The 72,089-nt window shown below is 45.0% G+C and overlaps 1 protein-coding gene across 1 annotated transcript; it reads left to right on the forward strand.

Moving 5' to 3' along the window:
- The first annotated feature begins 24,186 nt into the window (after positions 1-24,186).
- Positions 24,187-29,194, forward strand: PPP1R3C (protein phosphatase 1 regulatory subunit 3C). The gene is made up of 2 exons (XM_066600710.1): positions 24,187-24,290; positions 26,189-29,194. Exon 2 carries the CDS (start codon positions 26,190-26,192, stop codon positions 27,135-27,137), a length of 948 nt encoding a protein of 315 aa, XP_066456807.1. The 5' UTR covers positions 24,187-24,290; position 26,189; the 3' UTR covers positions 27,138-29,194.
- Positions 29,195-72,089: the final 42,895 nt, after the last annotated feature.

Genomic DNA, 72,089 nt, shown 5'->3' on the forward strand with positions numbered 1-72,089 from the left:
AACATATTTCACTGCTATTTGAGGAAGTTCACTGAATTGCACTTAGTGCTATATGGAATGCTTGTTTCTGTGATAGTACATGATCTCAGAGTACACTAATAGACAGTACTGCATAGATTACAGAGTTCAAGGGTGTATTTTCCTGTGTAAAAATCAGTGTTCTAGCATATATTTAGAGCACTGAATCCAAAAACAGCAATCAAAATTGTCTGTCAGGCAAGATAATGAAGTTATAGACATCAGAAGAAAGTAGGATATTCAGTATTGTACAATATATTGATCATTAAAACCATTTATCAAAACTATCTCACAGGAGAGATCAAGCGACTTGTGATATGAGCATGGTGAAAGATTTTACCAGGACATACATGATACGGAAATACGGTATGAAGGTAAGTGGATGCTTGCGATGCCAGATGATTACTGCTGCAATATTTCAAGGCAGAACACTGGTGGACAGAGAAGAAATAAGTGACTTCAGCAAACATTCCATGTAACTTCCCTTATTTTCATGCCACTGATGGAAGTTCTTCTATCTGCCACCTGGTGATCTGATGTCCTGCTTATAACTGTATGTTACCCTATTCAGGATATACTGTTTATAAGTACATGTATAAAACATATTTAATTGCAATGAAATCTGTTCCTGACAGTCAAATTCTGAGTAGAAATTTCAAATCAGCACCCAAAACTCTGTAAGAAGCACAAAAAAAATTGTCCTGAAAAAATAAAAATCATTTTTTGTAACATGTGTGTTACACAAATATTTTTGTTGTTAGAGAAATACAATAAAATGTATAACAGGTGAGGTAATTAGACACACACTGACTGATTTCCTGCAGAATTGCAGTATAATTGAGTAGAGCATTAGACACCTCTTTCTCCCCATTATTAGACTGGATATCAATAGTACGAGAAATTCATATTGGACTTATAACTATTTATAGCATAATGATGGCAAGCACAAAAGTCTAAAGAAATGTTGCAACTCTGGCAAAGCAAATATGTTTGTTACACAGGGCAGTACTATTACTTAAGAGGCCATGGCCATTATCAATACAGGAGAGTTCCAGCTGGGTTAAAGATTAGTATTCCTTTACAATATTATGGTATGCTAGCAGGGGTGGAGCTAAAGGGTGCAAAAGTTCAACTCAGCCCCCCCACCTGTACCTGTACCTGTACCCATACCTAAATCACGTTCTATACTGCTGCAAAACAAATTTACATACCTGATCTAGCCCCTTAGCATAAGCTTTTCAAACATGACTCATTTCCTGGACTACATGAACATTTGTCTGTAGCTCCTTAGGCTGGATTCATGTTTTTTTGTTGCATTTTTGAACCACAATTAAAATTACATAAAAAAAACTGCATGCAGTATTCAAAAACACTTGTGAACTTAAACAATACATATGATCTTTTTTAAAGCTGCATGCAGGATTTTGAAGCGTTTTTAATTATGTGTAAAGTATCTAATCCTATACAGGAGATACCCAGGTTATACCAGCATGGTCCATATCATTATATACAATATGTATAACTTATACCAGCTGTATACAGATAATTATATACCGGAGATACCCAAGCATGGCCCATATCACTATATACAGGCAAATGTATATAGTGATACCAAGGTTATATCAGCATGCTTCATATAACTACATACAGGATGTATATCTTATACCAGCTGTACATATATAATTATAAACAGGATATATCTAGGTTATGCCAGAATTCTCCATATTACTATGTGCAGGATGTATAACGTATACCAGCTGTACATATATAATTATATACTGAAGATACCCAGGTTATACCAGCATGGTCCATATCACTATATACAGTATGCATAACTTATACCAGCTGTACATATATTTTATATTCACAGACGTGACTTGGTTAAAAGTAATAAATTTTATTAAGTTTTATCTAAAAAAAAACACGATTGGGCACAACAAAGGACACAACACAAAATCTAAGTTGTAATGGAAAGGCGTTAACCCACCAAATAGTGGATAGAAAAATGATTGGTGGGTTTCAAAATTACAACTTGGTATTACTTCTGATACTCCGTATTTCTTAATGTCGCACGTCACTTAGGAATACAGTCTGCATGGGGGCTGTTCATGGATTTCCCAAAAACCGGAACCCCAATTAGATATCTGTAGTTTTATTAATATAATGACAGAATTCGACCAGAGATACTCAGGTTGCGGAAACGTGATGTTCAACCCGAGGAAGTGAATATCTCTGTCAAAAATACTGCCTAGTGGGCTGAAAAGTTTTAAACAGCTCAAAAGGACAGTATGTCAAGGAAATTGATTTTAGTCAATTTTTATTCCTTATGGCCAGTACTCCTACTCATGGCGACAATGTTTGAGCAGAAACTTTCAGATTGCAAGAAAGTGATATTCAACCTAAGAAGATAGTTATCTCTGTCAGAGCTTGTTGCCTAGTGAGCTGAGACTTTGTGAACGGCCCAAAAGGACAGTGTGTCAGAGATTTTAATTTTGTCAATGTTTTTTACTCATTATAAACAGTACTCCCACTCTACGCGTTTCACCACTGACTGTACGTGGATCCTCAGGAGACTTAGTACTTAGAGAGTAATAATAACAACAATAATGTTTACAGAGTTATGATGGTAAACAATTAGGGTATCACTCCATAGATAGAGTATCACTAAAATATTTAATCCTCAATCAGGAAATGAGCTCTTAGCGTTCAATTTGAGCTAGTAGGGTTTAACCTCGGTGAGGGAATAGATAAAGATTGTAAGTACGAGGTTCATTTCTTTCAAATGTTAAACCCTTCTTCTCTATCAATCCTACTTTCAATAGTCCCATGCCAGGTGTAATGGTCAATAGGATCTCCTTACAATGAGAGTAGGGATAAAGAGTACTACATGCATGAGATTACTGGGTTTGGAATTTTGGTCTGGAGGTAATAACTCTAACAGATCCAAATCCCCTATAAATGAGTGAAGGAGGTTTCAAGTCCTAAAGTCCTTAACTACTCATGCAAATACAAGCAATGAGGCCGTTAGCATAGCAGGACAAGGAGTCAATCCTCCCTAGGTACAGAGGAGTATTTTTCCCTACACCCTCCTTTCTTTTTTCTATCTTTTTTCCCCCTTTTCCTCTCTCCCAGTAAGCTCAAGGTTACTGCATGGACAGCAATCCCTACAGAAAGATAGAGTGCTCAAGAGGTCAGAGCATGACATAGGTTAGTTCCCATCGCCTTGATGGTAGGCTAGGGAGTGGGGGCCGTCAGGAAAAGTGGTGCTTAAATAGCTCATAGCCACACCTCCTAATGGGTTGGCCCCTTCACGGTAGCCAGTCATATTTGACCAGGAAGTAAATAGAGACCATGTGAGATGGTCTCACGCTGATCTCAGTTGTCGAGCCTCATGTGGTGCAGAGTGTAAGCTCTCGCCTACGACCTGAGGGTTTGCAAGTTCGATCCCCGCATGAATCTGGCAGCCGCCTCAAGGTCGACTCAGCCCTCCATCCCTCCGAGGTCGGCAAAACGAGAACCCAGCCTGGTGGGGGGCAATAAATAATAATTACCCGAAAACGCTGCGGAACAAGCTGGCGCTACACAAATGCCATGATTTGATTTGATTTGATTTTATGCAAGCGTGGAAGGCCGAATGATAGCAGCCCTCCATCTAAACGGACATATGTTACACTAACCTACTCGTCGATCAGTGTATATGATTGTGAATAAGACGTTAGGTGCGCTATGTGATCGTAGAAGCGCGCCAGAGAGGCGTTGTTATTCCGCTGACGTCATATCGTTGTAGGTGCGCCGACGTGATGACGTATGTACGTCTGGCGTCACGGCGCTCCTAGTCTCGGAAACTCCGGAAAGACTAGTATTAAGATGCGCCGGCGTCACGACGTGAAGCGTCCAACGTCAGCGCATTACCTATCACCAGGACAACTGAGTAAACAGCTTACTTCCTAGCATCGCTCACCGCGATGACGTATAAGGGGGCGGTGATATGCCATGCCGGGATATGACCCGGGTCTATGACCCTCCGCCTTGGAGCAGATGAAGAAGGTGGTTTAAGCCAATCCGAGGGCATATATCGATCCCCTATTGATAGTGGGATATAGTCATGTCTGCTGTACATATATAATTATATACAGTAGAGGACTAGGTTATACCAGCATTGTCTATATCAGTATATAGAGGAGATGTTTAAATTATACAGCTGTACATATATAATTATATACAGGCCATACCTAGGTTATACCAGCATGGTCCATATCACTATATACAGTATGTATAACGTATACCAGCTGTATATATATAATTATATACAGTAGATAACTAGGTTATACCAGCATGGTCCATATCACTATATACGGTATGTATAACTTATACCAGCTGTACATATATAATTATATACAGTAGATGACTAGGTTATACCAGCATGGTCCATATCACTATATAGATGTATAACTTATACCAGCTGTACATATGTAATTATGTAGAGGAGATATCCAGATTAGACCAGCATGCTGCATGTCACTATATACAGGGAGATGTGCATACATGATCACATGCAGTACAAACCTGGTTACACAAGCATGGCCCGCTCACTTTTTCCACAATCAGGACTGCTGGCACGACCAATCACTTGGCCGGCAGTGCATTGCTAGACTGCAGTTGTAATGAATCACAACTGCAGTCTGTCTGTGGAAGGGAGGACCGCATACTGGGGGAGTCTGCAGTGTGAAAGTGGGTAACAGTCACTCCCCTCCCTGAGCGCCGCCCACAGCCGGCCCGCGGGCTGCGGCGGTAAAAGGGTATATGGTGGGGTCTCATGGGCCACCCTAGCTAGGGGACCAGGTCGCAATTGCAACCCCTAGTGGTACGCCAGTGTATGCTGGAACAAGTTGCCAAATTATGGCATTCTGAGTTAATAAAGGAGGAGTTGAGCATTTGAGTCGCCCATCAATTCACTAGAATAAAAAGCGTGTCTGGGAGACTCAGCACCTTCGTGAGTCACACTACTTGGACTGCTTATTGATTTTAATGTGATCTATATAATACATTACTTTCCCTGTGATGGTGCTGTAGGGAGTTGAAAACGTTCTACTAGCCTGGAACAAAAGTGCAAACTGCTATGCCTTTGTAGTTAAAAAAGCGCGATATGAGCAGATCCATTTTGTATTGCATTGTAGTCAATGAGAGACTAATGAAACTGGAAAGCAATCCGTTTACGATTTCCAGTTTTGTTTCCCGAGCATGCACACCACATGAGGGTGAGTGTGAAATCATGCCTCTTCAATGAATGTGCCTCAGTGGCTAGCACTGTTACCTTGCACTGCTGGGGTCCTAGGTTGAAATCTCATCAGAGACAACATCTGTATGGACCTTGCAAAACTCCATCCAGATATTGTCCTTGGCCAGATTTGAATCTAGAACTCCAGTTTTAGAGGGCAGCTGTGCTAACAATTGAGTCACAACACTTGCTCTTTCTTCTCCAGGCCAGAAAATCAATAAGAACAAACACAAAGAGAACATAAAAACTTCATCCAGATGTTGTCCGTGGCCAGATTTGAATCTAGAACTCCAACACTACAATGCAGCAGTGCTAACAATTGAGCCACCATGCTTCTTCTTTCTTCTCCAGAGTAGACGTTCAAGAAGAATAAACACAAATAGAACATAAAATCTCCATACAGATGTTGTCCTTGGCTAAACTTGAACCTAGAACTCCAGGGGTCAGTAAAACCTTCTCATTTCCAGCAGGCTGCACAAGAAAACAGATTTGTTTTAAATGCTGAAAAAACGGATGTTAAGTGCAAAGCATTTTATCCATTTTTTTGACAGATCCGTTTAATAAATTGCCAAAAAATGGAAGGAATGCTTTCCGTTTTCCTGATTTCCGTCTGTAGTAAAAGTGGATCAGTAAAAAAAACACTAATATGGACGTAGCCTTACAAAACGCAAGGATATAAATGGAAAATCCTTTGAAATTAATTTATATCTGAGATTATATTGCTTTTTCTGGAGGCAGCGATGCTTTTGGGTTACCGCTTTGTCGCCTGCTTTGCTGCTGCAGCTGTTACACTATGTTACTAAGAAGTAGCAAGTGGGCTGACACAAATTGGTAAAAATATGTACTATTAAACTCGTAACTCATGTTCATTTCTAAAATTATACTTGGTGATAATAGATCACTATTAGGCGTGAAACTCACCAAAAAATTAATACGTTTTTAAAAAAAACTTTTACCATATTTATAATAAAAGAATCTAAATAAAACACCAAAAATACATATTTGGTATTGTTGCAGAATATCCCCAGTGGACATTCTGCAGCAGATCAGCAGCGGGAAGTCTGCTTTAACCCTTTCCAATCCACTGTCTGACCTCTGAAGACATTATGATTTAAAGCTGTACAGCTCTGATGTTGGAAGACATCTATCGGGGTTCCCTTATTGTATATTGCCAGCCTCTCTGCTGTCGGAGCCTATCCAACGTGTCACCTCATGCAGTACTGGCTTTAGCCTTCATATAGCACCATTGTATAATGGCAGAAAAAGAGTAAGCCCCCTAGGAAAACCAGGATACAAATTGGATTGGAAAGGGTTAAATCCCACACCATTTGGCGTAGATTTTGACCTGGATTTTATCTTTTCGTGCAGAATTTACCCCCTTCTTGAGAAGAAGTGAATTCTGCAAGCGGAACGGTGATACAATTGACATGCTGCAGAATTAAACTCCGCACCACATGTCAATTTCCGAACGGGTTTTGTGCTGATTATTTCCGCAGCTTGTGGACAGGATTTCCAAAATCTCACCACTTTGGTGCTACTGCAGAATTTCCAAGGAGCACTGAAATTCCACGGCAAATCCGCCCGTGCGAACCCAGCCGGAATACTATTATACCTTTGCATTCTATTGGATATGAGTCACACTGTAATATCCGCTCCTCAATGATACAAAGGAATGGAATGAATTTCCTTTCACCTGCAAACCCTAACACACATGTACCCGGTCTGACTCACAACTACGTCTCTCTTGTAGCACCTGTTGTCTTACGGCAACGTATACGTGCTGTACGCCGCACTCCATCAGACAGCGTTCTGTATACAGTATGTCACACTTTCTTAGCTGTAATGGAACTTTATACACATGACAATTATCGTCACTCAGCCCTAAATATCTTGGTTGAGTGTTACAGCAGGACTGGTACAACATATCTGGTGTACGCTAAATGCGGAAGCAGATGGGCAGCAGTCGACGGCTATTTTCACTCACTTGCAGATCTCTACGGTCGGAAAACAAACATTATTGTATATGTAAACATGGAAATTGAAGCTCTTTAATTAGTAACGAACGGATCCCTGATCAGCCGCAGTCTGTTCGAAAAACTGGCAGGAGGTGTTTAATTTCTCTTTGACAAGAGAAATGACGCATGAGTCTACATTCACTCGCAAACTCATCCTGACATCACGCTCCCCAAAGTGTAATTTTCATGGCAATGTGGAGCCTTTTTCATTAAAAATCACATTGCTTTGGGGAAATTGCGCTCACACACGTAAAACATGGCATCGTATAGGAAACGTCGCTGCGCACCCACATGCACATTGGAATGCCATGCAATGTCTTTTAAGGTCCTATTGAAAACAATGGGCGAGGCGTCTGAGGAAGCGCCAAAGATAAAACGTGCTGTGATTTTTTCCCTTGCAGCACTTGTGTGAATTAATCCATTCAAAAGAATGGATTTTTTATCCATGCAAATTTTATGCGCATCACACAAAACTCACACAATTAATAGTGTGCCCATTAATTCAACGGCCGGCCTGCATAATCCATGGACACACTGTGTCTATTACAGTGCTGCATCTTCTCTCTGGCTAAGCCTAGGGCTACGTGGCTATTTTGGCTACAATCGATGTTGCTATACCCCAAACCGCTTTATAGTGCAGCAACTTTGCATTGTCAATGCCATGGCCAAGGAAAAATCTATTCTGCTGCAACTGAGTCCAATGGCAGTGCAATTTTGCACCTGTCGCGGCCAAAAATCACAGTGTAGCCCTAGCCTAATGGATGAGAGTCCTAAATATAGGACCTCCCCCTATTAACTCATAAATAAAGGCTCTGTTCACTTCTGCATTGGGGATTCCGTTTTCCTGCTCTGTTATGAGAGCAAGAAAATGGAATGCTTTGCTCAAATGGTTTCATTTTTTGACTAAGGTCCAGGAATTTTTGGCCAGCATTACATGCTAAAGCTGCTCCCGTGACTCCAAATATTAAAAAATATTTGGGCCTTAGAATGTCTTAAAATGAGAGATCTGCAACCTCAGATGAATAACACATGACAAATTACAATGTGTCATTATTTAACAAGAGCTAGGCCAAAATGCAGAAGCAGTGTGTGAAAATTAATTTAAGTGCACCGCATGAATCAATAGCTTGTAGAACAACCTTTTGCAGCGATAACTTAAAGCAATTGTTTTCTGTTTGACTTTAGCATTCTCTCACATCGTTCTGGAGGAATTTTGGCCCATTCTTCTTTGCCCTGCAAGATTCACTGCGGGAAAGAATTGTTTCATGTTGAATCCAAGTTCTTTATCAATATTTACAAAAGACTTAGCAAAGCCAGCTGACTATGCAGAGTAACATCCACCACAGAGCAATAAATCATGAACTTAGCTGCTGGGCAGAATGCAATATTGCAGCAAGAAGTAACACAGCAGAATATTGTATATTTACTAGAGATGAGCGAGCACCAAAATGCTCCGGTGCTCGTTACTCGGGACGCAATTTTCACGATGCTCGAGGGTTCGTTTCGAGTAACGAACCCCATTGAAGTCAATGGGCGACCCGAGCATTTTTGTATATCGCCGATGCTCGCTAAGGTTTCCATTTGTGAAAATCTGGGCAATTCAAGAAAGTGATGGGAACGACACAGCAACGGATAGGGCAGGCGAGGGGCTACATGTTGGGCTGCATCTCAAGTTCCCAGGTCCCACTATTAAGCCACAATAGCGGCAAGAGTGGGCCCCCCCCTCCCAACAATTTTTACTTCTGAAAAGCCCTCATTAGCAATGCATACCTTAGCTAAGCACCACACTACCTCCAACAAAGCACAATCACTGCCTGCATGACACTCCGCTGCCACATCTCCTGGGTTACATGCTGCCCAAACCCCCCCCCCCCCCCCCCCGCACGACCCAGTGTCCACAGCGCACACCAAAGTGTCCCTGCGCAGCCTTCAGCTGCCCTCATGCCACACCACCCTCATGTCTATTTATAAGTGAGTCTGCCATGAGGAGGAACTGCAGGCACACACTGCAGAGGGTTGGCACGGCTAGGCAGCGACCCTCTTTAAAAGGGGCGGGGCGATAGCCCACAATGCTGTACAGAAGCAATGAGAAATATAATCCTGTGCCACCGCCATCAGGAGCTGCACACGTGGGCATAGCAATGGGGAACCTATGTGCCACACACTATTCATTCTGTCAAGGTGTCTGCATGCCCCAGTCAGACCGCGTTTTTTTATAAATAGTCACAAGCAGGTACAACTCCGCAATGGGAATTCCGTGTGCACCCACAGCATGGGTGGCTCCCTGGAACCCACCGGCTGTACATAAATGTATCCCATTGCAGTGCCCATCACAGCTGAGGTAATGTCATGTTAAATGCAGGTGGGCTTCGGCCCACACTGCATGCCCCAACCTGACCGGGGTTTTTAATTCATAGACACAGGCAGGTACAACTCTCTATTGTGAAGTCCCTGTGGACCGACAGCATGGGTGGGTGCCAGGAAGCCACCGGCGGTACATAAATATATCCCATTGCATTGCCCATCACAGCTGAGGTAATGTCATGTTTAATGCAGGTGGGCTTCGGCCCACACTGCATGCCCCAGTCAGACTGGGGTTCTTTATAAGTAGACACAGGCAGGTACAACTCCCTATTGTGAAGTCCGTGTGGACCGACAGCATGGGAGGGTCCCAGGAAGCCACAGGCGGTACATAAATAAATCCCATTGCATTGCCCAGCACAGCTGAGGTAATGTCATGTTTAATGCAAGTGGGCTTCGGCCCACACTGCATGCCCCAGTCAGACTGGGGTTCTTTAGAAGTGGACACATGCAGTTACAACTCCGTGTGGACCGACAGCATGGGTGGCTCCCTGGAACCCACCGGCGGTACATAAATATATCCCATTGCATTGCCCATCACAGCTGAGGTAATGTCATGTTTAATGCAAGTGGGCTTCGGCCCACACTGCATGCCCCAGTCAGACTGGGGTTCTTTAGAAGTGGACACATGCAGTTACAACTCCGTGTGGACCGACAGCATGGGTGGCTCCCTGGAACCCACCGGCGGTACATAAATATATCCCATTGCATTGCCCATCACAGCTGAGTTAATGTCATGTTTAATGCAGGTGGGCTTCGGCCCACACTGCATGCCCCAGTCAGACTGGGGTTCTTTAGAAGTGGACACATGCAGTTACAACTCCGTGTGGACCGACAGCATGGGTGGGTGCCAGGAAGCCACCGGCGATACATAAATATATCCCATTGCAGTGCCCAGCACAGCTGATGTAACGTCAGCTTTAATGCAGGTGGGCAAAAAATTAATTGGATTACACTATAGCCGAGGGCCCCAAAAAATTGGTGTACCAACAGTACTAATGTACGTCAGAAAAATTGCCCATGCCCAACCAAGAGGGCAGGTGAAACCCATTAATCGCTTTTGTTAATGTGGCTTAATTTGTAACTAGGCCTGGAGGCAGCCCAGTTAAAATAAAAATTGGTTCAGGTGCAAGTTTCAACGCTTTAATGAGCATTGAAACGTATAAAAATTGTTTACAAAAATTATATGACTGAGCCTTGTGGGCCTAAGAAAAATTGCCCATTCGGCGTGATTACGTCAGGTTTCAGGAGGAGGAGCAGGAGGAGGAGGATGAATATTATACACAGATTGATGAAGCTAAAAGGTCCACGTTTTTGATGGTGATAGAGAACAATGCTTCCATCCGCGGGTGCAGCCTACGTATTGTTTAGGTATCGCTGCTGTCCGCTGGTGGAGAAGAGAAGTCTGGGGAAATCCAGGCTTTGTTCATCTTGATGAGTGTAAGCCTGTCGGCACTGTCGGTTGACAGGCGGGTACGCTTATCTGTGATGATTCCCCCAGCCGCACTAAACACCCTCTCTGACAAGACGCTAGCCGCAGGACAAGCAAGCACCTCCAGGGCATACAGCGCGAGTTCAGGCCACGTGTCCAGCTTCGACACCCAGTAGTTGTAGGGGGCATAGGCGTCACGGAGGACGGTCGTGCGATCGGCTACGTACTCCCTCACCAACCTTTTACAGTGCTCCCGCCGACTCAGCCTTGACTGGGGAGCGGTGACACAGTCTTCCTGGGGAGCCAGAAAGCTGTCAAAGGCCTTAGAGAGTGTTCCCCTGCCTGTGCTGTACATGCTGACTGATCTCCGCGCCTCCCCTGCTACCTGGCCCTCGGAACTGCACCTTTGGCCACTAGCGCTGTCGGATGAGAATTTTACCATCAGTTTGTCCGCCAGGGTCCTGTGGTATAGCATCACTCTCGAACCCCTTTCCTCTTCGGGTATGAGAGTGGAAAGGTTCTCCTTATACCGTGGGTCGAGCAGTGTGTACACCCAGTAATCCGTAGTGGCCAGAATGTGTGTAACGCGAGGGTCACGAGAAAGGCATCCTAACATGAAGTCAGCCATGTGTGCCAGGGTTCCTGTACGCAACACATGGCTGTCCTCACTTTCAGGATCCTCCTCCTCCTCCTCAGGCCATACACACTGAAAGGATGACAGGCAAGCAGCATGGGTACCCTCAGCAGTGGGCCAAGCTGTCTCTTCCCCCTCCTCCTCCTCCTCCTCATGCTCCTCCTCCTCGTCAACGTGCTGAGATATAGACAGGAGGGTGCTCTGATTATCCAGCGACATACTGTCTTCCCCCGCCTCTGTTTCCGAGCGCAAAGCGTCTGCCTTTATGCTTTGCAGGGAACTTCTCAAGAGGCATAGTAGAGGAATGGTGACAATAATGATTGCAGCATCGCCGCTCACCATCTGGGTAGACTCTTCAAAGTTTCCAAGGACCTGGCAGATGTCTGCCAACCAGGCCCACTCTTCTGTAAAGAATTGAGGAGGCTGACTCCCACTGCGCCGCCCATGTTGGAGTTGGTATTCCACTATAGCTCTACGCTGCTCATAGAGCCTGGCCAACATGTGGAGCGTAGAGTTCCACCGTGTGGGCACGTCGCACAGCAGTCAGTGCACTGGCAGATGAAACGATGTTGCAGGGTGCGCAGGGTGGCAGAATCCATGTGGGACCCGGCGCACCTTTCCGAGCAGGTCTGACAAGCGTGGGTAGCTTTTCAGAAAGCGTTGAACCACCAAATTAAAGATGTGGGCCAGGCATGGCACGTGCGTGAGGCTGCCGAGCTGCAGAGCCGCCACCAGGTTATGGCCGGTGTCACACACGACCATGCCTGGTTGGAGGCTCAGCGGCGCAAGCCAGCGGTCGGTCTGCTCTGTCAGACCCTGCAGCAGTTCGTGGGCCATGTGCCTCTTCTCTCCTAAGCCGAATAGTTTCAGCATGGCCTGCTGACGCTTGCCCACCGCTGTGCTGCCGTGCCGCGCGACACCGACTGCTGGCGACGTGCTGCTGCTGACACATCTTGATTGCGAGACAGAGGTTGCGTAGGAGGAGGAGGAGGGTGGTTTAGTGGAGGAAGCATACACCGCCGCAGATACCACCACCGAGCTGGGGCCCGCAATTCTGGGGGTGGGTAGGACGTGAGCGGTCCCAGGCTCTGACTCTGTCCCAGCCTCCACTAAATTCACCCAATGTGCCATCAGGGAGATATAGTGGCCCTGCCCGCCTGTGCTTGTCCACGTGTCCGTTGTTAAGTGGACCTTGGCAGTAACCGCGTTGGTGAGGGCGCGTACAATGATGCGGGAGACGTGGTCGTGCAGGGCGGGGACGGCACATCGGGAAAAGTAGTGGCGACTGGGAACTGAGTAGCGCGGGGCCGCTGCCGCCATCATACCTTTGAAAGCCTCCGTTTCCACAACCCTATACGGCAGCATCTCCAGGCGGATAAATTTGGCTATGTGCCCGTTTAACGCTTGAGCGTGCGGGTGCGTGGCGGCGTACTTGCGCTTGCGCTCCAACACTTGCGCTAGCGACGGCTGGACGGTGCACTGAGAGACATTGGTGGATGGGACCGAGGACAGCGGAGGTGAGGGTGTGGGTGCAGGCCAGGAGACGGTAGTGCCTGTGTCCTGAGAGGGGGGTTGGATCTCAGTGGCAGGTTGGGGCACAGGGGGAGAGGCAGCAGTGCAAACCAGAGGCGGTGAACAGCCTTCGTCCCACCTTGTGGGGTGCTTGGCCATCATATATCTGCGCATGCTGGTGGTTGTGAGGCTGGTGGTGGCGGCTCCCCGGCTGATCTTGGCGCGACAAAGGTTGCACACCACTGTTCGTCGGTCGTCTGCACTCTCAGTGAAAAACTGCCAGACCTTTGAGCACCTCGGCCTCTGCAGGGTGGCATGGCGCGAGGGGGCGCTTTAGGAAACAGTTGGTGGATTATTCGGTCTGGCCCTGCCTCTACCCCTGGCCACCGCACTGCCTCTTCCAACCTGCCCTGCTGCTGCACTTGCCTCCCCCTCTGAAGACCTGTCCTCAGTAGACGTAGCAAACCAGGTGGGGTCAGTCACCTCATCGTCCTGCTGCTCTTCCTCCGAATCCTCTGTGCGCTCCTCCCTCGGACTTACTCCAATTACTACTACCTGAGTGATAGACAACTGTGTCTCATCGTCATCGTCCTCCTCACCCACTGAAAGCTCTTGAGACAGTTGCCGGAAGTCCCCAGCCTCATCCCCCGGACCCCGGGAACTTTCCAAAGGTTGGGCATCGGTCACGACAAACTCCTCTGGTGGGAGAGGAACCATTGCTGGCCATTCTGGGCAGGGGCCCGGGAACAGTTCCTGGGAGTCTGCCTGCTCCTCAGAATGTGTCATTGTAATGGAGTGAGGAGGCTGGGAGGAAGGAGGAGCAGCAGCCAGAGGATTCAGAGTTGCAGCAGTGGACGGCGCAGAATTCTGGGTGGTCGATAGATTGCTGGATGCACTTTCTGCCATCCACGACAGGACCTGCTCACACTGCTCATTTTCTAATAAAGGTCTACCGCGTGGAGCCATTAATTGTGAGATGTGGGGACGCCAGAAACGTGCCTCTCTCCTAATCCCGCAGCAGTCGGCTGCGATACACCTGGATCAGGAGCTCGGCCTGTGCCCACACCCTGACTTGGGCCTCCGCGTCCTCGCCCGCGTCCACGTCCTCTAGGCCTACCCCTACCCCTCAGCATGCTGTATTACCAGTAGTGCAGAAACAGAACGCTGTAATTAAATTTGCCGCTTATTGGCCTGTGGTTGGAGGCTGACTTCGCTTACGGAACGCACAGCAGAGGCAGGAAACAATTTTGCGCAAGCCTGCTGTAACACTTAGCTGGTTGCGTATGAATTAGGACAACTACCCCCAGCAGAGACGCAGTACAGTCAAGACGGTCACAGGCAGCCCAAATAGATTTTTTTTCCCAAATTGTTTTGGAAAAGCCCACTGCCTATATAGACTGGATATGTCTTTCACTGTCCCTGCCTCACCACCACTACTGGCCGTGGACTATGTAAAATTACTGCAGACTGTTTCACTCTGGACAGGATGACAGCGGTGATGTAAGAGGCAACGCAGAGCCAGGAAAGAATTTTGTGCCAGCCTGCTGTAACACTTAGCTGGCTGCGTATGAATTAGGACAACTACCCCCAGCAGAGACGCAGTACAGTCAGGACGGTCACAGGCAGCCCAAATAGATTTTTTTTCCCAAATTGTTTTTGGAAAAGCCCACTGCCTATATAGACTGGATATGTCTTTCACTGTCCCTGCCTCACCACCACTACTGGCCGTGGACTATGTAAAATTACTGCAGACTGTTTCACTCTGGACAGGATGACAGCGGTGATGTAAGAGGCAACGCAGAGCCAGGAAAGAATTTTGCGCAAGCCTGCTGTAACACTTAGCTGGCTGCGTATGAATTAGGACAACTACCCCCAGCAGAGACGCAGTACAGTCAGGGTGGTCACAGGCAGCCCAAATAGATTTTTTTTCCCAAATTATTTTTGAAAAGCCCACTGCCTATATAGACTAGATATGTCTTTCACTGTCCCTACCTCACCACCACTACTGGCCCTGCACTATGTAAAATTACTGCAGACTGTTTCACTCTGGACAGGATGACAGCGGTGATGTAAGAGGCAACGCAGAGGCAGGAAAGAATTTTGCGCAAGCCTGCTGTAACACTTAGCTGGCTGCGTATGAATTAGGACAACTACCCCCAGCAGAGACGCAGTACAGACAGGACAGTCACAGGCAGCCCAAATAGATTTTTTTTCCCAAATTTTTTTGGAAAAGCCCACTGCCTATATAGACTGGATATGTATTTCACTGTCCCTGCCTCACCACCACTACTGGCCCTGGACTATGTAAAATTACTGCAGACTGTTTCACTCTGGACAGGATGACAGTGGTGATGTAAGAGGCAACGCAGAGCCAGGAAAGAATTTTGCGCAAGCCTGCTGTAACACTTAGCTGGCTGCGTATGAATTAGGACAACTACCCCCAGCAGAGACGCAGTACAGACAGGACGGTCACAGGCAGCCCAAATAGATTTTTTTTCCCAAATTTTTTTGGAAAAGCCCACTGCCTATATAGACTGGATATGTCTTTCACTGTCCCTGCCTCACCACCACTACTGGCCGTGGACTATGTAAAATTACTGCAGGACGCAATGCTCTGGATGCAATGCTCTGTACGGCCGATATACAAAAAAAAAATAAAAATTTGCAACACTGCAAAAAGCAGCCTCAACAGTACTGCACACAGTCAGATGTGGCCCTAAGAAGGACCGTTGGGGTTCTTCAAGCCTAAAATCAATCCTAACACTCTCCCTATAGCAGCTCCGGCATCAGCAGCACTTTCCCTGATCTCTGTCAGAATGCTTCTGTGGCGAGCCGCGGGAGGGGCCGATTTATATACTCGGGTGACACCTGATCTCGCCAGCCACTCACTGCAGGGGGGTGGTATAGGGCTTGAACGTCGCAGGGGGAAGTTGTAATGCCTTCCCTGTCTTTCTATTGGCCAGAAAAGCGCGCTAACGTCTCAGAGATGAAAGTGAAAGTAACTCGAACATCGCGTGGTACTCGCCTCTAGTAACGAGCATCTCGAACACGCTAATACTCGAATGAGTATCAAGCTCGGACGAGTACGTTCGCTCATCTCTAATATTTACTAATAAAGACCCACTGATCTGTTCTAAGGCCGCCTGCACATGACCGGGTCGGATTCGGCAGTCTTCTTTTCTGTACTGTGGATACGCCATCCGGAACACTGGCGCACATAGTAACATAGTATGTAAGGCTGAATGAAGACAATGTCCGTCTAGTCCAGCCTGTCTATCCTCCTGTGTTGATCCAGAGGAAGGCAAAAAACCCCAAGGGCAGAAGCCAATTAGCCCTTTTGGGGAAAAAATTCCTTCCCGACTCCCTAATGGCAATCAGACTGTTCCCTGGATCAACCCCTAATAGTTCCTACCTGCCTGTATACCCGGATTGACAATTAACCTAAGATTTATATCCTGTAATATCCTTCCGCTCCAGAAAGACATCTAGTCCCCTTTTAAACTCCTCTGTGGATTTTGCCATCACCACTTTCTCCGGCAGAGAGTTCCACAGTCTAACTGCTCTTACAGTAAAGAATCCCCTTCTATGTTGGTGATGAAACCTACTTTCCTCTAATCGTCCTGGGTGTAAACAGATTATGGGAGAGATCCTTGTATTGTCCCCTCATGTATTTATACATAGTTATTTGATCACCCCTCAGCCGTCTTTTTTCTAGAGTAAATAATCCCAGTTTGGATAGCCTCTCTGGGTATTCCAGTCCCGTCATTCCATGTATTAGTTTAGTTGCCCTTCTTTGAACCCCCTCCAGTACTGTAACATCTTTCCTGAGCACCGGTGACCAGAACTGTGTGCAGTATTCCATGTGGGGCCTGACAAGTGCCTTATATAATGGAAGGATAATGTTCTCATCCTTCGCCCCTATACCTCTTTTAATGCACCTCAAGACTTTATTTGCCTTTGCAGCAGCTGTCTGGCATTGGTTACTCCAGTTTAGTCTACTATCCACTAATACCCCCAGATCCTTTTCCATATCACTTTTCTCTAGTGGTACCCCATTAAGTGAATATTGGTGACATCCGTTCCTCCTGCCCATGTGCATAGTCTTACATTTTTCAACATTGAACTTCATTTGCCATTTTTCTGCCCAAGCCCCCAGCTTATCTAGGTCCGTTTGTAGCTGCATATTGTCCTCCGTTGCATTAATTATATTGTATAATTTTGTGTCATCTGCAAATATTGATATTTTGCTGTGCAGCCCCTCTATCAGTAAAGATAATGCCGCACCATTGCTAGGTGATGACGCGGATCCCGCGACCTTTTCGCAATGATTGGTTGCATTAGATAGTTGCAAATATGGTTACTATAACCGTTGGACCACTGGGTCATTTCCATTGCAACCGCCGATTCCTGGAGTGTGGAAATTTTATTTATATAGAGTTGACTACTCGTACAAAGCTCTCTGGCACCGAGCGAGTTTTTTCTCTCTCCGAGACGTCCCTCCAGTGGCCCTGGATATTGGACGGGGATTACTGTGACAAGCAAACCAGGACACTAGGTGCCAGTGGGTTCCCACATTAAATGGGTTTCCCCACCGTGTACCATCACATTTATACAATTTGATTATTTTAGATACAAGGTGCTGTTCTTAAGTTTTTAATACTTTTCGCAATAATGATTATGGAAGGGCCGCGGGTTGGACGGCTTCCATTGACTTCAATGCTATAAAAAGTGCTGTCTGTGGAATACATGGACAACACACAGCCAAGAGACCCTCATACTATGAAAATTGGCCATTGAGGTGGCTTTACAGGGGTGTTATGCAAAATACACTCGCTCCTGCGCAATTGTTTTTATACTTTGCATGCCTGCCTGCACAAATACTGTGTGTACTGGCACAGGCACCGCTAGTTCACATGGGCAGGGGAATCACCCCGCCCTAATATTAATGGCTATTAAGCCAAACTAGGTGCTGGTGATCGCGGCTATGCGTAGCATTCTGCGCCTACCCAAGGGGACACATTTGCACATTTGTGCAGCTCCTATAGCTCTCTATGGTGCGCAACTGTGCATTACACAGAGCAGGACCTATTTTTTGGGGCCCGAGAGAACTGTGAGCACAAAAAGAAAGAATTTAATGGGTTCTATTCTCCACATTTTGCGCTAAAATATGCTCATCTGAAGGAGCCCTTATTCAGAAAGCGTTTTTCCAATACTAGTCCTTGGAAAATTGCATGATTTTAATCCATTGTCTGCTTTGCATTGTGTGTTTGGTTTTAACTTCTGTGTGTTTTCCATTTGTCATTCTTTTGTTCTCGCACTCTGAAGAAAAATGGAAGACGGGCCAATTTTTTTTTAGCCGTGATTAGCAGTGATCTGTGAAAAACCAAGTGCACACAGATGTCATCCTCGTGCAATCCATTTTTGCGCACCCACTCGAATGGGTGACTGTCAGAAATTGTACAAGAATATAACATGCTGCCATTTTTTTACACAAAACATCAGTCCGTATAATGAACGTAAATCTGCATAGCGCCACTGACTAGAGAGGGCTTAAACAGATGAGCATGATACTGCGCAACTATACGCACGGGAATTTCCTGCACGCATAACATGAAAAATAGTACCCATTGATAACAATGGCTACATTCTCACCTCTTCTTTTGCGCCCGTGGGCTCCAAAAAAATAGGGCCTGCCCTGCCTTGTGCATGTTGGTGCATCACCTACACCGCATTAGGCTAATTAGGCATTTAGAGTGATTCCCCCGCCTGTGTGAAAAAGCAGTGCAAATACGCTCAGCATTTGCACAGGCATGCTCACAAAATAAAATTGTTCACTTAGCAAACAAAATTGCGCAGCAGTGACGAATTAAGATATACACATAGTCCCCTACTTGTGAACATTCGACTTACGAATTTCGCAAGATACGAACTATCTGTCCTGCACAGTATGATGTAATGCTATGGCATTACATCATACTGTGCAGGGACCGGGCAGGCTTCTATCAAGCCTGATAGAAGCCTGCCCGGTCAGATCGTGCGACATTGTGCGGTTGCTAGGCAGCCGGGGGCCTTCTGAAAGGCCCTAGGGCTGTCTATGCAGAGCGCCTATCAAGCCGTGCGCTTGATGGGCACTCTGCATAGGCAGCCCTGGGGCCTTTCAGGAGTCCCCGGCTGCCTAGCAACCGCACAGCGTCCCACGATCTCAACGTGGGACGCTGTACGGGCCCCCTGAACGTCGGGTGCCGGCTGTTTCTTACAGCGGGCACCCGGCGGCAGCAGTTCCGACGAGCCGCGCCGCTCGTCAGAACTGATAACACTTTAAATACCGCTGTCACCGCTGTCAAGCGGCGCGGCTCGTCGGAACTGCTGCCGCCGGGTGCCCGCTGTAAGAACAGCCGGCACCTGACGTTGTATGGAGCGGGATCCACCCGCGATCCCCTCCATACAACCATTTGTTCCGACTTGCGAACAAACGGACTTGCGAACAGGTTCCTGGAACGGAACCTGTTCGCAAGTAGGGGACTAACTGTACACTCATCTGTTTAAGCCCTGAGGTGCAGTAAAACGACACCAAAAACAAAGTTGCCAAAACCACATGCATTTTGTGTTGGTTTTCAATGCTTTTTACTGCAGCCAAATCAAAGCATCACAACTGCAGCAAAAATTCAGATTTGATTACGTTTTTAACCCCCCTTAACCGCCACTCATTTGAATGGAGTCATATACATGAGCGATGCAGTGTGGGAAACAAAATTGCGGCATGTCCTAGACTTTCACACAGGCGATTGCGATTTTGCTGCGAGAAAATTGCGCCAAGATCGTGTCTTTGTTCCCTGCGATTTTGAGCATTTTTTTTTTAGAATAATCTTGCATTACCGCCCATGATAAAATCACATGATTTTTTTATTGCAAAAGGCAATAGGACTTTCTATTTCTATTTCTTTTCACATGTTTGTTACACTGTGATGCAATAAAAAGAAGGCGCCATCGGAAACATGGGAGTTAAAAAATAGCAAATCGCAGAAAGATAGAGCATGTCGCGATTTTTTGTTCTCTCAACATCGCATCAGTAAAATCATCGGGAAACATTGGTTTCATATTCTGCTTTTTTACGGACTATAGCAGCAGGCAGAAATTGTGTGAAATCTCGCCCATGTGAAACCACCCTCAGGGATTCCGCAGAATCTTCATCATGCGGATTTTAATTCTGTGCATGAAAACATTTGCGCCATGTGGACCCTGGCACGAATAGCTTTTTAAATAGATGGAACACTTATTTGATGTTGATTTGCTGCAGAATCCATGCAAACTGCATATGCATTCTTCATCAAATCCACTGTGTGAAAATTCAGCTGTGTGAACAGGACCTAAGAACGCACGTTTGAAACACGTTAAAGCCTCTTGCACACGGGTGGATTTGCACTGCGAAAACCGAAGTGGGATTCCTCCTCTGGATTCTGCAGCAAATCCAGGCCATAGCATACTATGGCAAACTGCGATTTTCTGCCCACAAGCAGAAATCAATTGCGATTTTCTGCTCGCAGGGGAGAAATCGCAGTATGCTGCAATTTTGTGCAGGCTGTGCACAGCCGACTTCCATTAAAATCAATGGAAGCCGTCCGTCCCACAGCCATTTTGCAATCATCATTGCAGAATGGATGCAGCAGCCGTGTCATCGCCATAGCAATGGTGCGGCGTCCTCTCTACTATGCATGTGCGCCGGGGCATCAGCCGGAACATCAGCAGCAGAGGAAAAGAAGACGCATAGGTACCCGGGGGGATCACCAGCCAGGTGCTGGGTTGAACACTGCTGTGGGAATTCCGCATGCTGGGTCCGACCCGCCTGTATGCAGGCGGCCTAAGATGTGTATTTTTGCAGATGGTGGAACCCTAAAGCTACAAGAATTTAAGATTCCCTTGAATTGCTGGACTGTGTTTATACACTCTTTATATAAAAAAAAAATCACACCCCTGGGAAAAGTTGTCATTTTGCAGTTACATCTCAGGCAGATATGTAAATAATTAGAGCTTTGGTGTAATTAGATGAACGGTCTTGTCACCTGAGACCCTAAGGCCCCATGTCCACGGGGAAATTTGGGCCCGCATGGATTCCCCATGCAGAATCCCGCAGCGGGTTCCTCCTGCCCCGCAGACATGAGGCCAGCAAAATAGATTATAGTTACCTGTCTGGACGCTGCGGGTCTCCCCTCTGTCATGGCCAGATCTTCTTTCTTCAGCCCGGCGGCCGATCTTGGCGCACTTGCAGCGTGCAGTTTTTTTTAACTCCGCAGGACCGGACGGCTTTCATAGGCTTCAATGGAAGCCGCAGAAGCTGTCCGTGCGGGAAAACCGCACGAAATGGAGCATGCTTTGGGTGGTTTCCTGCATGTGTGATCTGCGCGCCAGAGGAATATGACATCCGCAGGTATTTAATTACCTGCGGTTGTCCAATTATTCCCTATGGATGTGGATCACGTGTGTGGGAGACCCGTGCAGTTTTATTAATTCTATTTTGCTTGTGGACAGTCGGCCTAAAAGTGATTCCACCTTTGCCCTATGAAAAGTCTCTCGGAGGCTCCTTGTGTGTAGTGACCTCTTCTTCCGCTTGTGTAGAGCTTGTTGACCTCTAGACGCCTCTTTGATGCAGAGAAGAGATTTCACCCCGTTACCAGAGTCAGAGAGCGGCACATTATTGGGATGTGAGAAGCTGGATGGTCGTATCGATGAATTTCCCGCTACCTGGGCCGTGATGACCAGACTGTTAGGAGGTGTTGGGACCAGTGGATGTGTGAGGGCACACAGGGTGCCCAGTCTCAGGACGCCCTCGACAGAAAAGCAGTAAAGAAGATCATCTGATATTCCAACAAGCACCAGCAGCTCCAACTGTTTCTTTATCTACCATCCAGAGACAGGTGGCGCCATCATTACAGGCCCCGGTGTCTGTCGGAACCATTTCCATACATTTGGTCTCACAGCGCCCATTACATATACTGCTTTTGACACCCACCATCACCTCCGTTTGCAGTGGTGTCGTGACTGACAAAAGTGGACGGATACAGAGTGGAACCTGGTGGTCTTCAGCGATGAATCAATGTTTAGTTATGGCGCTGAAGGTGGCCGTGTTCGTCAAAAATGGCAAGGTGGCAGCATCAGTCGGTGCAAAAAGTAGGACTTCAATTTATTCTCACATAATACAGAAACATACAACAACATTTCAACCAAAAATTAGGCCTTTGTCTCCAGGCAGCTGTGTTCATGTCTGGAGACCTCGGGGTGAGCGCCTCAATCCTGCCTTTTGCTATGGAGTGGCACACTGCCCCCCTGTGAGATGGTCTGGGGGGCTACCACATACAACAGTCAGTCACTCCTAGTAGTGGTACGAGGGACAATGACAGCTCAGCGATATGGTCAGGACATCCTGCAGCCACCTATGTTCCCATACGTGTTTGTGTGATTTAGAGGCTCAGTTACAGCAAATGTGGACCCTTGTGCCAAAGGATAACATATGGAGTGTGTATGCCTCCATATCACATCGTGTTTCCAAGCTAGGGGCGGTACAACAGGGTAGTCTCCATGCCCAGCTGTACCACATCTTGTATCTAAGCTAGAGGCGGTACAACAGGGTACTAGAGCCTCCATGCAAGCCCGTATCACATCTTGCAGCTAAGGTAGAGGTGGTAGAACAGAGTACTAGAGCCTCCATGCCCACCCATATCATATCTTGTATCTAAGCTAGAGGTGGTACAACAGGGTGCTAGAGCCTCCATGCCCACCCATATCATATCTTGTATCTAAGCTAGAGGTGGTACAACAGGGCACTAGAGCCTCTCTGCCCACCCGTATCACATCTTGTATCCAAATTAGAGGTGGTACAACAGGGTACTAGAGCCTCCATGCCCACCCGTATCACATCTTGTATCCAAACTAGAGGCGGTACAACAGGGTACTAGAGCCTCCCTGCCCCCTTACCCCGTATCACATCTTGTATCCAAGCTAGAGGCGGCCCAAGAGGGTAGTAGAGCCTCCATGCCTGCCCGTATCACATCTTGTATCTAAGCTAGAGGCGGTACAACAGGGTACTAGAGCCTCCATGACCACCCGTATCACATCTTGTATCCAAGCTAGAGGCGGCCCAAGAGGGTACTAGAGCCTCCATGCCTGCCCGTATCACATCTTGTATCTAAGCTAGAGGCGGTACAACAGGGTACTAGAGCCTCCATGACCACCCGTATCACATCTTGTATCCAAGCTAGAGGCGGTACAACAGGGTACTAGAGCCTCCATGCCCATCTGTATCACATCTTGTATCCAAGCTAGAGGCGGCCCAAGCGGGTACTAGAGCCTCCATGCCTGCCCGTATCACATCTTGTATCCAAGCTAGAGGCAGTACAACAGAGTACTAGAGCCCCCATGCCCTCCCGTATCACATCTTGTATCCAAGCTAGAGGCAGTACAACAGGGTACTAGAGCCTCCCTTCAAGTGTTCAATTTTCCACAATAAATGACCCTTTTGCTCTTATATTGTAATCACTTATTTCACCGTTACAATCACACATATAAAGTTTCTTCCCAGTCTGACAACTCCTTCTAGTTACTTGAAGTTTTTGACCATAAGTGTATATTGCCAGGAGGGGTTGACAGAGTAGCTGCAGACTGTCTTGCACCCTGGGACAGTGATCTGTCGTCCTACAGTACTGTAGTGCTGCACATAATATAACATAACAGTATTCTCTATTCTCTTCCAGCCCCAACAAGGAATCGATTGAGTAAACGCCCCGGTGACCGCTGCGGCTCCCGATCCCCCTCCCGATAACCTCCTTCCTTGGACTCCGTGTCACTCAGTGCAGACGGCCGGATCACGTTCGCACTGTCAGGTCGGCGCTGCTCTGATTGGTCGGAGGAGACGTGAGCTGAGCTCTGATTGGCTGCTGGGATTCCATCACGCGAAGGGGACTGTCCCGCTGCTAATATCCAGCCGGCTCAGACCACCATCCGCATCAGTCCTGGAGAGGAGGATCCTGAGCTGGGCTCTCACTGCAGGTAGCTCTCACACTCACACCTCTCTGCTAGATGCATACTGTAGCTGCACACTGTGCACTTAATAAAGACTGATGTAGCCTCACTTAAAGTACACTGGTGACAACTGCTGCAAAAGTGTCACTTTGTAACAAACTTCTACTTCATTTACAGTGAAATTATAGCAGTAATTTGCTATTTTGCGTAGTTCTGATTGTCATTACTTGCATAAGGGATTATATAATCTACATGCATAGGGATTATGGCAAGTAATACCCATTGCAAAAGAATATGGAAATGTAGTTCATTGCATTTAATATTTTTACATGTATTTTACTTTTATGACACTAATTGAATAGTGACTTTTCATTCTGCTTTGGACTGAGCATATGCAGAAAGTGAAAATATTCTTATGACAATCCTGTAACTAAAAAAAAATGAAAAGTTTGCAATAGGATTGGAGCCAAACTGAAAAAAACTTAAAAACTTGGCCAGTTTTGAACAGAATACATAATATGGTACTTAGTATTAAGAAGCTGTGAACCAGTATATAGTTGTGGTCTTCATATGTTTTACCATAGATCCACTAATAATTTGTGCAATATGATCAGTAATGTATAGCGTGAGCCATATGTATTCCGTTGGTTAGCAGATCTATTCTTGGAAAATATTCCTTTCCTGGCAATGCAAGAGTTAAAACTGAAATCATGTCTACTAGGATCTGAACAATTGTTTTAACTGTAGCTACAAGTTTAGAGTGTACATATATAATGTATGCATGTGTATATATATATATATATATTGCAGATGGCAAATGATTAAACTATGGAACCTTGTTCTGTCTCCATTTGCATCTAGTTACATGGAAATTGACTTGACGTTCGGATTTTCATATTGTTTGGCTCCTGCTTGTTAGTGACCTTGCACACTGTACAGAATTGCCCGCAGGACGCAGTGCAGATGCAGAATTTTCGTGTCTTCATCTGTGGAATATGTTCTACGGAACGTCTTGCGACTTTTTTCCCATAGACCTACTTGCAGAATTACATCTCTTGTATGCTAGAAAGCTACAAGAAAAATTCTGCAATTTGTTCTTAATTCCACAGCTGAAAGGTTTTCCGCTGCGGAATTGAATCTTGCTGATTTGAAGTAAAGATTTTAACAGATGCTGAATTCAAGCCCCATAGGGATAACCCTGACGCAGGATAACCTGTGGCTCTCTAACTGTTGTGAGACTGTAATTCCCAGCATGCCCAGACAGCAGAGTCATATTGGGGGTTGTAGTTTCAAAACGGCTTTAGAGACACAGTTTGGGAACTACCGCTCTAAACTGATGGACTGTTGTAGGTAAGTTGGACTGGTCTGTTATCTGGGCTGTGAAATTGTTTTGTAGACAGTATTACCAGTACTGACCTTCAACTTGCTCTGTAACACAGTATTGAGAATAGAATGTTGTGTGCATATAACTCAAGAGGTTCTGCAGCAGCTGTGGATTCTTGCAGAGTGAACTACATGCACCGGTTGACCTTTGCTGCCTAAGTCAGACATGTATTAGAACGTCTGGTGATAAAATAGTCTACCTATCTCATGTTAGCATTCCTATGCCAGAAGTGTTGTGTTTCATTCTATGTGCACTCGGTAACACAGCACAAGTAATACTAAATTGTAGTTGACTTTGGGTCTATTCCAAGACTTTATGGATGGTTTTGAATATTTACTGTCTCCAAGATGCATTGCTGAATCTTGCAAGGGTTGAAAAAAGGAAGCAGTAAATGTGCAAGAGAAGTATGACGCTGTACTGTAGAACTTTACTCAACATCTATACCGTATGTCATTCTTGTTCGCTACTGTTGCACCATAAGCCTTTTACATTGTTGCAGTGCATAATAACATCCACGATTATATATTTTTTTTTTCCCCAGAATGATCCAAATACTGGAACCTCGTACTCTTCCACGGTCGATCATGCCAGTTGATGTTGCGGTGAGGATATGCTTAGCGCATTCTCCTCCATTAAAGAAGTTTCTCAGCCCCTACGATGACTGCAGGGGGAGAAATTTTGTGAATCGATTTAAGCCACTAAGGCCATGCCTTTCTTTGAAGAAGGAATCTGATTCCAGGAACAATGAATGGAACCGATCCAAATCCCGAGCTAAAAAGAAAGTCGTCTTTGCCGATTCTAAAGGGCTCTCCTTGACATCAGTACATGTGTTTTCCGAGTTTCAAGACGAACCTGCTGTTGACCTCCAGTTTGATCTCATCGATCTTGAAGGTATCACCGCCAGCCTAAAATTGCATGAAGAAAAGAATTTGATCTTGGGATTCACCCAGCCGTCTGCTGATTATCTTCAGTTTCGTAATAAAATACAAAAGAACTTTGTATGTCTGGAGAATTGCAGCCTTCAGGAGAGGTCCATTGCAGGCACCATCAAAGTCAAAAATCTGAGCTTTGAAAAAAAAGTCAAGGTGCGATTAACTTTTAGCACCTGGAAAACCTACACAGATGTTGACTGTGTCTACATGAACAATGTATATGGAGGCACAGACACTGACACATTCTCTTTTGCTGTAGACCTGCCTCCCAACATTCCCAGTCATGAGAAAATTGAGTTCTGCATATCCTACGAGAGTGGAGGACAGGTATTCTGGGACAATAATGATGGACAGAACTACACTATAGTTCATGCAGAGTGGAAATCAGATGGGGTGCAGACCAACACCTTAACTAAAACAGGCATAACCTCCTACAAATCACAAAGTTTCAAGCCAGAAAATGACTTAGATCAGTTTGGAACCCCCAAAACATCCCTTGGTTTGCATCCTGAATGGCAGAGTTGGGGTAGACTGGGGAACACCTCCCCATACTGGTGAACACAATTCATGGCCTTAGTGCTTCATCATTAAAAAAGGATTTAAAGGCCTTTGAGGACGAAAAGCACATTATAAGCAAATCCCATGTTATGTAACAGTGTCAGCGCAGAACAGTTAACAGGTGAAAAGCTTTGTCATTAAGCAAATTGTTAAAGTTGAAAGCACCTTTAAATCCCTGATCAGCTTTAGAGTAGCTATCACTCTCTGTAGGCCAACTACAGCGTACGTATAACGGTATATAGTGGATAAGAAGGTATGTCGGGGTCATGTAACCCTATGAACAGTGGAGACATGATTTTTGCTTGTTGAGATGCTGAGATATAGGCTGACTAAATATAAAACTACTGAAATGATGAGATGAGGAAAGGCTGATCAGTATCCACAGGTAGGTAGGTCATGACGATAGGGTTCAACCAAAGGGAACTTTTGTCCAAGCTTTGAGGTTAAGTTTCCAAAAACTAGACCTTTATAATTACAGATGGGTTCTGAAGGTGATACGATTAAGTTCAACTAAACATAGGCCTGCCATCACCATGCAATATCTTATGTTTAAGCCACTGGTAGAAAATGAAGACAAACTGGTAGAACACTATCTGTAAGCACTACGGATCCAACAAACGTGAGCAGTACTAAAATTATTGAGCTTATATACCATTTACTATGAGAGAAATAATACGATCAGATTCTTAGTTCTTCAAAGGGTTGTCCAGCATTAGAAAAAAATGGCGGCTTTTTTCCAGAAACGGTGTCATACCCGTCCATGGATGGTATCTGCTATTGCAGCTCAGCTTCATTTTAGTGAACAGGGCTGAACTGAAATGTCTCACTCAATCTGTTGACAGCTGTGTCACTGCTTTTGGTCGAAAGCGGACATATTTTTCTAATCCTGGATAATTCCATATTTATCTGATCACCTCAATGCAAGAAGTGCCTTTAAATTATGCCAAAGCAAATATGCATAATTTTAGGTGGTGTACTAGAATTGTATTTTTTAGTTATACTGTGCCATACAAAAGTATACACATAAGCCAACTTGTATTCCACCACTTCTGTAGTAATTGCTCTGTGAACATCTTCCAATTTTTTTATCAACAATTGGAACTTTGTGTTAAATCAGCACAAGAATTAGGTTTATAATTTGGAAATTTACTATAAAAGATATAATTTGTATCCCATCTGTAACAATTTTATATCTACTGAGTATATGACAGAATTACACAAGTTATGAAATCCAAATCCTTCATATTGAAGGTAAGAATTTTTGCATCTTTTTGTGAATTTTGGTATTTAATAGAATCGTAGGTTCCTTAAATAAAGGATGGTCTGATTGTAGTGATGTTTTGCACATGCGTAGGCAATCCCTCAAAAACATCTAATTTCTTTCCCTGAAGAATGTAAATGTTCGTGTTTTGGTAACTACTCAATGCATTGCCGGATTTGTAATTTTTTGGTCAATGACAACTTTTCATCGTGGTTGTAACTATAGGGGGTGCAGACAGAGCAGCCTGAGGGGGCCAAAGGCCTATGCGCCACGTAAGAATACATTATTATAAATGGCACATAATAGGTGGGGGGGTCTGATCCAGGTTTTTCAGTAGGGCCCAGGAGCTTCAAATGATGCCTCTGCTTTTCGTGTCTATTTCTGCTTTGTGAATGATTCATGAAAATGTCATTCTGTGCACTTTTTGGAGTTTTTAAGACTTAGGCAAAGCAGTTATATTTTTGTATCATTTTTCAGGCTTCGAAGTTAAATTCTGGGGAAAAAAAGGGAGGTATTCCCGATGAGTCTGTGAAATGAACTGTGATACTTGCTGGGAATGACCGCCATTTCTTATGTATGTAAATGTCAGGGAAATATTAGAAAATGCACATGAGTTTTTGAAACCTATGTCACTTTATAAAGGAGAGAAAGTAGACAGAACTATTTTTATATTACAAAAAGTTGATGAGTGTTAAGCAATGTCATGGTGAATGGTTGTTAAGTATGTTTCCTACTGTAAAGGTTTGTCACTGTATCATACAAATGTTATTGGCAATAAATTAAGTTTTTTCTAAAATCTGATTATTTCATTGCTTTTATTTCCAGCTGAATGAGAAAATCAAAAATGGCAAATATGTCTTAACATAACAGAGTCTTTATAATCAGACTACGCACCTTATATCTAATGCTAGCTGCTTCAAATAGTTTAGCTCTTTGTGACTAAAAGAAACCCTAGGGGCAAAACTGTATTCTGCCCGTTACCAGGCCGGAGGGTGGAGTGCATGACAGGGATTCTCTCTATTGTGATCTGTGAATTCCTGTGTCATCTACCGACCCCTTAGGTCCTGTACTAGTCATAAGATGAAACAGAGTATATAAGTTTTACCCAGTGTTTCTTAAAGGAGTTGTCTTTACACAGGTCTATAGGCGCCCCAAAAATTGCTCAAATCAGTGATTTTAGGCGACTGTCCGCTCGTGTACACACGGCCCCCAACAGGGCATTGAGTGAGAAGTCGCTCAGCGGTCGCTAGTCGTTCCGTTTCAGTGCACTGAAATGGAACGACTGCTGAGCGACCTCTCGCTCGGTGTAAATAGGAGTGGCTCAATCTATGAGGCAGGCAGGCGGGCCAGAATGATCCCCCACCTCCATTCATTTGAACTATTCACTCCAGTGTAAAGCAAAGGAACGATAGTTGGTGGCGCAGCTGTCATACCGTGTAAAGGTACCTTAGGCTTATATATCATATCTGCGTAGACACAGTGCCACTCTTTAGGCTGCGTCTAGTGTTCCAACTTTTAGATAGCTGCCTGCCAAACAAGCATTCACCTAAGATCTATTACTCCAGACCTCGGCCAAGTATGAATATCTTTGCTATGGGATGAAGGGAATATGCAGCTGTTAGACACCTCTGGTGGGGACCAATTTTCATTGGGAATGAAGGACCAGGCTTTTAAATTCAACATGCCATTAAGGGAGAGTTGGGACACTACCACACACCTTAAATACTCAGCTGACCCTGCTGAAATCAGCTGGTTCATTCAACATTCATCTAATGTGTTTGCCACCTCCAGGTGCATTATCAGGCACAACCCATGGACAAGAGTGGAACCATGTCTGCAAAAAAATCTCTTGACAACCCCTTTAATGTACAGGTGTTATATATAATAGTTATTATTTATAATACAACCAAAAAAAAACTTTTATAAAATCTTGTTGTTGTATATTATATTTGCAATAGCCAATGCACTGCGTTCTTCTATGCTATGCCATTTTTGAGCCAGAAGATTCAATGTGAACATCAATCTCGACACGCAGACCTTATTTGTAGACTTTTCCAGTTCTACTTATTACCATTAGTCAATCAAAGAGAAGAAAACTGCGGCATGCCCCTATTAATGTGAATAGAGCTATATTACTCCGAAGAGGATCCTAGTAGTTAACCTGTTACCAGACACCTCCCCCATCTGCTTATCTCCAGAAATAACAAAAGGGTCGGGCGTTAAAATTTAAGTTTTCTCTGACATCATCTGTTTTGGGGAAAGTTGGGTGGCTGCCATATACATGCGATGGTTGCCTGAGTTAATGGGTTCAGATGACTTTTGTCTAATATGTATGGGGGCTTTTAGATGCCCACTGATTAACAACTGATGGAAACTAGTAATATGATATCCCTTGGGAAAACTCCTTTAAGAGGTGACATACAGGGGGTGGACAAAAATATGGAAACGGCATACAAAATGCGTGCCTTAAACTAAACTGATTATAAATCATATTTCAATGGGACATGCAGAGACCGATTTTAAGTGGAGGTAATATGACACAGATGCTGCCAGGCAGACGTGAACATCTGCCCGGACTACAAGGTTCCATTGGTCAGGAGTTTCAGCCACTCAGCTGCTGTTACCAGCTGCTCCCAAAACCACCCAAAGCAGGGCAAGAGGTGAAGTAAACACAAATTTGGCAGGAAAGCTCTCAGCCAAGCAGAGATCAAAAGGCAACCTCATTGCTAATGATTATCCCATGCATTTCATGCAGTGTTTCAATATTTTTGTCCACCCCCTGTACAGTAAAGTTGAGTAACTTTGTATGTCATTCGTTTTACTCATCTTGTATTGCTGTTTAATTACATGATGTTTTATTGGCTGTTTACTTATGATTTAATACCAATCGGATGGCCACCTTACAAATAACAGGTAGGGTATTTGTCACCTTTCCCCATAATCCCTAAATTCAGAAGTGTCCCAATCCTATCTGCTTGCTGTTGACATTTGAGTGGATTTTCATGCAGTCCGTCCCAAAACGTGATGACAGTGTGACACTTGTTTGGGAATTTGCATCTGTCAAACATATGGTATATTTGTTGCTGATGGGAAAGTAGGGGAAACCAACAGCAATCCTCAAGACATTAATATCATTTCAAAATGCCATTTCATCATATTCACCACTAAGTCTGGACTGTGAGATAAGGCCTGACACACTTATTATGGCATGTAGGGTAACACGTCAGAAGACCTCTATAGCCACCATGCATCGTTATCTACTTCTTGTGTGGGAAAGTGATATCATCTCCAATTAAGGACAGGAAAAGTCACTTATTGGATACCTGATTGCTGGCTGTGCATGCCATGAGTCATTCTAAGCTGGGAAATCTTAAACCTAATTTGGCTCACTGCCCTTTTATCCCTTAACTGTAGGGCTAGGAACTCCCTCCTGCCTACGCTAATGTTTTATTATAACATCACTAGAAGGCATTATAAGACATGAAGTGTGAAATGTATGGCGATATATTGATGAATTACATAAATTATTCCCTGTTGGCATTGCCAGTTGTCATTGCATTTTCAGTCTCAATTACAGTTCTGTAGACTTGTCTATAGAAAACTTTTGTTATTCACATTGCCCATCTCAATGATCCCTTCACAGTAATAGTATATCTTAAAATAGTAGTCAGATACCAGCTGTACACAGTGATAGTGATTATAGTGCAGTTACCTCCAGTGATTGCAGGTGGTCTCATCTCTGATTGGTTGTCTATCCAGGCCAAGACCGTTATGATGACTTCTCTAGCCATATTTTGACTCTGCAGAATCTGACACACTGAAATCTTTGGCTCCTTATTTTTCATCACCCTCCCTACATTTACCATAGCTCTAAAGAATGCATAGTGCCGCAGACAGTAAATATGTTCCACACAGTAAGCGCTACTTCTAGCGCACTCCAAACAGTATAAATGCCCACTTTTCTGCCCCATCACTAGTAATGCCTTCTTTACTGATCCCATCAGTAGTGATGTTGCCCCTATAATCAAAAATGCCCCATTTTCTGCCCTTTAAGTAATGATGCCCCCTTTTCTGCCCCCACGAATAATAATGCTTTCTTTCTGCACTCATGATTAATAATTCCCCTTTTCTGCCTCCATGAAGGTAATAATGCCCCTTTACTGGCCCACAAAATGAATTATACCACTTTTTTTGCACCCGTAAAAGTAATAATGCCTTTTCATTGGCCCCCAGAATAGTAATGGTGCCTCTTTGTGTTCTGGTTTTAAAAGAATCATCATTCTCACTTGTTGCATGGTCATCAAGCTGATCCAGACTGTATCTTCTTACTACTAGGTAGTGCCGGTACGTGTTGGACATGTGGCCAGCACTGGTCAATCCCTAATCTCAGGTTCTGAGCCCAGTGATTAACTAGTGCTGGTCATGTGTACGATCATGTACACATACCCGAAAGACAGAACATACAGTCCAGACCTACTTGAGGAGCATGCAATGGGTGCAAATGTTTTTTTTTTTTTAAACTAGTGGACAGGAAAAGAACCTCACTGCTTCTCACTAGATCTGCTGAACCACTGAGAACCAGTGTTGAAGACCCCCCCCCCCCCTAAGCTCACCAGAGAATGGGCAGCTGAGGGCCCTCCTAAATGTCAGATATCCCTGGAGCCAGTGCTCTAAGTGCACCACTGATAGTCCAGCCCTGCCGTTAAACTGATATCCATTTACTGATACCCTTTGCAATCAGCTGTAATCTGTGGGGTTACCAATCAGTATGTGTTCCAGTGTCCATTCAGTGCCATCACAGGAAAAATTAAAGAGTCCAAAGTTTGTAATCAGTGGTTGGAATCAATAAATTACTCTATCAATGTAATATATTGGCAAATCCAGTTAGGTAAAACTATTTGCTCATCATTACTAACCAGGCACCTACTGCCTGGTCTAAGGTTTAGCACTCTTAATAGGTGTGGATATAATTTATTAAAAAAAGATAAAATTTAATATTAGAGTACTTTTAGGCATTTTTTCATCCCCTGTTTGGATACTTTTTTTCTTAGGAGCATTACATAGAATGGTAGTGTTAGAAGGGACCTCCAGGGTCATTAGGCCCAACCCCCTATTCAATGTAAGATTCATTAAATCATCCCAGACAAATGTCATTCCACATGGTCTATATAAGACTCCCTATGCAAACTTGGCACTCTCCTCAAGGAGAAACTTTATACCCTCAGACCTAATATTAGGGCACTGAAGAAAAACGATTAGAAGAAAATTGGGAAAGCGAATGGTGTAAACTAGGGGTGTAGTACATGTGTTTCAGGTGCTGGGGGGGCAGCAAGTTATTCTGCCTTGGTCAGGGTATTTGCATATAGGGCTCAGGTAGTGAACTGTATCTTTGCCCCTTGGTGAAGAAAACACATACTATGACTCTTGTCTAAACTAAAAATTCACAGAAAAGCACATTGCAGGAAATTTATCAAGCTAGTTGCATCACTTTTCTGGTGTAAACAAGCCATAATTTTTTGTGCAAAAATTTGCAACTCTGTTAGTTTTTTTTTGCTGCACTCACCACTTTTCCAAAACGTGTATAGGGGCTATTGGAAGAGTGTATGACCTTCCACAACATGACAGACTTACCAGTATTGTAACTATAGGGGATGCGGTTGCACCCGGGCCCAGGAGCCTTAGGGGGCCCATAAGGCCTCTCTTCTTCATATAGGGAGCCCAGTACTATGTATAAAGCATTATAGTTGGGGGCCCTGTTACAAGTTTTGCATTGGAACCCAGTAGCTTCAAGTTACACCTCTGCATTAAGGGATTACGAGAAGTTGGGGGGCCCTAAGATAAACTTTTGCACCCGGGCCCATGAGCCTTTAGCTATGTCCCTAAGATTTACTATAATATACTACAGAAGCTGTCATAAGTTATTTTGCAAATCTACTACGGCTCATACAGTCACTGTGTTCTTTCACATTAGATGCAGGGCATTTTAAACAGAACGTGCGACGCTCACCCTTCATTGAACATTCTGTTTCATAGGTTGGACACGTTTTGCATTGTCTATTGTTTTAAACTTGGCATAAACATTTATATATTGCGTTTCAGCCATTCCTTTCTCCTTGAGAAAGACAAGTAGTAAGAAATTTTAATCAAGGGCATATGTACCGTAGAGTCAGCTCATGCAGCTGCTATGGAGGCCAAGAGTCGGGTCCCATTCCTTACTAAATGCGAACCTACACGAGATCTCTCACAATCACAGCAGTGCTCGCTAGTGTAGGGAAAGCAGCTTACATGTCCACAGGATAGCCCAGGATCAGGAGACCATTCTAACCAAAAGTAATTGTACAAAGTGGACAACCCCTTTAAAATAGATGGTGACGATTGTGTTCTTGTTGGACAACACACCATTCAGATCCACACAGTCCTATCATGTCACAACAAGAACAGATTCCTCTGCAGAGTCTGCAATCTTTAAGACTTAGCAGTGGTGGTGGACCCAGTAATAACCACTCCTCAAGTGTGAACCTTTTGTATTATCTTCTGTTGAAGATTTTACCTCCTAAGATTCCGAAAGTTCTAGCTTCATGTGTGTTGTACGCACCCGCTTCACAAGAAATGGCCATCAATGTATAGTAAGATTTCATGGAGTTGTAAATCACTGCATCTATGTCCAACTTAAATATTAGTTTTCCTGCAAAAATACCATGACTTTAGCAAAGAAAATACAGTTGCACAGCAAAGTTTAAAAGCCTCCTCCTTCAGGTAACCTTACCAGACAATAGACAAAGGCAGCTTTTTGACGTTAGTTTGGAACGGTTGCACACAGTGGCTGATTATGTTCTCTCCATGCTCAAGGTCATTGCAGAAGCCAACAGCTACTAAAATGCAAAGCATTTTACATTGTTTCACTTGTAATTTAATATGTAGGTATAATGTGTAAATTCTGCATGTCTCCTGCTGATTTGAGATCATGATATCTAAAATGACAGGAGGTCGGAAGGTGTAGCCGTCAGCTAGATGCGAGCTTGGCTGACAGATATCAAACGTGTGGCCAGCAGGACAGCAGGAGGAGATGCAGCCATAGGCCATAGACATAAAATGACAGAGGACTGAAAGTTTTTTTGAGTGACAATTTATATCCTCATTTGCTGTAACTGAGTCCCTAGATTGTGCGAATTTGTAGGGTGGCAAAGCTGGCGTCCCAGATGGTCCCATACATGTTCTATTGATGATAAATCTGGTGACCAAGCAACTACAAAAGTGTGAAAATGTTGTGGGGACATTCCTGTGACCCCCTTGTGTATGCGGCCGAGCATTATCCCGCTGGGAAATGCCTCTTGGAAACCGCCATAAGAGGCAATACATGTGGCTGCAGGATGTCCTGAACATATCTCTGAGCGGTCATTGTCCCACTACTACTAGTGCCTAATCTAAACCTGGATTAGTTGCTGAAGAGAACGTGGTTCCACTTCATAGCAGTCCAGATTGGTTGTTCACAACACCACTGCAAACAGAGACAATGGTAGGTGGGTGTCAAAGGTTGTATATGTAATGGGCGCCTTGAGACCAAATGTCCTTCAGCCAAATGACTGGAAATGGTTCTGATAGACAGAGGGGCCGGTAGCGATGAAGCCATATCTCAATGGCTTGTTGCATGATCAGACAATCCTCTTTACTGGTGGTCTGTCGAGGGTGTCCTGAGCCCGTTCGCCTTGTGTACATGCCCTCACACGACAAATTCCCTACCATCTGGTTCTAACACCTCCTAATAGTCTGGTTACAACAGCACAGGTGGTGGGGAATTCGTTGACATGATCAACCAGCTTTTCGCATTCCAATAATGCGCTCCTCTCAAACTCTGCTACCTGGGCGAAATTTCTTTAGTTTGCGTCGTAGAAGCGTCTAGTGATGAACAAGCTCTACACAAATGGAAAAAATGGTTCAATATACACAAGTAGCCTCTGAGAGACTTTCTATAATCCATGGGGTGAACCACTTTTGGGGCTTCAGGTGTCAAGACCGTTCATCTAATCACGTCACATCTCTAATCATTTGCATGTCTACCTGAGATGGAACTGCATGCATCAAAATAACACCTTCTACTAGATGATGGATTTTTTTCGACAAAGAGTGTGCATGGAGCTCAGCTACCAATTTTTATTCTGTGGAAGCAGAGGTTTCTAAAGAATCGGGTGCTGCCCGGTAGCAAATAAGCAGGAAAATTCCAGCTTGCCCGATCTATTTTACTCCTAACAGAATCCTATGGGCCAGGATCCAGCAGCTCTGTGCATCTGTATTAATAGGATGTTATGAATAGGATTAGAGATGAGCGAACACGTTCGGCCCCGCCCCTTTTTCGCCCGAACACCGAACTTTGCGAACACCTCGGTGTTCGGGCGAAAAAGTTCGGGGGCCGCCGTGGCAGCGCGGGGGGGTGCGGCGGGGAGCGGGGGGGAGAGGGAGAGAGAGAGGGCTCCCCCCTGTTCCCCGCTACTGCTGCCCGCGCCGCCGCGCATCTCCCCGCCCCCCGGCGGCACCCGGACACTTACGCGCGAACACTCCAGTGTTCGCTAAAGCCGGTGTCCGGGTGCGGATGTGTCCGTTACGGACACGTTCGCTCATCTCTAAATAGGATGTGTCAGACTGTGCGGTGAAGAGATATATCTATGGAGTGAGCAGCAACAAAGTAATAATCCAAATGCTAATAAATCTAAATGGCTAGACAACGCCAATATTTGTATGAAAGTAGGGCTCAGCCGCAGTTTATGGTAGATTGATAAGACACAGGCATGCTACTGTAATAATGATACCAGTACATAACAATCTCATATGCCGGTCTACACAGCGCCAGTGGGCACCAGCTTGCTGTACCAACTTCTTTCTTGCAAGGTTCTCTTTTTTTTGCTAACTGCAAATAGAGCAAAAATAAGGATTGTACAAAAATATAAGAAAAAACATCTGCTATTTACATCAAACATAGTCATGCACAATAAATTCCCACCGGCTGATAACATTTTTCTCAGGGATGGCAGGAAGGCTGGCTGTGGGGAGAGCGAGACTGATCTAGCAATCTCACTACAACCCAATGTCCATAGAAGACTAGTAAGGTCTTTACTTACTAAAGGCTCCTTTACATGGGCATATTTGTGCATGTAACATTTACACGCGCAATGCGCAGAGAATTTAACCTATTGATTTCAATGGGTTTGTTCACATTTTCATATCTTGCGTACAGACTTTGGTCATGCAAAAAAATGCAGCATGCTCTACTATTCTGCACATTTGTACACCAAAGATCCCCATAGAAGTCAATGGGCGAGGCGGGGGGGGGGGGGGGGGGGGTGCAAAACGCACGTAGGAGAACACATATGGAACTCATTAGACTATGACAGTATGTCATTTGTGCCGTGCATAAATGAATATGTCCTGCTGGTGGGAAAGTACAGTACAGTAAAATATGAACATACAAGCACCAAAAAGTCTTGTTCAGGGTGCAAAAAAGTTGTGCTAAAGGCAGGTGCAAATGCGCATATGCTTATGTGAAGGACCCCTAAAGCCCTAAAAGGGTTTTCCCACAGCATAAAATTGCTTCCAAGACATTCAGTCTTTCCTGGTTGCTGCTGACCAGGACATGTGAAGGCCGCAGCCAATCACTGGCCACAGCAGTAACCTTCTATAGCGAGTGATTGCCTACAGCAGTCCTGTGTTCTGGTCAGTAAGAACCAAGAAGTACAAAGTGGTTGTGAGGCGATTTTAAGTCATAGGAAAACCCCTTTAAGAGAAGGTAACATTTCCCATGGTCGGCAGGGTTATGCAGCAAGTTATTCTGCATCTAACTAGAAAGGGCTCCAACAATGATGAGAAAAGAGACCGCATTGCTATTGACTTTTTATTTGCACCGTGCTCTTAAATGGGTTGTCCAGGCTTAGAAAAACATGGCTGCAATCTTCCAAACAAAGCGCCATCTTTGTCCATAAGGTTGTGTATGGTATTGCAGATCAGGTCAATTGAAATAAATGGGAGCTGAGCTGCAATACCAGACACAGTCCACGGACAAGGATGGCGCTGTGTTTGGAAGAAAACAGTCATGTTTTTCTAAGGCCTGGGTCACACGACCGTTTTTTGGTCCGATCTGCAGACGCGCTTGCGATCTGCAGATCTATAGACCAAATGCATCCCAATGGGATCGGTCACATGTCTGCTTTTTATGCGGATGTGCGATCAATGATAGGACACAACGATTCGCAGAACGCGCCTATGTGCGTTCTGCGCATCATTGTGTTCTATATATGCGCTCAATGGGGCCGGCGACAGCAGCACCGAGCCCATTGAGAACATATACTAAAGATCGTTCTCCTCTGCCACAGCTGTAACAGCAATGGACTGCCGGCGAACATGGGATGAATTTTCGGGAAGGGCTTAAAAATATAAGCCCTTCCCTGAAAATAATCCTAAAATGTGTAAAAATAAAAAAAAAAATGTATACTCACCTTTTCCCTGCAGCCGGAGTTCAGCCGCGGCCGGCCGGCAGTTCTCCTGAACTGCTCTGTGTAGTATTCAGCAGGCAGGGATTTAAAAGAGTAAAAAAAAAAAATCAATACTCACCTCTCTGCAATACTCACCTCTTAAAATCCCCGCCTGCTGAATGGGCTGCCTCTGATTGGTCAGAGCCCTCACCAATCAGAGGAAGCTCTCACTCACCCATTCATGTATAATTTTTTTTTATTTTTACACATTTCAGGATGCTTTTAAGGGAAGGGCTTATATTTTTAAGCCCTTCCCGAAAATTCATCCAGCGCTCGCCGGCAACCGATTGCTTTCAATGGAGCCGGCTGTATTGCCGGCTCCATTGAATTCAATGGGCGAACAGCGGACAGCACTTCTTTGATCGGGCCCATTTCGCCGAAAACGCTGCTAGCTGCAGATTTTTCGGCGAATCGTCGGCCCCGGTCACGCGATTTGCGGATGCGCATCCGTCATGCGATCCGCAAATCGCATGCAAAAACGCCCGTCTTACCGATGCCTCAGCCTGAACAACAAACCCTTTAACCAGTCACTGTGCAGAGAATTACAAGTCAATGAGGCTGTGTTGCAATTCCTGTCTCTGAAGGAGCTGGTGAAGAAGTCACCCAGTGTTGTGCCCGCCTTAATCCTGGGATTTGATGGGGGTTCTAGAGGTCCGGCCCTTGGTGGTATATTCTAAATGTGTTTTCAATGTTCCTGCTGGAAAAACTAAATCTGACGAAACAGCATGTGTATTAGGGCTTCTTCAACCGACCATATAGGCAATTGTGTACACTTCAGCGCAACGTATTTGCGCAGTGAACTTGGTTGATTTGCGTGCGTATTGGCACATAGTACTGTACCTTTTGTGCACCCAGGGTCTGTTCACACCCCTGCCCATGTTTAAAGGCTATTTAACCTAATGAGATCCAGATGTGCTCTGTTTATCACTGAATTGTATTGTGCTTTTTCGTTCTCATTTGCGCACCTACCATAGACTTCTATGGAGTTCTTTGCTGCGGAATATGTAAAAAAACAGAGCAGATCCTATTTTTGCATGAAATGTGAGCACAAAACACGTTCACTGACATCAGTGGGATTTATTCTCTGCACATTGCACGCGTATATTTTACGTGTGCAAAAACATGTACAAATACAGTTGTGAAACTGCGATTTTATATGCAAGCGGAATGCAATTTACGAAAAAATCACATTGCATCACTGAACATGCACATTTTTAAAAATTTTAAGTTCTTTTAAAAATCGGACTTGTGTGAAACTCGCACGTACATATGAGTGTAATGCGATTTCTAACTAGCCCATAGCAAATATTGGGCAAGTTTTCTGTAAAATTGCAGAAAAATAGTACAATGCTGTGATTTTTCTTTCCCACGGCATCGCGGTGAGACAAAGATCGCACATGTACATAGAGCCATGGAGAACAATACGGTCTGTTTCTGTGCGTGATTTGTGAATCTCATCCGGGAAACAGCTTAAGGGCTTATTTACACGAGCGCTCCTGGGCCCCAATGCAAAACCTGGAACGGGGCCCACAACTATATTGCTTTATTCATAGTACTGGGCTCCCTACATGGAGAAGAGAGGCCTTATGGGCCCCCCAAGGCTCCTGGGCCCGGGTGCAACCGCATCCCCTGCAATCTCTATAGTTACGCCCCTGCACGAGCGTATATCAGCCGGTGGTTTCACAGCCGATATACGCTTCCATCGGAGCAGTCTTCCCCTTCCCTCCCCATCACCAGCTCTCTGCCTCTCTCCTCCCCCTCCAGCTGTTTTCAATGGGAGTGGGCGGGACGAGGGCAGCGCTAAGCTACCACCCCCTCCCCACCCCTTTTCCGCAGACAGCAATGGGAGTAGGCAGGACAAAGCTGAGCTTAGCTTCGCCCCATCCCTCACACCAGAGTGGAGGAGAGAGGCAGAGATCCGGTGAGGGGAAGAAAAAGGGATAACTGCTCAGATGGAGGCATATATTGGCCGGCCGTGAAAACACCGGCCGATATACGCTCATGTAAGTAAGCCCCAACTCTGTCATCTGCCATGCATTTAATGAAAAAACATTATGGTGGTTTCACATCTGTGTCGGATCCTCCAGCCAGAGGTTCTGTCACAGATCCAGCATGGAGCGCTTTTTCTTTCGTCCCAAAACTGCATAGCTGTGCGGAAATTGGACAGACCCTATTATAGCCAATGTGCTCCATCAGGCACTGTTCTGTTCCATCCAGAGAATGACCTGTTCGGCTGCGGAGATTCCCCTTTCCTGCTCCCTGAACGCCAGTGTGAAACCACTCTTACAAAGCTAAAGAGAATGTACAAAAGCATACTGTCATGAACATGTTGCACAATGTGACACATTGCATGTAGTGTTCGGGGTTTAGAACTTTCTGGGGGGGGGGGGGATATTTTGCCATCAGGTTTAATATCCTGGCTGCTATAAAATAGCCTTACAGTATGGTCTCCTACAAGCATTTAGGCTGTGTGGTTCTTGCTGTACAGTACTTCTGCAGCGTATGTGCAGCTGCTGCCCAATTTAGCCTCTGGCAAAGTACATTCCCAAGTGGGAAAAAGAAAAAAAAAGTTGGCAAGACTAATGTGTTTTTTTCAGAGACTGTTCGGAGCTCACATAATAACTTTTGGCAACCGTTATATATAAACAGGAAGCTCAGGAAATACATGAAACTTCTGTTTCTACAGAATAAATTCAACTGAGATATACTGTACTTAAAGGGGTTGTCCCGCGCCGAAACGGGTTTTTTTTTTTTCAACCCCCCCCCCCCCCCCCCCGTTCGGCGCGAGACAACCCCGATGCAGGGGTTAAAAAAGATCACCGGACAGCGCTTACCTGAATCCCCGCGCTCCGGTGACTTCTTACTTACCCGGTGAAGATGGCCGCCGGCATCTTCTCCCTCCGTGGACCGCAGGGCTTCTGTGCGGTCCATTGCCGATTCCAGCCTCCTGATTGGCTGGAATCGGCATGTGACGGGGCGGAGCTACACGGAGCTACACGGAGCCCCATTGAGAAGATAAGAAGACCCGGACTGCGCAAGCGCGTCTAATTTGGCCATTAGACGGCGAAAATTAGACGGCAACCATGGAGACGAGGACGCTAGCAACGGAGCAGGTAAGTGAAAAACTTTTTATAACTTCTGTATGGCTCATAATTAATGCACAATGTACATTACAAAGTGCATTAATATGGCCATACAGAAGTGTATAGACCCACTTGCTGCCGTGGGACAACCCCTTTAAGACCTTCCATTAGGATACCCAAAGATTATACTCACTTACATAAGTAATAGGAAAAAGGTGTGTTGCTGCTAAAACAGGCCTCTCCTCTGGCAGGAGCCTTCTATGTACTCAATTGTCTAGGTGGCAGATTTGCCATGTGTATATTAGTTCTATGTATCAGGCCCCTGTTTGTGTATACAAACTGTGTTTATTATGGATATATGGATACTTATGGAGTGTTGGAAAAACAATGAAGAGGTTTACAGCTTTGCTTAGGGTCATTTCATATCTGCTCTCGGGGTCCCACTTTCCTACTCTGTTCGGGGTGCAGGAAAGAGGAATTCCCTGGCCGAACGGTTCCGTCTCAGGATGACTGGGGACAATCACTTACTTACCGCTCACTTATCTAATTAACAAAATGAATGTCTACCACTTCTTGCTGTAAACGTGGGGTAGGCCACAGCTTTATTGAATAACTTGTAAATAACATTAACTGTTAATAACTTTCTCTGAAAACCTATCCATGCTGAAAAGCTGATATATTTCTGTCCGTAAAATCGTCCGCCGAGGACGTTCGTAAGCCCCGGTCCTCGGGCTTGCGAACCTTCCTCTCTAACCCTAACCAGCATGGACTACGTCCGGGCCACACGGGATGTGCCGAATTACTGCGGCTCATTCCGTCCCACCCCACCGACCTTGGCCAGTGCAGCCTCCACTCCGTCCTGTATCCCTGATAAAAACGTATCCAAGCCTAGCTCATTGAGGTGGACGCCGTCCTCCCTCAATGCTCCTTTTTCCTGATCCTCCAGCTCCCAATGCCGCACGGCCACCCCCCCCAAGGGAATGCACAAACTGAGACATTTTCATGTTAATGAATCTCCTCCCTTTTTCAATCGCCTCCATGTTTTTTGCTCCTCTCCAATGCCTTCGCGCTACAATGTCCGACCAAACAATAGTCACAGTGTGGAAACATTCCTGGAAACGCAAAATGTCCTGTTTCATTAAGACCAGAAGGTCCCGAGTCTTCAACCTGCCCAGGTCGTTACCCCCGGCGTGGACGACCAAAACCACTCTCCCGGGGGTGAGCCTGCCAATGTCCGATACCAGTCTTAACATGTCCGGCCATCTTAGCCCCCGGACTCCGTGCCAGGTTACGGACGTTCCGGTAAGGCCCAAGTCCAGTCCCATTGGCCGTACCGCTGCCCTCTTCTGGGCCCAATATACGTATGAGTGGCCCACGATGTGTACCTTCCAGGGGTCCGAAACTGAGAAAAAACAAAAACAGTTCCAAGGGCAACGATCTCTTCTTGAACCAAAAACAAACATTTAACGCTAAAATGACTATCAACGAACGTTCCCAACCATCAGATCGGGCCTAACGTAAGACTTGTACGCTTGAGACTTCCACCTCCCCAGTCTCTTTAAACCTTCTTCGCTCATGCCGCACGCGTCCGCTGATGTGGCTGCGCCAATTCTAAAAGAGTGCGTACCGAAATCGGACGCGTCGACACCTGCTGCCCGTAGCGACCTACGCAAAACTGACGAGACCTGAAAACGTGTAAGGGGAAAACCCGAAGCGTGCACCAAAAAACGCTCGCCCAAGGGCCTGGACGCCATATAACGTGTCACTGTATCCACTGGGCACCAACGCGCGCCCAGTGGGCTGACGGTCACCCACTCCCCTCTGCCGTACATGTCCGTTTTCGACTTCCTTATCCGTACTCGTAACGCCCCTTAGACTATAATCACGTCGTTACCGAGCAGCCCTCCCGCCTTGAATCTACTGGCGGGAACAAGCTCACCTATTCTCAAAGTTGCAAAAAACGCAAGCAAAAATGCAGACCTGAACAGTAGCGCTTCCGCCCTGTCCGTGCAAATACTTTTCAACACCTCCAACAATTTACACAAAACTGGGTATGTTATAGGGCGACGGGTGTCCACCCGGGCCTTGTCTTTCCTCCAACCCCGCACAATCTGCCGAAACACGAATTCCTTTGTAACATCTACCAGACTATGAAGTTTTAATAAAAATGCCACGCCAGCAAGATGTTTTTTAACCATGTCGACCGACGACCGACTTTTCCGCAAAGCCGCTAACATGTCCAGCGTCGCAGAGCGAGCCCTTTCGCCCTGTACCATACGGCCTCCTGCACAAATCCACCACTTCTGCCACACCGCATTGTACTGGTTCCACGTTCCCGCCGTTACGGATGTCTTAACTAGCTTCAGCAACTCTGCTCGGCCAGATTCCACAAGAAAAGCGGGCAGCGTACCCCTCGGCGTCTGCCTGCGGATGCCGCTCCCTGAAACGCTCCATCTGCGAACGAGAGAGTGCGTCAGCTGCCATGTTTTTGTAACCCGGTACATGCTTTGCACGTAGATATACTGTATGTTCCGTTGTAAACATCTCAAAACCACGTGTCTCAACAGTACCAGTACCGGCGGGGAAGCCGCGGACTGCCTGTTAATTATTTCCACCACCGCCGCATTGTCGGACCAAAAACACAACTTATGATCCTGGAGCTCCTCGCCCCATAACTCCAACGCTACCACCAGCGGAAAAAACTCCAAGAGCGTGATGTTTTTATTCCACCGTCTCTCCAGCCAGGATACTGGCCAGGGTTCCCTGCACCAGTGGTTCCGGAAAATCACACCAAAACCAGCCGATCCTGCTGCATCCGCGAACAAGCAGAGATCGGGTCCCAGCCACTCCTCCTTGGGGCACACCACTTGCCCATTAAAGGATTCCAAGAAAACTCTCCAAATATGGAGATCCCTTTTGATTCCTTGCGAGATCCGTATGAAATGATGGGGCTCTTTTATGCCTACCGTCGCAAGGGAAAGCCGTCTGGAAAAAACGCGGCCCATAGGAATCACTTTGCAAGCAAAGTTTAATAAACCCAATAAGACCTGCACTTGGCGTAACATGGCCTTCTTACAGCTCGCAATTTCTTTTACCGTCTGCCGCAGCCGCGCAATTTTTTCCCGTGGTAACCTGAAAACCATTTCCTCGGTATCAATCTCGATCCCCAGGAAAGTCAATCTGTTGACCGGGCCCATTGTCTTTTCCTCCGACAACGGCACCCCCGCGTGCGACATCAATTTCCGGAATGTGTTTAACAAAAAGGCGCACGCACCGGATGTTTCCGTCCCTATGAATAAAAAATCATCCAAATAATGCGTCACCGATGACATGCCCGTCTCATACTTAAGCATCCACTCCAGAAAGGAGCTGAACAACTCGAAGTAGTAACTTGAAATCGAGCAGCCTATCGGCAAGCACATGTCAAAGAAAAATTGATTGTCCACTTTGCATCCGAGTAAGTGAAAACAATCTGGATGTATCGGGAGAAGGCGGAAAGCGGATTCGATGTCCGCTTTCGCTAACTGCGCCCGCCTTCCCGCCTTTCTTACCAACGATACTGCTTGGTCAAAAGAAGCGTAGACTACCGAAGCTTCCTCCTTCGAGATGCCATCATTTACCGACTCCCCTTTTGGGAAGGATAAATGGTGTATCAAACGAAATTTGCCGGGCTCCTTCTTGGGGACAAGCCCCAATGGGGAGACCCGTAAATTAGCGAAAGGCGGTTCCTCGAATGGGCCCGCCATGCGGCCCGCTGCTACTTCTTTTAGTACCTTTTCTTTGACTAGCTCTAAATTATCCGTAGCCGATTTTAGGTTTGGACACCACGTGGACGCGGGCTGAAACATAAAAGGTATCACGAAGCCTTCTGCAAAACCCTGTCTAAGGATTCTTGCTTCCTGTGGTATTTGTCTAGCCACAGGGAGAGGTACTGGCTTTTCACCGGTGTTCGGCGCTCCACTGACACCGGCTCTGGCGGCCGCTCTTTGCTTCCTAAAACATCGCACCGCAGCGTGTGTTGGCCCCCGCAGACAGAACACTCGTGTCTAAACTTGCAGGTGGCGTAAAACCTACAATGGCCCTCGTTGTAGAGCCAACAAGTGCCATTGGGTCTTGAGGAGGCCGCAGGAGGCTGTTGCCCGCCCCCCACGGCTCCTCCCTGAAATGTCGTTTTTTGCGAGCGCTGCGCTAAAATAAGTTGTATCCAGACATCCGTCGCTTTTGATGCCCAACTTATGTGATTAATACCCGAGACCCTCCGACGAAAATCCTCGTCGTACCGCCACCACGCAGCGCCGCCATGCAACTTGTACGCGCTAAAAATTGTGTTTAAATAAACCAACATCTCAGGGCCTTTCTTTGGCTGGTGTTGGCATGCAACGTACACCAACACTGTATAAGCCTGTAGCCAATTGCCGAACGTTTTAGCCACTTTCGGCTTCTTATCCGATCCACGCTCCGTAGCCCTTTCCTTGTCAACCATCACATGGTCCGCCGACAGCAAGGACCATATATCCACGTATACACCTTTCCGTATTTTTTCCAAAACCGACCCCCAAAGGGGCAACACCACAAAACAGCGAGTCAGCATATCTCAAACCCTCCATAGGGTCCACATCACCACCGGCTGTTGAGCTACCACCTTCCTGCCCCACAGGCGGGCCCGCACCCCCTGGGGAACCACAGGATTCCGCCACACCATCCTTTTCCACTCTGCTCAACAGCGATCTCAACACCATAGCTAAATCACATTTCTCCGCCACCTTGGCGGGATCCAACACATTATTCCAAGCGCTTAAATAGTTGGACTCACCGGCATGCCTGACCTCCAGCGTCGCCAAGGGCGTGGACCCTGCCGGGCTTCCTCCTGGGCTTCTGCCCCTGCGGGCTGCTGGCTGCCGCGGATACCCATGCGGAGCCCCACGAGCCCTCCTTTCTTGTGTAGTACCAAGGTGGCCCTGCTCCGGCCGCTCTTGCGAAACATCCCGCCTCCTGTGGCGTATGCAATCCCTGCTGCTCTGAGTAACTGGCCAGACGTCCGCCTGGCGGTAAGTTTCCGACTGATGCCGCTGCTCCGGACCGCGGAACCCTTCGCCTTCGGTCTCTCTACCTGTTCTCACCCTACTGCCGCTGGCCTCTGCAGCTAGCCTAACCTGCTCCCTATCGCGCTTGCACTGGTACCTCTCCCTCCTGGCTCTCTCCCTCTGCCTCCGCTTAGCGCCCTGGCCTTGCCTATTCTTGCTGGCGCGACTAACATAGCTATATGATGACTCTCCTCCACCTGAAGAGAGAGCCTCCACGAAACGCGGGTTAACGTAGCAAAACCTCTGCGATGTTGGGCGTGCGCAATCTGGCTGATGCTGTGAGGGGGGGTGCCTATGCGCCCCATAAGTGTCGCGACTGCACGCCGCCGTACCGTGTGAGCACACAGTGGCCGCAACTTGCTGTTGTGGGAGTTGTCTGCAATAGCCATGCAGGGGGAGTTGATCTGTGTAGCCCCCAGGCGTAGGGCCCTGTGGTGGGCTATCCGAAAACATGCTACCGCTCCCATCCGTTAGATAACCCCTGCCCCCACTCCCCTGCCTGCTACCACTCCTGCTATCCGTACTGCTGACTGAACTAGCTGCCGTGCTATATCTCTCCCTCCCCCTCCCCTCTACTATGCTCCTGCTGTGGCCTGCTACCTCGCTGCCTCCCACCCCTCGCCCCCTTGTCCCTCTAATGCCCGGCCCTGAATGTCCTACCTGCGCCTGTTGCACACTCGCGCCGCCATCTTGTGTTCTCCTGCGCTCTTGCGGCGCGCCGCTGCGCGCTGCTCTCCTTCCTTGCTGGCCAAGTCCCAAATTATCCTCCGATGCCGTGCGCCTTGCCGCGCGCTGGTCTCTCGGGCCGGAGCGCCCCGCCAATGCTGCCGCCTGTATTCCATCTCCCAGCGGACTGCCGTCCGGCAGTGACCGCCGCGCGGCCGCGGGCGTTCCTCCCGCCGCGCGGTTTGAATTTGGCGCCTTTTTCTGTGTGGCGCGAACTGTCCCTGCCGTCTTCTCGCAGCCGCGGCTGCTCCTCCGACCGCCCTTCTTTGCGGCGGGGCTCGGGCTGAGCCTCGCCGGGGGGTTCTTTCTTCTCCTCGGGCGTCCTCGCCCGGCATTCCCCTCTTGTACCGCACTGTCTCCCGCTGCAGTCTCCTGACCTGCTGGCTCCGCTTGCCTTCCGGATTCCCGACCTGCAGCTGACTAGGAGCTCCTCTAGCCACCCGGCACCGTCACGATCGATAGCCTCCCAGATGTTCCTCTGCAAATCCTCCATCTTTCTTGGGACTTCTCTCTTTTGCTAGCTTTCGCCTTCCGATCGCCTTACTTTCTTCTCCGCTGCGACGTCCGATGATGCAACCGCTTGCTCCGCTGTGCTGCTTGGCTCTTCACTTGCACTGCTCACCTCTCTCGGTCTGCTGCTCTGCTTTTTGTTCTTTCTTTATCTTCTTTCAATGCTGTCTTCTCCGCTCCCAACCACCCTCTTCTCCTCGTGTCTCTCTTCTTCTGCTTCCTTTCTTCCGCTCCCCCCCTCTTCACATCCTGTCCTAAACTTTCCTTAGGCAGCTCACAGCATACGAGGAATGGAACAGCGCCAAACAGACCCCATTGACTATTATGGGGTCCGTTTAGTTTCCGCTCAGCTGCCTGTTTTGTAGACTGAAGATAAAGCACTGCATGCAGCCCTTTTTCTTCTGCTATTTGAGCCATACCTGTTGCAGAACCTCAGATGTGAAACCACCCTTACTATGAGCAAACATAGCCTGGAGGCTGCAGTGATCAGTAGGGCTCTCAGCGGCAGGAGCCCTACTGATCAATACGTTTGACATGTCTCTATGACATATTACATGTTTTCTGAAAGGGCAGGTACTCTTTAAATCCTTGTATCATGCATCGGCAACTCATGCACTAAACATAACCCAGTGTATCAGTTTTGCTGAGAGTGTTCATATTGGTCATAACATGATGTAGTTTCATCAAGTCGTGTGTTTTTGAATGAAGAAAGTAATGTGGATACTTGTATTCTCCGACCCTCAGCAGTCAACTGTTATCATCAGGGGAAGCTGTAAACGTCACACATTGTGGCATTAAATGGCAGCTAAAAAATGTAGCTTTATGTGCTAGGTGAGCAAATAAATAGAAGCCTGTGTAATGCATGGAGATGTCGGATCCAGCAATGCATGAAGAAACCCTCTCTATGGCGTCCACTTGTCTAAAAGCGTTTTTTTGGGGTGAGAAAATCCGTTTTAATTTGATTTTTACAGGTAAAGAACCTCTTTACAAGGTGAAACTTTACTTATACGTCATACTCACAGGGGCGTAATTAAAGGCTCATGGGCCCGGGTGCAAAAGTTTATCTTGGGGCCCCCTAACTTCTCTTAACCCCTTAACGTAGAGGTGTAACTTGAAGCTCCTGGGCCCCAATGCAAAACCAAGGTCCCCAACTATAATGCTGTATTCTTGGTACTAGGTTCCCAATATGGAAAAGAGAGGCCTTATGAGCCCTCTAAGGCTCCTGGGCCCGGATGCATCCCCTATTGTTACGCCAGTGCTCAGATATTTAATTTTGTAAATTTTCAGTGGTTTTGTCTGAAAATTCCAATATCTGAATCAAATGAATGAATACAGCTACACATCTGAAGGAGTCAATGAACCTTCATACCCAGATATATTTATAACATGAAAAGCTGTGGTTTTGTTCCTTTGGTGGAATAGATTCTGGCAAGCATGCTATAATCCTGCGTTTGTTTTTGCCAAAAGTGAAGAATAAAAATATTTGTTGTAATGTCAGCTAAGAAAGCTTCAGTATTGATCAGAGGAGAATCTTTTCATTATGAGCAGGTTTCTAATGTATGGTACTTTATGTACCATTGACTGGTCATTTGTGTTAAGTGATTAATTCAATATTTAGGTTGGGAATAGATGACCCGATTTTCTAAAAATTATCGTGAATTGGGATGGCTGATTCCAACTATTATTGAAATCAATAGGGGTAAAAATAAGCGTCTTTAACAACACAAGTGCGCGTCATTATGATATAATGTGTGTAAGGAAGTTTTCATGTGGCAGAATAGGGAAACACATTATCACTGTAGTATGCACTCCAACTTACATGCACATTAATGTTCTGTTTAATACTTGTGTATAAAAATGACAAAAGTATTAAGGAAGTTATACCTTTCTTGGCTAATCAAGAAAATGTATATTTGCAAGCTTTTAAGGCTACTCAAAGGGAATCGGTCAGCTAGAACATGCTGTCCAAATTAATGATGCTATAGAGCAAAAGGAGCTGAGCATAGTTTTATGTAGAAAGATTTAGTATAAATAAGTATTTTATTCATTTGTATCTCTGCTCATTCTCAGCTGAACAGTCCAGTGGGCGGTCCTATACACACATAGCTGTTAGTCACTGATAGCTCCGCCCATTGGACTGTTCAGCTCAGAATGTGCAGAGATATAAATGAATAAAATACAAGTTATAGTGAATCTTTCCCCATAAATCTATATATCCGTCTGCTCAGCTCCTCTTGTTCTATTACATGATGCCTGCAGATTGAACAGCATGTTCGAGATGACAGATTCCTTTTAAGTAGCCTCAAAAGCTTGCATTAAAAAAAAATGGTTAGACGATAAAGTATCAGCTCCATACTATTATCTTTTTATATAAGAGTATTTAACATGACAGATTTTTCTGACTATCACACTATTTTTAATCTACATCATGCACCATCATCATACAGCAGTAATAGTGGCAGCAGCATTAGTGGGGAATGCTGCATGTTTATATGCGTATGTGTGCATAAAGCGGTTTTTGTGCAAGCTACTTCTGGGTGTCTAGATGTGTGGTGATAGCTTGGCCTAGGTTTTGGACAAAATGGGACATTGCCAGTCTTTGGTGGTCTGGACTTGTGAGTAAACACATAGCCCTGTCTATCTAAACCACTGAGTAAATGCCTGGTTCTGGCTACTTGAACCAATGAGTGAACTCCCGGCCTCGATGATCTTGACTAATGGACTGAACTGCCAGGTTATTGGCGTCATCTCATTATGGCACAAACAGTCTATAACGGACTTCAAATGATCTTTCTGATTTTTTGCCAAGGGAGAGCATAGCTGTCTCTCGTTCATCCTTGCACTGAGTTTGTGTGCAAATTGGATTAGCCCGTCACGTGGTGGTCATCAGGCTGACCGCTGCATGACCTGCAGTACAATCTGACAGTCTGTCAAAAGTTGTCGGTAGCAAAAATGAAAAATCTTTATCATTATTTCACCATTTCACAGCAGTTGAAGAATAATGAGAGCAGACAGTACATTATTTATGTCCCAGAAAGTTGTATAAATTTGGAAATGGTTTCTACTTAGCCCTTTCCCACACTCCCCAACAAAATTCATCCATAGTGTTTGTGTAACTAAGCATGTAGTTTGCAGACTGGAGTCTATCGTAATTGGGGAACTAATTTCACTTATTTAGGTGCCAAACAATTTACGGCTGCTTTTTTTACATAATGTTTTGTAATATGCCTGGTAACAGAGCAGACTGAAAATGCACAACCAGTAGAAAACATGGCCCAATGCACATGGGCGTATTTGCACCGCGGGATCCGAAACGAGGATTGGCCTATGGTTCCCGCAGCAAATACTGCCCATGGGACAAGCTACGCAAAACCCTTTTCCATGCCCACGAGCAAAAATCAACTGAGATTTTCCACTTGCGGGGTGAAAATCACAACATGTCCTATTCTAATGCGAGCCTTACACAGGCTCGCACGGACGTCAATGGAAGCCGTTGCAGTCAATGGGAGCTCTTTGTCCCGCGGCGAGTCACGGCGGATCTGTGTCATCATGACTCTCTGCACTGCGCATGTGCAGTGGTGTGCCAGCCGGCACATCCGCGGAGCAGAGAGAAGACAAGGCAGGTACGCGCGGGTCAGTGCCGGGGCACAGGGTCTGGTTTCGCTGCGAGATCTCGCATTTGGAATCCAACCCCGCCGTGTGCACTTTGCCTGGGTGTTAATATCTGGGCAAAGGCTATTTATATTTATTGTTAGCTCTATTTTGTACCCTGCAATCTTACTTATTTTGGGTCCTATGGAGTTAATCATGGAGAGCCCTGCAGCTGCTTACATAGATGGCAGAGTCCTATGCACAAGCATCATGTATGTTTCACCACCACAGCTCACAAACTTCTCACTGGGGTTACACTAGTGAGAAGAAGTGGGGAGGGTGGGGGCGAGTGACTTGTGCAAAAGTGAGAACAGGAAGTGCAGCCATATTGATATTGCAACCTTTGAATTAGCTTCTTAGAAACTGATGACTATCAATCATTATGTCACTGTGTTCTATTAGTAATAAAGTGATGACTGCAGAGGACCTAACTAACCTGTGCTTAGTCCTGCACTTTAGTCCCAGACAATAGTAAAAAAATATGTTGCAGGAGCATGTCCAGTTCTCAGGTGTTCGTCACAGCCAAGGACCTGGAGGAGAAGGCAGAAGTGGTTTTTAACTGCTTCTACCTTCTCTCCTGCAGGTTATATAGCACTCAATGAGTGAAGAGAGAAAGCGAAAGTGTTACTTTTCCTACATGATCGCTGAGTGCCCCTTGCCAAGGCAGAACTACATGGTCCTAGCAGACCCAGACTAGCTCTGTTAGTGACTACTGTCACTATGGGGGGAGGTTTTTCCCCTTTAACTGGGGCTCTTATAGATGTCCCAGCTACCGTGGGAAAGTATGAAATAAAAAAAAAGACAATGTGAATGATCCCCAGAGGTCTTATATGACGTCATGGGGGGACATAAATGGTAAAAAAAATTGTTACAAAAGTAAGTAAAAATAAATGACAAAATAAAATAAAAACATATATGAAAATGAAAATGATTCACTGCCGACGCCAACCAAAACCATCGCCATATGCACCATGTAAGCCGAAACTATATACATCATATATTCAAAACATCAGAAACAAAACGAGGAACCCATCCTATACTTTATTTTAATGAAGGTATACTAATTTTTAAAATAAACAAAACATTTTTTTTTTAAATCATTTTATTGACATTTTTGTCCCTAATAAAGCTAGAAAATATAAAAAAAAAAAAAAGTTTGTGAAAATAGATGTTAAAATATAGACCTATATGTCACGGTTTTTAACGGGTTAAATGGAAAACCAATGCGACTGCACTTCCTGTTGTAAAATTTACAAAAATGTCCACCATAACAAAATTTGGGTGGAAATCCACTTTAAAATCTTCTAAGCCGTGCGTCACTTGAGATTGTGTCTCCTCTGATTGGCTTTCCATTATTTTGAGAAGGTGATTTTGTTCTCACAAGATGCTGGTTGAAGTTTATAGTTATGATAATAATTAACCTTGATCTCTGAGAAAACATCTACGGCACCAAGGCTAAAACTAGAAGAGAAAGCAGCTCAACCAGAAACATTTATTGCATAGAATTCACAGTCTGTGGACACATCATTATAGTATGACAGTCCCTGTCTGAATGACCTTGAACTTGGTTTTGACAAAGGCGTTGCTGTTTTTATTTGTTTGGGGACATGTAAGCTGTGTAATGGGAGCGAAGCCAACTGCAAGAACCTTTTTAACTGGTTTGAAAAAATGAGTTGGAATTTATTATATTTTATAACACACATAAAAAAATATGGGGCTGTGTAAGGGTCATGGCCCCGAGTCTGCAGGGGCCCAGAACCGCGTGATGGGTCTTGTCTAGATACAATATATCTAGTTGGTGGAGGTTTGAAATTTTATTTTTGAAATTTTGTTTCTTAATTCTATACAAATTGACACATCTTCCGAACAAAGTGCATGCCCAACAGCTCTGTGAGATGAGAAGTAACATCCATATGGTAAGAGATCGACGTCAATATGACCGGCGAAAGGTAAATCTATGCTTGTGTTTATATTATGTGCTCAAAAACAGCTTAAAGGGGTTGTCCCGCGCCGAAACGGGGTTTTTTTTTTTTTCAACCCCCCCCCCCCCCCCCCCGTTCGGCGCGAGACAACCCCGATGCAGGGGTTAAAAAAGAACACCGCACCGCGCTTACCTGAATCCCCGCGCTCCGGTGACTTCTTACTTACCTGCTGAAGATGGCCGCCGGGATCTTCTCCCTCGGTGGACCGCAGGGCTTCTGTGCGGTCCATTGCCGATTCCAGCCTCCTGATTGGCTGGAATCGGCACGTGACAGGGCGGAGCTACACGGAGCCGGCATCCTGCACGAGCGGCCCCATTGAGAAAAGAAGAAGACCCGGACTGCGCAAGCGCGTCTAATTTGGCCATTAGACGCCGAAAATTAGGCGGGCTCCATGGAAACGAGGACGCCAGCAACGGAGCAGGTAAGTATAAAACTTTTTATAACTTCTGTATGGCTCATAATTAATGCACAATGTACATTACAAAGTGCATTAATATGGCCATACAGAAGTGTATAGACCCACTTGCTGCCGCAGGACAACCCCTTTAATACGCAGTGACCATACACTTGAGTGAGACAGCGCTGAGGCTAATTTCACACAGGCAAGTGTAATATCAAGTCAGAAAGCTCGTCCCATTATCGCGCTGGCCAATGTGCCAATGTGCGATTTTCCTACAGTTGCGATACGTTTTTGTATCATTTTTCAATGGGAAACCTTGCATCGCATCGTATCACAATTGCGTGCATGTAGCACACGGTGCGATGCTTTGCCCGCACCATTGAAAACAATGTGTGATGCTATTTGAGGAGACGCCCAAAGAAAGGACATGCTGCGATTATTTGCCCACATTGCAGTGCGATGCGATGCAGGAAAAAAATCGCTCAAGTGTATGACCCCATTCAAAAGAATGAGGTTCATATTTGCGCAAGATTTGTGCATCTCGCAACGCACAAGTCTCGCGCAAGATTCTTGGCTGTGTGAAATCAGCACTTTCACGGCCGGCCGATATACGCTGCCCATCTGATGCTTTAGTTTACAATGCATCAGTTCAGGTGGCTGTATTCCCACGGTGTAAAAACGTTCGGCCGGCAAAGTAGCGCATGCTGTGCACATTCCAGTCAGGCTTTTCTACGATGGCCAGAAAAGATAGTTCAGGAACTATCCTTCGATCGGAATACGGCAGCGGCTCCCACAGACTCTTATGGGAGCTGCCGGAGAAGGGAGGTGAGGTGGGGGGGAGTTTAGCAGCGTGTCCACCCCCTTTCCTCCTCTTCTCTGCCCCTTGACAGCTGTTTGCAATGGGAGGGGGCAGGACAGGGCGGGAGCTAGTTGCTTAGCTCCTGCTCCGTCCTGCCACCTCCTATTGCTGACAGCCGACAAGGAGCAGAGGGGGCGTGGGAGCTTAGCACACTAGATCCTGCACCTTCCTGCCCCCTCCCCTTGCCAATAGCTAAACTGTCTCCCCCCACCCAATGGTATTCCGGGCGCGGTGTATAAACATTGCACTCGACCATCTGAACAGGCGTTAAAACTGAAGTTTTAACGCCCCTTTACGCGATTTTTGGCTGCGCTGTGGTCGTGACACGGCCAGCAGAAAATTGCCTACGCTCATGTGAAAGAGCCCATTAGCAAGAAGAGGGAGCAGAAGGAATGATACGTAATTGCAAGATCAGACTACACTGAGGTTTTGTTTATAGTTTGCAATCAAGGAGACACATTGTTCTGCACAGGAACTGCATACACAATGGTATATTTTTAAAGAAGACTATTTGCAAAGTTGTTCCTTTTTTATATGAGATGCATCAAATAAAAATGATTGCAAAAGTGCACATATAGTATAATCATCTTGTTTTAAAGATCCTGAGAACTGGGGGTCCCGTGTCCCTTGTCCTCCTCACTGTAAGCTTACTGCATTCCCTGCAGTGAGGAGGAAACTGAATAAAGGGCTGATGGGCCATTCACTTTGACTGGGACTGCAGCAAGTCCTTGGGTATTTCTGTCAGCCCCATTAGGGCGCCTACCCACTTGCGTTGCCGATTTTCGCGCGTGAAAAACGCAGCGTTTTCGCGCGTTTTTTGCGGCGTTTTTTGCAGCCCTCCATTGACAATCATGGGTGCATTAAGAGAAAAATAAGGAGACATATGCAACTGACAGTTCCTATGTGAAAAAACCCCACGAAACGGAAAAAAAACCCCAGATGGACAAGAACACATTCTATACTAATTGCTCTTGAGAAAAAACGCAAAACATCACAGGAAAAAAAATCGCAAGTGGGTAGGCACCCTAAAAATGAATAGAGCGCCGACCGCGCATGCCCGGCTAGAGATCAATTCATTTTGACATCATCGTGGGGGAAGAAGGAGACAAAGGACTCCCTTTCTTGAGATTGGCGGGGTCTTAGTGCTGAGACCCCCACCGATCAGCAAGTTATTCCCTAACCTGTGGATGGGACATAACTTATGATCTTGATACAACCCCTTTAAGGAATGACGTAACTTTTGTGCTTCTGCTTGTATGATAAATCCCTTTTTATTTTAGTATCACAATCTCAGTAGCAACCTTTTATTTGCTGATGACACATTTCTGTTACTGGTGGAGGATTCATACTCATTAGACTCTCCCAGGTGCCTCTCCTTGAGCTAAACTTTTGCATGTGTCATACCACAATCTACTTTTAGCAGCTGGCTAGATTCCAAAGTGTTATCTAGTGTCATTGCCTTGCCAAGTTAGAGTCAGCTAACATGCAGTAATTCACATACCTGCTGCCTGCACATAAGCTGTAGAAAGCACATATACTATAAGCATTAAAGGGAGTCTGTCAGCTAGAACACGCTGTGTAAACTGCAGGCATGATGTTATAGAGCAGGAGGAGCCGAGCAGATTGTTATATCGTTTTATGGGGAAATATTCTGTATAACCTATATTTTGTTCATTTATATCTCTGCACATTCTGAGCTGAACAGTCCAATGGGCGGAGCTATCAGTGACTGACAGCTGTGAATGACTACATACAAGGGTAGCTGTCAATCACTGATAGCTCCACCCATTGGACTGTTCAGCTCAGAATGTGCAGAGATATAAATGTACAAAATTCAAGTTATAGTGAATCTTTCCCCATAAAACTGTATACCAGTCCGCTCAGCTCCTCCTGCTCTATAACATCATGCCTGCAGTTTGGACAGCATGTTCCAGCTAACAGATTCTCTTGAAAGAGGTTTTCTGGGACTAAACTATTGATCATCTATTTCTAGGATAGGTCATCAATAATAGTGATGAGCGATTAGTGGAATAAATTGGCCCCATACTGGCATTGGTTGATTGCGTCTGTGTCCAGTCGCCTGAAGGGCAGCATTTCCATTGCAAGCAGCTGTGCAATGGTTGCATTCAGGCTCTGTGCTCCTGGATGGTTGGGGTGGTATTTCTTTTTATGTTCCCATAGCTGGGGATGGAGAGCTGATTGCTTATCTGGGACATGCTGGAATATGGGGTAGATGTCAATGTCAGTGAAGGTGGTGGTGATTGTGGTGGCTCCACTTCTGCTCTCCGTTTCCAACTCATGGCTCTAAAGCTTGCAACCCAATCATCAATTGCGGAAGAGAGGCCTGAAATTGGTGTGCTGCTGCCCTACACAAAACTGCCTCTCTGTGCTCAGAGGCCACTGCATGAACGGGGAGGGAAATGGAGGAAGAGGCAGCTACAGCAGTGGAAGAGGGAGCAGGATAAGGCTGACTCTGCTCCTTGGCCCAGGTGGGCTCTCCAAGGCTGCAGGTGGTGGGAGATCATGTGGCTGTTCCTACATGTTGTGTTGAAATTGCTTACATTCTTACCCCATATTAAATGCTTACCGCAGATCTTACAGGTGAGCACAGTTCTATCTTCAGCTGCGGTTTTCCCCCTCCTCCTGCGAGCTGCTGTCATGACTCTGCCTGTCTTTCCATGTTGGGTCAAGCATCTCATCATTGTGCATCTTCTCTATTTCTTCATCATCCTTCTGCTCCTGCAAGTGGACTCTATGTCACAGTGAGCACTAGTTTCCACGTCCCCCTGAGTACACATTGTATGTGGAGGGCTGACTGGGCACACAAACCTACCCTCATCTTCCTCTTCAGAGAAAAAAAAGTGGATGTGCATCAGTGCATTCAATGTCTTGGTCTTCTGGTTGTTTGGACTGCCTGCCTGTTTGACATAAATGACATTGAATGATCAAACAGCTGCTCAGACTGATCTAGGTGGACTGCTTCAGAGGATGCAGAGCATTTGGTACAGAGGGAAGTAGAGGGCGGGATGCTCATGGCTGATTTGTGCCAATTGACTGCTGTGTGCCTGTGACTGGGAGGAACAGGAGGTGGTAGTACTTAAGGTATGCTGTGTCATCCACTCTACGACCTGTTCCATGTGCTGCAGATGTAATGCATGAGTAGAACCACTCCCAAGGAATGGCAATGGGCTTGCAGAACCTAGAGCTGTTGCTTCACCGGGAGCCACTTGAAGTGCCAGCTTGGCCCATCCTCAACCACCTCCACCACCACTACCAGTACGTCCCTTATCCCTTGCTTTCTTCATGTTTCCTTTATATTTATTTATTTTTTTTATTTGGTTCACTTTTTAGTGTAGTTTTATGTAACTTATCAGCTATCTTTGTAATTTGCAGAAAAACAATACTAGCTGTGCAGTGGCCAGACTGGCATCTTCGAGGCTGTTCGCATGCACTGTGTGTATTTACTGTTTCCCTGTTTGGTGTACATTTTGCTTTCTATTAACAAAAAAAGCACCACAGACTAAACAAGCAGAAATCCCTGGGAGGCACAATATGTCAGAACATAGGGCCACAGAGTATAGCTTGTATCTGTGGGAGCTGTCCCTGTTTGGTGCAGTGTAACTGAATTTGTAGTGGTTGGACTGGCAGTTGTGAATGACATTTGAGGCCATAAACAGACAACTGTGATATTCCCCGTGCCAAAGCATATTTTGTCTGTCTGCTTTGCTGCTTTATATATTGACAGCAGCAGAAATATACCCTCTCCCAATGTAGACCATGTTTTGTATAGGCGCATAAATGTGAGAAAGCAACTTTCTCTGCTCCCTCCAATAGAACCCGTTTAGGTTCTCTGCTGGTATACAAGCTTTCACACCAGTAGGAATATACCCACTGTAGAATATCTGTCCCTAACAACAGACCACGTGTTATATAAGCATATAATCGTGATACAGCTTCTCTGTACAGTGCTAAACTGTAAAATGACCACTTGTTACACTGTGCCTATGTTATATATGGCTAGGTCACAGGATGCAGGCATTCAATGAAACTTCTGTCCATATGCAAGATGGAGGACACATTTAGTGACATCAGCAAGGTACCATGGCTGTTGATTGGCTGCATGTTTACCTCTGTATTAGACATGATGGGAAATTCGATTTTTCCTGCGATTTTCACCAAAAATTGGTTCAGACCCACCCCATTCGAATTTGTGAAAGCCGTGATTAATTTATCGCCCGGCCAATCAAGATAACCAACACTAAAAAACAGTTGATCGTCTGGGATCCACCACTTGCGTTTCCCATCAATCAGCTGTTTTAAGAGGACGCAGCCCTCACTGGAACGTTGCGGCTTCTTCTCAGACATGACATCATGTTCATCAGTCACGTGCCCTGGGAGCAGCTCAGCCCCATTCATGTTAATGGGATTGAGATGCAATGCAAGCCACATCTGCTATACTGTGCCTGGTATAGACTGAAACAGCTCACCTCTGTGCCGCTGTCAACTCAATCAGCTGATCGGTGGAGGTCCTAAGAACAGATCATCAATATTAGAGTATTAGATAACTCCTTTAATTCACAACTCTGTGATGTTGTTCACAAGTCATTTTGCTAAGGAACTATATCTGCTTTTTGCACCCACATAATGAGCTACACTTCCCTAGTCGGGGGAAGACTACCGTAATATCAATGTTTCCTTAATTGTGGCCACAAAGGTTGATGAGCCTTATACAGCTGTCTAGATGATTAAAGGGGTATTCTGGGATTTTTTGTATCTTTTCTATAGATCAGTTGATTCCCGAGGCCGCTGTCACTGCAGTCAGCACAGAAAGCACTGACTGTAGTGCAGTGGATGGTATTGCAGGCGCAGCTCCCAGTGACAGCGTGAGAATAGAAGATGAGGACTGGATGGTTGGAAAGTTCAGGCTTCCATTTCTGGATTGAGACTGACAAAGTCATTGACCAGATGCCTAATGTTTCCAAGAGCAGCAAATGTCTACAGTTCTCTAGAAAAGAGAGCCATGTTGCTCCCAGGGGTCTCAATCTATCCATGTATATAAAAATGTATATCAACATCTATCAACTACAGCACTTCTCCAGACCTTGTAATAATCAAATATGAATAGACTAGTAGATTGCCCTTAAGTGGATGCATTTTCTAGTCCCAGGACAATGACTGCATTCTATATATATTCTGGCCACAGGTTGATGAAGCTGAAGCAGCTGAGTTAACCCTTTCTAATCCAGGGGTAGACCTCGTCCGACATTGAGATTTCTTGCACATTGGCGTATTTTACAGTATTTTTCTGCACACAAGGCATGCGTGGTTGTGCACAAGAAAAAATATGCACCAATTGAAATGGCTAATTAGTCTAATGAGTTCCAGATGTGTTATTTTTTCTTGTGAACTATGCAGTGTTTCATAAATCGCCTAGCGTATTTTGATTTTGGGCGCGATTTCACATCCATATGGGGACTTTTGGTGCGCAGGAAAATAGAGCATGCTGCGTTTTCGTTTTTTTTGCGACTGAAATGTGCAGGTAAAATTTGCGTGTATGAATGAACCTCTGCGTGTGCAAAAACGCAATGCAAATATATTTCTGTAACGCCGACCTTAGGCATAGATAGATAGATATTAGATTATGTTGCATAGCAGAAAATGGAAGATGCAAAACTAGATTTCAGCTTGACCTGTCAGTTCCATACTGTATGTGTACACTGAATAATACACGACTGGAACATTAGTAATTGCAGTGACAATGGATTGGCTATTTACATCTTATATATAATCTATTTTAAGAAATGTTGCACAACCAATGAAAGCATGCAACCAACAGACTGGTCAAATAAAAAAGAAGCAGCTTTCCCATAAATATTGTCTGTATGAGCAAGACGTTCCTCCAAAACTAATACTAGTGAGAGGAAATCGATTATTTCTAAGAGTAGTATAAACTTGCAGGAACATTTCGTGACAGTTGCAGAAGATCAGTCATTGTTACCTTCAAAGCAACAATGTGATAAGTTAACATATTATAGATCATAGCATCTGAACCAGACATCGCACCCCTGATTTTAGAGAAAGTGTGGCCATGGTCAAAATTAGAAATGTTAACAACACAATAACATTTATCATGAAAAAAGTTTGGTACCGTGTTGGCCAGTAGAGCAAAATGTGAGAGAAACCAAGTAATCTTTTAGATATGATACCTTTTAATGGCTAACAAAAATACATGATGTTAATGTGAGCTTTCAAACCTACGCAGGGTTCTACTTCAGGCTTAAAGTGTAGTGGCCCAGAGTTAGTGGCGCCCCTCCAGAATGTTTTATGTCTGTCTCGTGTCACTGTCTTGTTTGTGGAAGGCATTTGAATTATGTGTATTGGATGTTTGCAGGACTAAAACATTTAATGTCTGGTATGTTCTGTCCTGTCTAGAAAATGTAGTGTTTGTGGTCACGTGATGGTGGTTTATATATGTATATATTTGCAAGAATGCAAGATGAGAGTCTGATGTCAGTCTGAGTCAGTCAGGAGAAGCTGTCAGATCGGTCCATGAGTGGAAGAAATGGAGGAGGCCATGCGATTGCCTAATGCTCAGCCTGGGCACGTTCACCCAGGAATCCTCGGTACTACTGCTCAGTGCTGAGAGAAAGCAACTGCTTCATAACGAGAGGAGGAAAGTGTGAGTGTTTTACCTGTGGAGAAAGTGAGTACCGGGAGTGAAGGAACATGCAGATAACTTGGACTGTGGATTGTACTATAATACCCTGTGAGCTCCACCAAGATATAATTCTTGTAAGCTGTGATTTCTGCAACTGTTATAGACTTTATTGAAACGTTTAAGTAAATGGACAAGATTGACCTTCCCAGTTTTGTTCCAAAATATACTCTTCTGGTGGTGGACTATTTTATTCATCTGCAAGATCCATTCCTGAAGAAGGAACAGTGGTGTCACGAGTGACAATTGGACTACAGGTAACCCCTGGTTACTATCCCTGTAATCTCCCTCAACAGTAACATGGTAATGTGGTTGGGTCCCGAGCTCCCCCTAAGGGAGGAGATGGTAGAGCCCCAAGACAAGGTCTTTCTCTACCCTGCTCTCTCCTCGGCTGTGGGCCTGCTCCTTGGATGCTGCAAAAGCAGAAAGCTTAAAGCCTGAAGCAGAACCCTGCGTAAGTTGGAAAGCTTACATTAACATAATGTATTTTTGCTAGCCATTAAAAGGTATTATATCTACAGGATTACTTTGTTCCTCTTGGCCGGAACAATAACATTCATGAGATGGTGTGCAGAGTGTATTACCACTGTGCAGTGCTGTATTACCACCATGTCTACTACCAGTACCACAATGTAGTAAGTATTATGAGAACATAAAGGGGATAGGGGTATGGAAGAGAGGAATGAACAGCTTGGTGGACTGAAACGAAAATTTAAAGGGGTTGTGATATCAGACAGAGCCCCTTTAGGAATGTACTACCTAGCATAAACAGCACCCAACACCCCTGGCAAACAGCTGATTTTGAGGGAACTGCAGCCAGCCATACAGTTTCCCTGAAAATTCTTGGAATACATATATATATACACATTGGTACATGCATTATATATATTGAGCACAAAGAAGACCAAGAGACCTGATGACTTGAACCTATAAATCTTTAAGTAAAGGCCGGGCTCACACAATCTGGTAGGATTCCACATGTCTGGGACTTGAAGCATATTTCGGCTGTGAGCACAATGACATCTTTATTTCTATTTTTCTTTGACACAGGGCATGTAATCACTAAGGACGGATAAATCCAAAAAAGTGATCAATTCTAGCACCAAATCACCTACTTTAACATCAACAAGTGTCTTGTATTGGACCTCATGGGCTCTTCTATAACTTTGTTCCACCATCACTTCCGAGCCATAGTATAGCCCTAATATTAGGTATGAATAGGAACTGGCAAAGTATACTTTACTTTTTACTGCCTGCTATATTTGTTTGATATTTCCTGAGCAATAATTCATTTGCATTTCTGGCCCATTTGATGCCAAGAAAGCAATATATGATGCACCATATGCTATTCAAGATGATGGAAACCACAGTGAAAACCCAACGGATCCCTTTATAAGTCAGTCAGGTCTGGAGGGCGCTGTTGGATCTGCAGTATGAAAAATCTGACTTTGAATTGTGACTTTAATTGTGAACAGAGCCTAAGATGCAGGTCATATATAATAAGTATGCAATATAGTATAAAGGGAAATTTAACAAGGTCCATATATCAGGTTTCTGGCATAAAAAAAGCTGCTAATTTGTGTAAACATTTGTGACTTTTGGTCCTTTTTTTGCCACTCTCACTTATTTTCTAAAAAGTTGGTGAGGCTTCGTAGATGGGGCCCAACAAATGTACTCAAATTTGCATGAGAAGGTGTAGCAAAAATCTACGCCAGCCCGTAGCTGGTTTAGATTTGTTGGTTTGGTGCATGGGATGGCCAGAGATGCGATAAATTTATTAAGAGGCGTGCCCCCCTTTTAAAGATTGCATATCATTAGAGATAAGCGAGCGTACTCGGAAAAGCACTACTCGCTCGAGTAATTTGCTTTATCCGAGTATCGCTGTGCTCGTCCCTGAAGATTCGGGTGCCGCTGCGGCTGACAGGCGAGTCGCAGCGGGGAGCAGGGGAGAGCGGGCGGGAAAGAGGGAGAGAAAGATCTCCCCTCCGTTCCTCCCCGCTCTCCCCTGCAGCTCCCCGCTCCGTGCCGGCACCCAAATCTCAGGGACGAGCACAGCGATACTCGTATAAAGCAAATTACTCGAGCGAGTAGTGCTTTTCCGAGTACGCTCGCTCATCCCTACATATCATCCTTTTTTAACCTATGCACTGTAAATGTTCGGTGCCTGGTCCCGGGCTTTAAGCCCAAGCGTATGTAAAATTACGGCAGGGATTAAAGCCTCCTGTTTCTGTAATCAATCAGCAGCAGGACGGGTTGTCAGGTGTTAGTCAGGAGTAGGAGGGAGAAGTGGGTTTTAACCCTTTCTGCCTCCTACTTCAGTACAAATCGCTCAATGAGGGATATGTACTAAAAGTGGGTGTGTTTCTTCCATAACGCGAGCCCCAGGGGTCACGTGACCGCCGGGATTCCTTGCTACAGCAGAGCTGCAGGGTCGTAGCAGAGCCTGATCAGGTCTGCAAGTAATTATTGTCACTACAGGGGATGTTTTCTCCTGTAACTGGGGCTCCTATGGATGCCCCAGCTACAGTGGAAAAGTGTCAAATTAAAAAAAAACAAAAAACATGTGAATGTTCTCCGGAGGTCTTGTATGACGTCATAAGAGACATAGATAGTAAAAAAACATGATTACATAAATAAGTAAAACAAAATGACAGAATAAAACAACAATATATACATAAGAAAGAAAATAACCCAAAGCCGACGCCAACCAACCAAAACTGTCGCTACATACATATTATATATCAAAACGTCCGAAACAAAATGAGGAACCTGTTCCCATGCTTTATTTTAGCATAAATATACTAATTTAAAAAAAAATTACCAGAAATATTTAAAAAATTCTTTTTTTTAAACCTTTTTATCCCCAATCAAAATAAAAAAGCCAGTGAAAAAAATATAAAAAAATAGCCCTATATGTCATGGAGAAAAAAAAGCAAAAATTATTTTGGTAGCTAAAGGAAAAAAAATAGGGCAGTAAAACTACCACATGGCTAAAATCCCTAAAAAGTGTCTGATTCTTAAGGTACTAAACAGCCTGGTCCTAAAGAGGTTAAGGGACTTCAGTCATAAAGAAATAGCGCATTAAGTTTTTATGTTAAACAAATAAAAAATTGTGATGTTTTTAGAATTCTTATCACATATCTATGTAAAAAAATCTTGAACTATAGAGTTTTCATTCTGCCCACTGAGCCTAACAGTTTTAACAGTTATCTCATTACTACTAGAAGGCAAGATTACAATGAAAGGCAACACCCTAAGGCCTCAGTCAGACGGGCGTTTTTTCGCCCGATTTGCGCATGCGCATGCGTCCGGCGATTTTTTTTTTAAACCATTGCTTTGCAATGGTATCGGACACATGAGCGCTTTTTATGCGCTCGTCCAATAAATTATAGAACAGAAATCGCAGATCGCACCTATCTGCGATCTGCGATTTCTGTTCTCTTCTCTATATGCGCTCAATGGGGCCGGCGGCAGCAGCGCCGACCCCATTGAGAACATATAGAAGACAAATCATTCTTCTCTACCACAGCTGTAACAGCTGTGGCAGAGAAGAACGATGTTTGCCCATTGAATTCAATGGAGCCGGCAATACAGCTGGCTCCATTGAAGCAATGGGCTGCCGGCGTGCGCGGGATGAATTGTCGGGAAGGGCTTAAATATATAAGCCCTTCCCTGCAATTCATCCAGAAATGTGTTAAAATAAAAAATTCATGAATTCATGAATGGGTGTGAGTGAGACCTGCCTCTGATTGGCTTAGCGCTGAGCCAATCAGGGGGCAGGACTGACTCACACCCCCTTCACACCCACTGCAGGCCGGCCGCGCTGAAGTCCGGCTGCCGGGACAAGGTGAGTATATATATTTTTTTTATTTTAACACATTTCTGGATGAATTGCAGGGAAGGGCTTATATATTTAAGCCCTTCCCGACAATTTATCCCACACTCGCCCGCAGCGCATTGCTTTCAATGGAGCCAGCTGTATTGCCGGCTCCATTGAATGCAATGCGCTGGACAGCTCCGGCCCGTTTCTAATGAAACGCGGCTAGGAGCAGATTTTCGGGCGATTTTCGGGCCCTGGTCACGCGATTTGCGGATGCGCATCCGTCATGCGATCCGCAAATCGTGCGAAAAAACGCCCGTCGGACTAAGGCCTAAAGGGAATATCATCAGATAATGACATATTGTATAAATCACATTTTTATGTTGAGCATATTTTGTAAGAATTGTTGGTGCTTTTTAGTTTTGATATCAGGATTTATATTCTAAAAAAATTGCTAAAATCCTGCAATTTTTATACTGATCCAGGGCCTAATAATAACTTGACACTTTTTGTTTAGAGAAAAAAATCAGCAGTCATTATCATCAGAAGCAGGATTACAATGAAACATAACACCTATAAATACAGTAGATAACACAGGATGCACTATTCACAATAAGTGATGTTCACAGCTCACCTCCTCCCCCTCCATGTACAATGACCTCTGCACTTCACACAGCATGCCTAGAAGAGTCTCTCATAGGAGTCAATGGGTCAGCTCCTGTCCACGGTGTGAATGGCCCATGAGGCTACTGAAAAGTATATCTTTAAATAGTGTAACTGCAGCTCTAGCAAGATGGCCGCCCCCATAGACATGTACAGGAAATAGAATAAATAACTCAAAAAGTAAAAACAGATAAAAAAAAAGAAAATGCTTCACCACCTGGTGTTATTTAGTACAAAGGTATAAGTGATTCTCTTTAACATAAAGCTGGAGGCAGATGACATGTCGTAGAGCATACCCACAAGTCTCTCCCATAGAAGTCAATACATCTTTTTAGAGCTGATGCTTTTATATCCAAGTACTTGCTCAGATAAGGCAGCAGCTGCCACATTTATATGCAGAAAATAGAATAAAAATATGAAAAATAGAAACATTACAAAAAAAATCTTACATTATGCATTTTTAATGACTAAGAATGAAGAAGTTGATCCATTTCCTTTATGTTCTTGGTTAAAATAACCTTTCGAAGTGTATCAAGATCATCTAAAAAGTTTGGGAATAGAAATGCCCTTTAACACAAATCTTTGCAGGGATGTAAATATATTCTTGACTTGATATCAACTATTTGTGAACTGTAAACCCAAACCTTGCTCTCAATTGTCTTGAAACCACTGTTGGCCCCTGTCCCTCTGCAGTCTGTTGTGTTACTGCTTTTTTAGATGCCAGGAATTCAGAAATGGGAGCTTGTAGAGGCATTGCTCTATTACTAATTTTACAGAGAATATAACAATAGCAAATATATATTTAGGTGAAAACCTCCAAGGAAAGCAGAAAGTGTCACAAGGGTATTACCACATTCTTAATATATTGAAAAAGCCAGAAAAAATACCATATCCAGTACATGCTGGCATTTGAAAAAAATATATATCAGTGGATCCAATAAAAGTAAAGATGATAAGAAAGCCACTTCAAAAAACACAATGTATGGATTTTCATATTTTATTATAGATCTACAGCAAACACCCACATGCAAAACAAAAACCACCACTGTGTCAATACGCCAAAAGAGTAGCATTTTTGTAAAAATGTTTCCCTTTGATTGGTCACAGCGTTCAGCCAATCAGAAGCAGCGCTTTCAAGAGGCGGGGATTATTAATTCCCCGGCCAGAAGAAAATGCTTTAGAACAGTGCAGGGGAGTCTGGGTAGAAGATGCGCTGGAGCCCCAACAGCGCTGCTATGTGATGTATTATTTTTTTTATTTTTTCAAGCAGCTAGTGCTTATTTTCAAGGAAGAGCTTATATTTTAAGCCCTTCCCCGAAAATCGCTGCGAGGGTTGCCTGCATTCCATTGCTTTCAATGGGTTGGCAGCAGCGCCAGCCCCATTGAAGGCAATGGGATAGCATTGCGGTCCTCTGCCACAGCTGTGACAGCTGTAGCAGGGGATTCTTTCATCCCAGTGAGTAGTCCCCTCAATAGTGTCACAGTGTTCAGTGCTGAGGGGATCTTGGTGGAGTAGCTGCTCCAGTAAACCAGCAAAGTCTCATCCGCTGCGCATATGAAACTTTGACCATTTACGCGTTTTGTGCTAACACATGGAGTGCATTTTTTTTGCACACATAGGGATGCAAAAAAACACGCTCGTCTGACCGCGGCCCTGAGCTGCAAGACTTGTATTTTTGGAGTAAAATTTTTTATTTTCTTCTTTTTTAGGTGCCAGAAAAGAGAATAACGCTACTGAATACCGTTAGAAAGATAAGAGTGTATGCAGATCAGACTGTTCTTTGCTTCTGGAACACTGGGTTCAACACTACAAATAAACAAGTCCATCAATGCATCAGTGACCATCAGGATGGTATTCAGGTCATTGCCCCCAATGATACTGCAATACAATGCTTTTGAATCTATTTTCAGAGCACAACATTTTTAGTTAGCTTTTACTTTTCATTAGTTCTGCAAATGTTCTGCAAAAAGAGCTCACACCACAAAAAGTAGCCACAAATGTACAAATTAGTATAATATATTGCTGACTTTACCCAATGCATTTTATATTCTTCGAAGAAGAACTAGTTTGAACTGAGCTGAACCTGGTACTGGGCTGGGATTATAGATATACAACATAACCCAGCTACTACATAGAAATCCCAAATGAGTCTCTTAAGTAAGGACAATGCTGTGCCTACTGACTCTGGTTGGTGGTCCACATCAGGCCTGAATAGACAATTCTGTCAGCTTCCCAAAGGATTGCCGTGAGCTTAAGGTTCTAGGTCAGGAAGGGTAGAGTTTCTCCTTAGGGAGAGCATCCAAGATGGTGGGAGGAGACTTATAAGGCCAAGCAGGCTCCTCTGAGAAATTTATGTAAATATGAAGATGGAATAATGCCTCTACAGTGCCAGCTCTTAGAAGGCAACATGTATGCAAGTCAATGTCAGACTGTTTATCAAGCCTTGTTACAGTGGCTGGGAATAGAAGCCAAAGCCAGAGTTAAAGTGCTTATAGACATCTAAGTCTCCTCACACATTCTAGGTGCTCTCACTAAGGAGAAACTATACCCTTCCTGTCCCACATCATAGACCTCTCAGCAGCCAAGCTAGCACCCTACGGCAGGCTGATGAGAGGCAAAAAACCCCAAACAGTCTGTCTGTACATAGTTATCTTTTCTATCTGGAGAAGGAACTCCATTGGACTATATTATTCTGTAGGAACAAAGCTGCATGCAGGGATTTTTTTTTATCACATCAAGGATTTATGTAGATTCAAAATCTTAATTTGCCTCCATAGAAGTTTAGAGATACATAAAGGTACAATATGGGGCCATGACAGACTATTGATTCCATAATTGGGGATGCATGTAATGCAGATCCGCAGGATAGAGTCCTTATGACCATTCCTATTTCCACTGAATGAATGAATGAATGAATGAATGAATAAGTCTATTCATTTTACATCATGCTTAGTTCGTTTGGCTATGCTCAATTCCTCTAATGATAAATGACTAAGCTCATTGACATAATTATCACTCCTCCTAGCCAAAGGTTTAACACACAGGCTAATCTTGTGCGTTCCCTGACTAATCGTTGGAGGATTTGCGTATACAGTGCACAGTTCATATAAATAATGCTTCAGTACATAATGCAGAGAAGACTTGTATGTTCCGGATTATTAAAGCTTTAGTGGTTACTGAGCTGGATACAGCTTAAAATATTTTATTAGATTTTTTCAGAAAACACCTCTACAGTTCAGCTGTTCGACCACGACTGCGAGGAAAACCTTACACCACAAAGGCCTTACTCCAATAACAAGCTTCTTATTAGCTTCATTAAGCTCCTTTCACATCTGCGTCGCCCTTTCCGTTTTTCTGCTCCATTCAGGGAACAGGAAAAGGGAATTCCCTGGCCATAGGGATCGGTTTTAGGATGGAACCAAACAGCGCAGAACGGACCGTTGACTATTATGGGGCCCGTTTGGTTTTCGCTCAGCTGCCCAGCATTTGACCGGGAGAAAAAACTCTATTTCTTATTGTATTTTGGGCCGGATCTGTGATGGAACCTCCGAATGGAGGATCCAGCGCAAATGTGAAGCCGGCCTTGCAGCTTTATTATAGCACAGCTGTCCCTGGAATTCATCTTCATTGCCTACAGGAGGTATAACATAGCCCCAAATCAATCCGCTTTCCCTTCAGAGTCTGCTGCTGTGTGTTTCCCCCAAACTTTACACTGCAGCTCGATTTCTTTGATTTGCTACTGAGTGTAAGCACAAGCCCAGGAAGGTATCAGTTCATGGAGAACCTTACTAGTCACTTGGATGAATGGGCATGCTTTGGCCCATGGAAACTTTAAACACTCTTGAAAGATATTTCCACTGAGATAAAGATTTCCTTTAAGTATCCTTGGCAGTATATGTCATAATGTTAATTGGTGGCAGTGCCTATCAAAGTTGACAACTGTGCAGAAATTCCTGAACAGTCCATACAAATAGATACAGTACGTCCATGACTTTTTTGAGGCTATTGATACTTGAGTTAGTAATCATACCTATTTTACAGATCACTATAAATGCTGCTAATGAGATCCTTTCAAACCAGTATCCAGGAAGGGATATTTTTCCCTTAACCCCTTGAGTGGCACGCCCAAAAATTTTCCGGGAGGAGCTCCACTGCCCATAGCAACATAGCCGGGAACATTTCCAGGCTATGTATCACTATGGGAGCTGCAGAGCACAATGCCACAAGCTGTGACAGTGTGCTCTGCCTGCACAGACCCACAGAGAACCAGTGCAGGACTTTGAAAAACCAGCAGAAGATATTGCCGATGTGCCCAATCTCCTGCTTTGTTTACAGGTTGCCATAGAGACCATCGGCTTGTCAGAAGCATGCCGATGGTCTCTGTGGCAGGGAGAGCTTGCTGCTTGGCTGTCAGAGGACAGCTAGGAACCTGCTCTTACAGCAGAGATCAGAGAAAACCTGCGATCTCTGCTGTGTTAACCCTTTACATGCGGCAGTCTATCTGACTGCAGCATGTAAAGGGCTGTCACTGCAGCATGTAAAGGGCTGTCACCATCGGACCCCCGGAATGTGATCAGGGGTCCTGATGGGTCCCTGTGGAAGTCCCCTAAAGGGACAAAAAATTAAAATTAAAAAAAAAATTAAAAAAAAAAAAGTTAAAAAATTATAAAAAAAAATTATAAAAACACTTGTCTCCCTTTACTTTGTAAAAAATTAAAAATACAATCACACATGTGGTATCCATGCATTGTAATGACCCAGAGAAGGAAGTTAATACATTATTTAACCCCTTAATGACATGGCCCCTTTTTTTCTTTTTTCCCCATTTCTTTTTTTCCTCCCCCGTTTAAAAAAATCACAACTTGTCCCGCAAAAAACAAGCCCTTATATGGCCATGTCAATGGAAAAATGAAAACGTTATGGCTCTTGAGACGCAACTGCAAAATTAGTTGAAATTCAATGATTAGACCATTTTAAAAAACCTGCCCTGGTGGGCACGACAGGGTGGTAGGAAACCCGCCACTCAAGGGGTTAAATGGGGGAAATTGGCTTCTACTTCATTGGCATTTTTTTTTTACCTTCCTCTGGATCAACATTGGGGGTAATAGGCTAAACTGAATGGACATAGGTCTTTTTTCGGCCTTACATACTATGCTACTATGAACATGTATCACTAAGAATTTTTATCATCCATTATGATTTTCCAATGAGTCTGTTAAAAATCTTGGTGATCAATGATTTTTGGATTAGTTGTCCAGAAAAATGAAAAATTACGTAGGCAACCCTGATATCTATATTTTAGCATATGAAAATTGTCAGGATCAGTGGATATGGACCCTCTGTGCCACACACTGATTTGGCTTTGAGAACCCCGGTCTTCACCCTGTCACTCCACAAGTCAAGATCTTGGCTTCACTGCAGGGTCCCCAGGCAGTTACATTGGAAGGGTCTCAGTTATGTGGCAGCTGATGCTACAATAGACAAGGGTGCGGTACCTGAGCTGGTGAATGAAGGCATAATCCGATCAATCCACATCAGGGCAAGCAGCGTAACTTCAGAACAAAGAACAATCCGGAAGTCAGAGCACAAAAAATAGGTTCACATGATACAAACAGGCCAGGAGTCAGAAACCAGAGAACAAGATAGCACCTTAAGCTGGACTAGAAGACCAAAACCT

This window comes from Eleutherodactylus coqui, chromosome 4 (genome assembly GCF_035609145.1).
Source record: "Eleutherodactylus coqui strain aEleCoq1 chromosome 4, aEleCoq1.hap1, whole genome shotgun sequence".
In the NCBI taxonomy this organism is placed as follows: domain Eukaryota; kingdom Metazoa; phylum Chordata; class Amphibia; order Anura; family Eleutherodactylidae; genus Eleutherodactylus; species Eleutherodactylus coqui.

Excerpts from the sequence above, each read along its gene's own strand:
- PPP1R3C (XM_066600710.1), top strand. The coding sequence starts at position 26,190 with ATGATCCAAATACTGGAACCTCGTACTCTTCCACGGTCGATCATGCCA.